This window comes from Parus major, chromosome 4 (assembly GCF_001522545.3).
Source record: "Parus major isolate Abel chromosome 4, Parus_major1.1, whole genome shotgun sequence".
Taxonomy (NCBI): Eukaryota; Metazoa; Chordata; class Aves; order Passeriformes; family Paridae; genus Parus; species Parus major.
The window spans coordinates 63,606,854-63,676,486 of NC_031771.1; the positions used below are offsets into that span (position 1 = coordinate 63,606,854).

Consider the following 69,633-nt stretch of genomic DNA (forward strand, 5'->3'; position numbering starts at 1 on the left):
TGCTAAAAAGAAGTCTCTGACAGTGGCAGGAGGAAACCTAAAAGGCTGCATTAGCTCATTCACTGTCCCCTTTGCAGTGTGCAGGGTGCCTATTTGCTGAAATCTCCTCTCAAGTGTCCCTTGAGCACTGCAGGGGCTGCTCCTCTGCAGGAGGGGCCACATTCCCTGGTTCCAGCTAAGGATATGCTTTCCCTGGAGAAAGCAGGGTTTGGTGCCTGTGGCTGAACAGGTGCACCAAACCTTGGGTGCTGGACAGGGGACAGTCAGACCTGCCAAAGCCTCTCTTGAACCCACCACCATCCCTCAGGACCAGGGCTGGAGCACTGTGCTGGGTGAGCCCTTATCTGATTGTGCTCTGGCAGGTTCTGGCTATGTCCCTGCCAACTGAAGTGGCACAAAGCTTGTTGAGCCATGGGATATTGCTGAGGACATACTGCCAGGTGCTAGCCACCCTCCAATACAAATTTGCCAGATTTGGGATCCTCAGGAGCAGAAGTTTATGGGTATTGTGCAGAAACATAGAGCTGATGGAAGTGGCAATGTGAATTTGCCATTGGTTCTGCATCCTCAAACATTTAGGGGTAATGCCTGCAGTAACACAGCTGATGGAAGAGGGTAAATTAAAAAAATCTGAGTGGAAGAACATGAGCTGGACACACATGAGTGTCCTGCACTGGCTCAACACTTGCTAAGGTCTGAGAGCAGGCTGGCAGAGGGGAGAAAGGATTGAAGTGGTCACTTAGATACACAAGTGGGCAGTTCCTGACTTACTCATCTTTCAGAGGTACTGGGAATCCCTCCACTGCTCTTAGCTCAAACTCAGCAGTCCAAACTCCAAATAAAGCTATTCCACACCTGGTGGGATTGAAGCAGGACAAGACTGACCACCTTGTCCTTTTCCTAGTGTTAGTCTGCCCTTTCCCTCCCATTATCGCTGCCACTGCATCACCTGAGATGGAATTAAAATCAGGAGGAATTACCCCTAAAGCCAGGAAGATGGTATCTGTGCTGGGAAGGGGCGAGGGGGAGGGGGGAGAGGCAGGACTTGCCACCCACCCACAGGTCCCAGCGATTGCACAAAGGGTGGTTGGCCAGTGCCGGGGCAAGTACTTGGTCCCGATCCCAAGCACATGGAAGTCATCTGATGTTTCGTCATGGCTTCATTATATTTTGGATCAGGCCAGCGGTTTGTCTTGCATCACTGCCCTGTATGTTCTGCAGGTAGCCAGTGCAGAGGCGCTGCCAACTATTTTGTTTTCTGAATACCCTGCAGGGACGGCCTTAAATCACGGCAGATGCCTGTATGTTAAACAGCTGCAATTTCATGCTTAACTTCGTTGTGCATGCTACATTCCTCATGAAGACACTTAACATTTATGCTCTAACTGCACACAGCCCCCAACACACAGCTCGTGGAAAGGGCAGGAATGAGGGGTTGATTGTTTAGCCTAATGGCTACTGGATGATGGATTCTCCTTTCCCAGCAGCAGGAAATCAGGAAGGATTCCCAGAGGCACTGCCTGGCCCTCTAGCTGACTGGTGCCACCTCTTCACTGGCCGACAGTGTGAGCAGGTGCAATCCCATTAGAGAAACCCATTTGCAAAAGGGACCGAGGCTCCTGCTAGCTGGCCCAGCGCTGGAACCAGTCCCGCCTCTCTTACTGTTGCAAGTTTGTATTTTTTTTACTAAACCGGGCTGAAAAAGGCCAGTTGTGATTCAGATCGTTGAGAAAAACAAACAAAAACGAAAGAGTGCCCACTCTGCACAGCGAGACTCCAAGAAACTGCAAACCAGCTCAGATGTGTCTCCTTCAGGAGCAAAGCAGGTTTCTCTCCACCCTACTGTGCAGATGAAATCGTTCATAAATTTTTACACCTTTTATCCCAAATGATGGGAAAGAAAAACCTCTCTCCTGCAGAGCTTTAAAATACTTCAAACATACTGATAAACAACCAGGCCAATATCTAACAATTGTTAATATTTTATTCCCAACAGTTGTTCAGCCTGAAAAGTTTCAGTAATACACTAAAAACGAAAACAAAACCAACAAAAAATTCAAAACAAGTAAAACAACAAAAAGGTGGGGAAAAAAGTAAAATAAACTTTAACAAAGTTTAAAACACATTATAAATAAGTACAGCTCCAGAGCATAATTTACAAATATAAAACCACATAGAAACGTATGTACAGAAGAGTTACATTACGTACAAATATGTATAAAAATACCCCAGTGTTTATTCTTGTGCTAAAGCTGCATGGCTAGAGTTATCTTTGGTACTAAGCTCAAGGAAAGAAGATTGTTTTACAAGACATGGCCCTGCTGTACAACATGCCAGACACAGGAAGACCCTCTGTGGGTTTGGGGAGGTTTTGGGGTGGGTGTTTACACAGGGTATCCCCCTGTGCACTGCATATTGCAGATCAGGGCACAAGCAAGGGCTTACAGAGGCAATTGCTGGCAGAAGAGTTTTTTTTAATACATTGTACAAGGCACTTCATAAGAAATCTCTTCATTTTTTTTTTTCCTGCTCTCTTCTAAGACTCACTGGATGTCTACGCTTGGCTCTTGCCAATACCACTTTATGGCTATGGTTTTTTAACTTCTTGCTCTACATTCAGGATTAGAAACCTCTGAAAACATTAATTCAGTTCACGCCTGCAGAATTTAGATGGCAAGCCACCTACATGACCTAATGTTTTCCTGGATGGGGAGAAAACTTTGCATCTGCCTTCTGCTGGTGCTTAAGGGGTGTTCTTATTTTGAAAGGTGAGAAGATGAGTCTTCCTGGAGGAACTCCTGGGAAGTGTCCACGTTGAAATGCTGTTTGCAAAAGCGCACGGTCCAACTCCCATTCCCTTTGCAGCGCTGGCTGGCCGGCTGCCCCAGCACCCTACACCTCTGTCCCATCCCGTGTGTAGATGAGGCTGTTGACTGTGAAGTTGTAGTAGTGGTTGTACTGGGCTCCCTGGCTGCCGCTGCTGGGGTGGAAGGAGCTGTAGTAGGCGGGGGAAGGTCCCGCGACCCGCTGCAGCTGGTCTGGGGAAGGCACCTCCTGAGAAGAGCTGCTGGAAGGGGTGAAAGTGCCACTGCTCAGCTGTCCAGCAGAGAAGTTCCTGTGGTGCAGGTCACTGCTGAGACCCCCTGTCAGCCGGCCGCCTCCGCCGCTCAGGGAGCTCATGCCGCTGAAGAAGGTGCTGAGACAGCTAGGGGTGGATGAAATGATACTGGAGGGAGAGGAGCTTTTGGGATGGTCCCTGGCAGAGGGTGAGGGGTCCAGCTCTGGGGGTGGGCTGTTTCCACATGGTTTGCCTGTGGCTGGGATGGGTCGCTCTTCCTCGGCCTTCAGGCCCCCCAGAGAGGAGGCCGCAGAGGCGGTCGCGGGGGCGTTGGGCTCGGAGCGCCGCTTGCGTTTGCGACGGAAGTTCCCATTGTCAAACATCTTCTCACAGTTGGGATCTAAGGTCCAGTAGTTCCCTTTCCCTGGTGGAAAACAGGAGACACAAGAGAGAACGTCAACTTCTGCGACAGCATCCATGTCTTGTCCACCTGGCACAGAACCCACTCCTGCACCTGTTCCTCCTCCCTCTGTTGTCCAATACACATGGGACCCAAAACCTGTCTCCAGGACATTCCCACCTCCATCCCTCCAATGCCCTTACGTGAACCTTAAGGCCACACAGCAGAGAACCTCCCCATCCCAAAACACAAATGGATCTGCACCCCTATCTCAGACCTGGCCAAAAAGAACGTGAAGAGGGGCTCCCCTTGCACTGGCTGCCTCACAGAAGCTGTGGCACTTGCAGCCATCTCAGCACTGGGTGACAAGGCAGAGTCTGGGCCATGGCTCATAGAAAAGCTGATGGAGAGGAGGGCAGGCACACTCGGGCACACCGAGGAGACGGCAGCAAGCAGCACCATGCTGACCTCGCACAAGCCTTGGTGGCATCAGCTGTCCCCACTCGCCTCCTGCCCACGGCCGGGACGGGTGCAGTGACCCCAGAACGTCCCAAGCGGCTCCAGCCCGGCACGTCCCGGTCCCGGCGGGCCGGACCAGCGCTGCCCGGGCGCGCCTCCGCCCACTCCCGGGCACCGGCTGTGCCCCGGGACCGGCCCGGACAGCGGCGGGCAGGGAGGGGAGCCGTGAATCACGGGCAGAAGGAGCCGGGCCTTGCACAACCGGCGCTCCCGGGCTGCTCAGAGAGGGGGCGAGGGCTGGGGCCGCCTACACCTCGGCGGGGCAGCGCCGGGTCTGGCTGGAGCGAAAGGGGACGGTCACATCACAGCGCCCGGGTCAGGGCACGGGGGAGCGCGGTCTCATCACAGCATCCGACTAGAAGGGATGGATAAACCCGGTCTCATCATAGCGCTGGCCCCGAGGGGACGGAGAGCGCGGTGTCAGGACAGCCCCCGACTTAGAAGGGGACAGGGGCTGCCGTCCCTCTCTCACGGCGGTGCCGGTGTCCTCACCCCACCCACCGGTCCCCGCTGCCCAGCCATCCCTCCCGCCCGGCGCGGCATCTCACCGGGGTCGTCCTCGTCGCGGGGCACCTTGCGGAAACAGTCGTTGAGGCTGAGGTTGTGGCGGATGCTGTTCTGCCACCCGGCTTTGCTGCGCTTGTAGAAGGGGAAGTTCTCGGCCACGTACTGGTAGATGTGGCTGAGGGTGAGCTTCCTCTCGGGCGCGCTCTGGATGGCCATGGCGATCAGCGCCGAGTACGAGTAGGGCGGCCGCACCAGCTTGAGCAGCTCCTCCTGGCTGGCCAGGCTCAGCCAGCTCAGCTCCGCTCCCCCCGCCGACGGCGAGCCGGGCGCCGGGGGCGAGCCCACGAGCTGTCCGCCCCGCGAGCAGCCGTACGAGGCGGGCGGCAGGAAGGGCGCGGCGGCGGCGGCGGCGGCGCCGGGCGGGCCCTGCAGGTAGGGCGCGGGGCTGTTCATGCCCCACAGGTAGCCGGCGTTGGCGGGCGCCCCGTAGTCCCCCAGCGCGTACCCGCCCGCCCGCTGCCCCGAGGAGGCGGCGGCGGCGGCAGCGGCGGCGGCGGCCGCGGCGGCGGCGGCGGCGGCGCCGGGCGGGTGAAGGCTGGGCTGGGGGTAGACGCTGAAGTTCTCGCTGCAGTACACGGCCATGTCGGGGGCTTCCTGGGCGCTGCGGGGCTGCGGGGGCGCGGGGGCGGCCGCCGGCGCCGAGGCTCTGGGCTGCGCCTGCTGCAACTCACCGGCGCTCATAATCCCTGGCCATGCAGGGCGGCCGGCGCTCCCCCCCGCTCCCGTCCTCTCCCGGCGACACCCCCCGCCCCGCGGCCCCGGTGGCCCTACACCAAAAACTCCCGGGGGGCTGCGGCGCGGCTCCCTTATAGGCGCTGCCGTGCACCCGGACTCCCCGCCCGCGGCCGGGGCCGGGGCTGGGCGGGCGGCGGCGGCGCGCAGGGAGCAGCCAGTAGCGCGGCTCGGCGGCGGCCGGGGAGGCGGAGGGGGGCAAGGCCGGGCCCCGAGAGCGGCGATGGGGGAGGGACCGGCGGGGGAGCTGCGGGAGGCGCCAGGGATTTGGCTCCCGGCAGCGCGGGGGCAGCATCCCCGAGCCGGACCCGCCCCCCGTGCTCTGCCCGTCCTCCCCTCCCCGACCCGGGGGTCTCTCCCGATGCTGTCCGGTCCCCCCGGCAGCGGCCGCCCCCTGCCCGGAGCTGTCCGCGCTGCCCCTGCCATCCTTCTTTCCCCACGGATGCCATCGTCCCCGATCCCTTCGGCCCCGACGCTGAGGTCGGAGCGGGATGAGCATCGCTGAGGTTCCCCCGACGGGAACGCCAAGGGAGGAATTCACTTAAACTCTGTTCTTGAAGTGTAGTTTTGCCTCCCGTCTCTCAACAGCCGGGGCTGAGATCGCAGTTCATTAGCTCTGGATAAGGAATTGCTTTGTGTAAGGAATTGCCCGAAATTAAACAAACAAACACCACCGGCATCTTCGCTCGTACCTCGGGCGGACCGGGCTGGAGAGCGCGGGGCGAGATTTAGCGAATACAAGTTACTTTCGCCTTAGTTCTTCTGGGCAGCCTGAAGGAAAGCGCATCCTTTTGCAGAGAAAAAGCTCTCGGTGTTCATACCGACCCCGACAGCCGGGATCCGGGGCCAGCTCCGGCAAATCTTTTGGTCCGGGGCAAAGCACACGTGTAACAACAAAAATATGGTCAGTGGTGCGGGAAGATTTAGAGACTTTGTCTAAATACCAAATACATGAGATGTTCATGTCATCCCCCGTTCTTAAACAGAGTTGTTATTCAGTTTTCTGTTGGTAAAAACGCCAAAAAATGCCCTTTCCTGGTGTATACACGAAGTGCTCTCTGCAAGCGCCGGGTGTCTTGGTCTGACAACAGGATTTGGGGCAGAGAGGAGCTTTGGGAAAAGTCTGCATTTTATGTCTTCCATAAAATAGTTATAAAAGCACATGTAAACCAGTGAAACTTTCCCGAGCTGACTCCAGTCCCAAATTTTCATCCCGTGTGATTTGAGCCAGGATATAATAGCCGAAGGATTTTCAACTTTGTATTTCGTTCTAAAACAAGTGAACAAACTTTTTCTGAGTAACTTTAAAGTGACTGGGTTAAAGATTTAGGATTTGGGGTTTTCTCCTTTAATCATAAAGAGAGGTGTTTGGGGGGTTTGTTAGGTTTTTTTTTGTTTTCTTGGGTTTTTGTGTGTGTGCGTGTGGTTTTTTTTCCTTTTTCTGTTGTTATTTTGTTGCCGTCACTGTTGCTGTTGCTGATTTTATTTTGCATCCCTTGGGGAAAGAGCTTTCCGTGTGTATTTGGATACCCAGAACAGCAGGAGAAAAGTTTACATTACGTTCCACAAGGTGTCTTTTCCCTTCTCAGCTTCCTTCTCTTTAAGATTTATAACAACTCCTCATCTTTTTTAGAGCAGGGTCATGCCGGAAAATGCCGGTTTGAAGTCTGACGGGACAACAGACACCCAAACCAAGCAGTTTACGGGGAAATCACAGCTAGAAAGGACATTTAAAAGACAAGAAACAGGTAGACTTTAAAAAGCAATTCCCCTCTGAGTCTGAAGAGTTAAGCCGAAAATATTATTCTCTAATATGACAAGAAATCTGTGTTTTCCGTTTGGCCGAAACCCGCGCGATCACTGCAGGAGGGAGAGGAGCAGTCAGTGGTATCGCTGTATCGCTCGAAATTGAGGGTTTTGCTCCAGGGATTTGATGTTTTTGGGCAAAGGCAGAGCCATCTAGAGGAACAGCCCGGCTATGGCGAGGCAGGGAAGGCAGTTTTCCTCACAGGCATGGGGTGCTGCCTTCGAGCTTCCCTTAGCTGATTTCTCTGCCTCCGACAAAGGAAGCGGGTTAGAAAATAATGCTGAATTAGCTCTAATAAAAATGCGTGTCCTCAGAAAACTCCAGCTTGCTTTACCAAATAATAAGGAATGTGAAACAAAAATAGCTTTAGAGAGGTTATTACATAGTTGGGATGGCATGGATATGCAAACCAACACTTAATTTAAAGAGTGGAGAGAATAAAGCTTTGATGGTATGATGGCTGTAAAAACATTTAATTTTCTTAATGCATTTATCCTGCAAGTAGCATGCAGGGTTGCCTCGAAACATCATCAGCTCTCAGTACAGACCTGTTGCTTCTCCCTTCTGCCAAGGCACGAGGAGAGCATGAAGAGATCCAGCACTCTGCCTCTGCTTTCTAAATGCTGCTTTTTTTCCAGAGACCTCTGGGAGATGTTTGCCTTGAAGAAATGCATTGGGGAGCTGGCAAGAGATGACGAAGCACAAAACTGAAATCAGTTTCAAGGTAAGAGTCTGAGGCTACTGTCCATCACTGGGAGCAGATTTAGCGCTGTGTTTCAGCAGCTTTGCTGGCTGTCTGAGTGGGCAGTGAGGTGTGCTGGGTAGAGGAGCCCGTGGCACCTCGAGTTGGGCTGAGCTGTAAGCCCAGTCAGCTGGGATTAAGTGCAAACCTCTCCAGCTAGCTGCCTTGGAGAGTGTTTCAGTGCTTCCCAAGTGCTGCAGGAGAGCAAGATCTTCCCCATCCTTGCCTGCTGCTGTCCCTGCTGTTGTCTTAGGTGCTGTGCCTGTCCTTGTCGTGCACACAGCAAGCACTTTTCCCCCTGCAGGAAGACACGGGCTGTGCCTGAGGCTCTGCTCCTCTGAACGTGTAGGTACAGGCTCCACTTTCCTGGTGTGGATCTCAGGTGTGTGTACAGCTGAACATGGAAACCCAAAAATGCTTCAGACCTGAGTACCCAGCCCAGCAGTGGGAACAGACACCTGCACCCACCTGGACCTCTCTCCTTTTCCTAAGGATGTTGAGCTCTAGGCACAGGGCATGTCTTGGGGAAACAGAACACAATAGCCCATATTGGCTTTACCAGGAGGATAGCAAAACCAGGATCCCTTCAATGGCTCCAGATTTCTGCAGGTTTGTTTTGTTTTGGCTGCATTTGCAATCCAAGTGTTGCTTTTTCCCCAGGGCTGGCAAGGAGCAAGGTGGTAACTCCATGGTCCACATTAAATCTGCTCAGTAAAAATTCTTTTATATCTTTCTCCAGAGTGATCAGTGAAATTGAGAATGAGTTCTTCATCCTCAGAGGCAAGATGGAAAAGTTATCTTTTCTCTTGAAGTACTCCAGTGGTTCCACACTCAAGAACAGTAAGGAATTTACTAAGAGCATCTCAAATTAAATTAAAGATCTAGTATCCCTCTCTTCCTCTCTTAGAGCCAATGATATTCCTCCCTATTAATATGGTATAAGAACATCTCTTTTTTTTTTTTCATTCAACCCCTGATTTGTCCTGCAAATGGCTAACAGAGAATATTTGATGGTGTGTGATAGATGTTTCACTGCTGTAAATTTGGGAAAGGTGTTCTGTGTACGTGTACACAGGTTAAAGTCATTTTTATCCCTTACCTAAGGAGAATAATATATATTCCTCCCTCTCTGTATCTAGTCATCTACTAGACTGAAGTTCTGGTGATCTAACTTTGCCACCTTATGATAAGATCAGAGGTTTTCAAACCTTCTCTTGATTTTTCAGACTCTATGATGTGTCCTGGGCAGCTGTCCTCATCCCACGATGTTCAGGCTACCAACAACAGGCTTGGTTTGGTTTTGAGTTCACGGTCTCTGTTAAACTCTGCAGGCTGCAAACTGAGGGTGAACATTTTGGATTATTTATATTAATATTTTCTCAGTGCAATTCCACACTGTTGAGTGTCATGGAGCCCTTGGACCTGGCCACAAAGCAAGGAAGAAATCATAGTTCATCACAAGTTGTAGCTGCTGCAGCACTTCAGGCTGCTGGGAGCAAACACCCTGGCTGAAAGGAGCAGTGTCTGCTCTGTGTCCCCTTCTCGCTGTTTCTTTACGGCTGCTGTGCTCACCCAACTTTCTGTGGCTGACTGGGGCACTAATCCGGTTTGAGAACACCCTCTTCCCAATCCTTTTTTTCCCCCTTTTTCCTTATCCCCTCAGGTTAGCTTTAGCTTTAGCCTAGCCCCTTCCTGAGTGAGAGCTTGTTAGCGACTGATTAGCCGAAGTTTTGATAAAAGCTTCATTGTTTGTAACCCCTGTAAACTACCCGGAGCTGTGCTCCTAATAAAAGTGGGATTAAATAGACACCTTGGGAGTGAGACAGTTGCAAGTGGGAATTCCAGAGTTTTGAAGGACTCAGGGATGTGGCCAGGCTTCAGTAACTCTGTGTATCTGAAGTGATTTTACCAAAACTGGGAAGGAAGCCTGACTTTAGTGGTTTGGGGTGAAAAGGAACCTGGTGGGAGACAGAAGGAAGTCACCTGTTTGTGGATGGATTAAGCACACGCTCCAGGGGTTTGGAAACACGTTTGCAGAAGTTCTCAGCACCCTGCATTCCTCCAGCCTCTCCTCAGGCTTAAGATTCATAAAAAGTATTTTAAAATCCTCACTCTGATCACACGAATTTAACCCTTCCTCATTTTATTTTTGCAATGGTAAAAAAAGTCCACTTGGCAGTGAGGTGTGCCTGACTTGGTTCTATTGGGTTGTGTCTTTTCTGGGAGGAATGTTGAGCAAGGGGATTCTTCCCTCCTGCCTAAAGCAAGAAATTGACCTGGGCTGAAATAAAGGATCTCTGTGCTTTTAAAATGTTTTTTTGTGTGTAATGGGATATTTAAAATAGAGCTTGGGCTGGTTATTCTATAGTGATGACTCCTATAGGGTAAGGTAAAGGCCAAAGTCTTTTGGTCCTAATTCATCTGAATAAGCCACCTCCACTCTGGATAGAGTAATAGAAACAGAAAAACATAAATTTATGGTCAGCTAAGGTAAAAATAATCAAAACTATTAGTAGATAAAGGCGGTGGCTGCCATCACCACCACCACAAGGAAACAGAGGAGTATTAAATTAGTAATTCTTTCTCATGTTTGTCTGGAGTAGAAAAAATCAGATAGTGTGTTAGTTTCAGGTGCTGGCAAAAGAGCATTTTGGGCTCTGTTGATAACTAGGGGTTATGTTAAATAGCAACCACAAAAATGAAATATTTTATGATCAGCCAGTCCTGGTAATTCACAGCCAAGGGTTTCAGAACACTCTGAACCAGGAACATATTGTGTGGGCCATTAATGCTGGCTTTTCATTTTGGGACACTGGGAGGATTTTAGAGCATTAAGAGAGCTGATATTGGCTCATTATTTAAAGGCTTTGGGCAAATGATTTAGTGATGTTCAGACTTTCAGCCCTTCACTGTTAAAGGAAAGAAATATATGGGTGCATCTCCTAATTAATGATTAATTTCCTTCTTGAAGGAAGGCAATGAAACTCATGCCAATGAGTGTGTGTAGACAGAAAATAGACCTTGTCAAATTAATTTGCTGTTCTCCAGCAAGAGGGAGCAACTCTTGATGTAACTGATTTCTAAAAGTGTTTGATTAGTTCAGTCTTGGAGGTGAATTTTACAAACTGGTATAAAATCACCATGGTGCAAATTAAGTGGTTGAACCATTATTATGGTTCATAATAACCATATATGAATTAAGTAATGTGAATTAAGTCATATATTAACCATATATGAATTAACCATTCATAAGAAACCATATTATTAAGTGGATCTTGGTTAAACCAAGATCTCAGAATTTCAATGTGAAAAATTAATCCTTGAGTATTTTCTCAGGGAAATTTGGTGGAAATTGGTTCATTATTCTGTTTCTGTCATCGTTTTAGGGGGAAAATAAAGGATCCTTGTCTTCCAAATGTGAAGGAGTCTAAAATTGAGGCTATGGAGTGTTAAATAAAGAAGAGAGCAATTCACTGACACAGAGCTATCTCTGCTTGGGAATGGGGGGCAAATGGGCAGTGTGTCTTTTAATATGGAAATGCAAAAGGACACATTTAGGAAAAAAAACTTCTATTGAAGAGATGATGGAGTCTGTATCAAAAATTAATAATTTTTTAAAAGGCTATTGTGGTTCTTGAGAACAATCAGCTGTTCCTTGTGCTTTTGTGGTGAATGAGGCACACAAATGAGAAATTATAACAACTCCATATTGATGCTATATTAAATTGTAATGGCACCTATAAAATCATGAGTAGCAGGGTAAAATAACAGGGATGAAGTTGTTTATTATTCAGTTAAATACAATATAAATACCCTATGGGATTTAAACTAAAACTGGGACCATGTTTGTGAGCAGATACCACCACTCTGTGCAGCTATGCCTTGAAGCTTCTCAAGGAACTCTCTTTAATTACTTACAGGAAGGGAATATTATGGGTGATTTGTTTGTAGTCTGTAAATATCTGTGCAAGAGCTGGAGCTTAAGGATAAAGGACAAAGAGCAGAAATCAGGGGCCAGAACTGAAGCAGGACAGACTAGTGGCTCAATTCAGCTGGTCACACAGAGAGAGCTGACAACAATGACACTATAAAGGCTACTGTAAAGAAACATTTTGAACTCTGTTCACTCTTCTTGGCTATCTGGTGTCTCCAGCTTGGTCTGTGTCTGATGAGGGGAAGTGGTCCAGCAAAAGGCTTGCTGCTAAATGGGAGCTTTGGCCAGCAGAAGCAGGAGTCTGAGACTGGTTTGGGTAAAGTCTCACTGCTAATGAGCCAGTTAAATATGTTCCAGCATAACCTTGTGTCAATCAGGTGGACAGGCAAGGGAGTGACACCGCATGGAAAATCCTTGTTTTAAGGCAGTGATGCAAAACACAAGAGAGGCATCAGCAGGAATCAAAAAACCAAACCTGGTAAACTCGAGATTTGTCACCTTAGAGAAATCAGCCCTTCTGTTCAGGGCTGTGGAGCAGGTTCCCTGAGGCTCACATCTCTATGGCTCCTGTGGCTGATGCAGAGGAAGAACTTCCTTGATTGAAGAATTTCAGGTAATTTTGCTACCAGTCAAGGCGTGCCTAAGCCTGAGCTTGGGAGTGAACCACTCATGTCAGTGACTGTCATTTGTGACTGACTGGCACGTGCAAAAACTGGCAAAGGCAATACTAACCGGGACAGATATGGCAAGGGCCTGCAGGCTCTCATGAGGCTCTAGAGACTCTCTGTAAGCAAAAAGAAGTGCAAGTGCAAAAACTAAACAGTCAACAGAGCTGAAAAGCTCTGATTGGCACATAGGAAGACAAAAATTAGCAAGGAGAGGAAGAGCAAGACCTGGGTTTTCCCTGAGGTCTTCTGCATTAATGTTGAAGAAATCTCCCTGAGTTCAGAGAAGGACAGGCTGAAGAGATGGGGAAAATATTACCAGAGTTTTTAAAGATGAGCCATCAAGATATTTAGAGATTCTCAGAGTTTGGGAGATTATAATTCTTCAGAAGGAGGCTGACAAAAAGATCTTGGTAGCAAAGGTGCAAAGAAGACTGAGAGAATTGGAATTGTTTGGCCTGGAGAAAAGAAGGATCTGAGGTGACCCTATTGCAGCCTTTCAGCACTCGAAGAGAGCCTACAAGAAAGCTGGAGAAGGACTTTTTACATGGGCATGTCACGACAGGACAAGGGGGAATGGCTTTAAACTGACAGAAGACAGGTTTGGATTGGATATTAGGAAGAAATCTTTTGTGAGGGTGGTGAGGCTCTGGCACAGGTTGGCTGGAGAACCTGCCTCATCCCTGGAAGTGTTCAAGTCCAGGTTGGACAGGACTGACAACAATCAGGTCTAGTAGAAAATGTCCTTGCCCATGCTAGGGGTGTTGAAACCAGATGATCTTTAAGGTTTCTTCCAAAACAAACCATTCTATAATTCTATTAAAGGTCAGGAGACTGAAGAATTCTGAGGGGCTGAGAATGGATTGATGTGGCTGTGGCATGGATTACTGGCCCAACCAGGCACCTGTATGTTATCAGGAAAGAAAAGATCCCTTAAACAAGGAAAAGGGTTCCTAGCATGTGAGTTCCTACAAGGGACCTTTGAAACATTGTGTTTCCTGATCCCCAAGCAGATCCTCACCGTGCTCTTTGCCAGAGGAGCCAGATGGTAGATTCATTTCCACAAAGCAAGAGGGACAGTACAGCAAAACCAGTGCAAGAGGCTGATCCCTGGCAAGTTCAGAGATATCAAGAAGCACTTCATCTCTTCAGTTGCACAATTTCAAAAAGTCATTTGACCTGGCATGTTGCAATAGGTGTGTGGAGTGTCCTAGGGCTATATGATATGTGTAAGAAGCTGCTGAAGAACATTATGAAGAGGTGAGGTCAGCTGTGCTGGTCAAGAACAAGCTGAACAACTGGTTCAACACAATGACTGGTAGCAGACAGGGTGACTTGATAATTCACAGTAACTTCTGGAGCTGCCTGTAGAAAGCAAAGGATGGAGTTACAGTCACCAAAGACTTTGGGCAAAGGCAGATGATCACAACCCCGAAGATGATCACATCTGCAGCCAGATTGTTGTGTCCTGTGATGCATGATGCAGATCAAACACTGGCATGAGCCAGGCAAAGAGGCAAAGACCAGGAGGAAAGGGAGAAAGGATGAGAACTGCACGGACAGGCAGCAGCCGGGTGGACAAGCTGGACAGCCCCGTTTGTCTGAGACATTTTACCACACAGAGACCTGAAGGAGGATGTAGCTGGCACATGTGGGCAAAGATCAACTGAAACAGCCACAAAAATGCACAGAAAAATTATGGAAGAAGAAAATCAGGCTACTCAGTCCTTGTCCTTGCTTTGTGTGCAAAGAAATGAATGGTCAGGAAGGCAAAATAAAAAAAGGCAGCTGCTGTTTGCAATGAAGTGTCACCGATTTTGGGGGTGTGCCAGGACTGGGACAGTCAGCAGGAGCATGTGCAAAAAGTCATCTCCATGAGGAAGAGCTGACTGCTGCATGGATGGATAATCTCTTTGAGCATAGCCTGTTCTTTTTTCTGGTAAAGGGAAGAGGATTAAGATTCAGATGTTAACAGAAATGAGTTTATTGCTTTTCATTTGGATTTTTTGTTGTTAGTTGACAATTTTCTCGACAGAGGTGTGGACCCTTATGCCCTGCATTTGCACTGCCTCTAATATTTCCCCAGAAACCCTTTGGGTCCACAGTCTGTGGATGGAAGGGGTGGAGGACATAAAAAAAGGGAATCTGTACTTGCTGAGCACAGAGGAGCACTTGAGAATGACTTTTAACTGCCCTTTATGGTCATTAGTCTGTGGGACATAAAATAGAGGGCAAACGTCTCTGAAAATGGAGATGGCAAAGACAAGGGAACTGTGAGGGAAAAGAGACAGCAGATTTTTGCAGGCAGCAGTTCCAGTTCATCCACAAGCAATGAAGCCACTTTGAGTTTCCAAAAGTGGGACCTGTGTCACCAGGTCACTCTAAAGTGCCAGGCAGACAGCAAGCAACTCCAAGCGTGTGGAAGAGACAAAATCAAATTTCCACAATCTCCTCTTGACAAGGAGAGTGTAACCTGGCTCTTTACAAGTCAGGAGATTCCTGCAGACTGCTGAATTCACATCGCATAGCCCCAAAGTTTTGGATAGGATCCCTTAGAAAAAACAAAAAAAAATTGTTCAGGATGGAGAGAACCAGATGATTTAATCTGGGTTGTAGCAAGGGTGAGTGAGATAGAGGTGATTGAGCAGCATCAAAGGGTGACAATCAATTTGAATTTCCCCAGAAGTGATGTTGATGCCTGTGTTGCTTCTCCCCGTGCTTTTTCTTTAATTAAATACCGAATGTTCCATTAGTAGTTGGAATAACATGCTGTTCTAGGGGAAAAGAAAACCCAAGTAATCCCTTTATCTGCTAAAATAGATGATTTCTAGTAGATTAAACAATGGCCTTTCAGCTACCAGAGCATAGTTCAGGCCATAATTGAAGTCCTCTCCTTGGCCTCTCCTCGGTCCCGCGCAGCCAGCAGCCCGTGGAGCCCCATCATCAGAGATAACCCCAGTGACTCTTGTCTGCAGTCAGTGTTTCTCCAGATGAGGAGATTAGTCAGAGATAAAGCATATTACCTGAAAATAATAAGTGATTACAGTCCTGGACTGTCTCTCCACATTCATTTCATGCTGGTTAACCCTTGCAAAACTGGCTGCTGGTTGGGTTTAGGTCTTTAAAGAGGGGGGAGGGTGAAGGGTGGTTTCCAGTGCCTATGTGGAAAAGGATAAATTTCACCCTTTGTTGTCTGTTTCATTGTCTGGGTGGGGATTTCTGGGAATGGCCTGGCTGCAGCCCACAGTCTGTGGAGGAGTTGGAGCTGTGCCTTGTGAGGTTTTTGTGTGATGCCATCACCCCCTCATCCCCATGCTGGTCAGCTGTGAGCTGAGAGGACTTAAAAACTCCCTTGCAAGTCATCTTCCATTTCCCTGAAAGCAGCACAGGAGAGCACTGGATGCCCAGAACAAACTCAGTGGCTGTATTTCCCCTGCTGCATTGAGCAGCACCATGCCATGGGCCAGGCAGTGACCTGCAGCAGTCTGTGCTGTCCAGTTATTAGCAGGGACCAGGCATGTTTTGGGATTTACAGCACTCTCCCATCCCCAGGCATTGCTCAGAGGCTATAAACTTCTCCAGTGGGCAGTTTCCATGGGACCAGTCTGTTACTGGGAGTGCTGGCTGGGCTTGTGTGGATGTGAGCTCAGAACACACAACAGTCTCTGGTATTTTTTCAAGCATGGATGTAGATGCTCTGACTTGACAACACAAAACCATTTATAGCTTCTCTATTCAACAGCAAGAGATCCAGAGAAACACAAAAACCTTGCAAGGCTTTTATAGCAAATTCTCAACATGTCTAGAAGGAAAAAAAATACAATATAGCGGTTTTCTAAAAATTCAGGTTGGTTGCCTAGGGAGGATGGATAAAAAAAAAAGTAAAAGAAAAAAGTTGAAAAAATGCCTTGATATCTGCTTATGGGGCACTTTGTTGTTACCAATGCTGGGGGTGAGCTCCTGTGCTACAGAAAGTGTCCTAGTGGGAAGATAATTTCCTTGGGCTCACTTCAAATATTACAGAAGTCCTGACCCTGTTCAAATCACTGGGAGGTTTTTTTTTTGCACCATGGCCATTTCATTCATAAAAGGCTCCTTCCCAGCTCCTGTGCCATTACAGCATCCCCTGTCTGTCATCAGGCTGGTCTCCCTGAGCAAGGGGAGAGCAGGTTCATCCTTCTTCCTCTAAATGCTTCATCAGCCGCTCCCTTGAAAACTGTAAATAAAGGCCGCTGGGGATAGCTTTTCTGCTTGACCCCTCACCTGAAATGAAAATAAAGGTGACTGAATTTCATCCTGACGTGGAGCTCCTTCCCAGGCTGGCTTTTCCCGTGGCTGTTGACAGTTACCTGCCAAGCCCCATGGTTACCTTTGATTTTGCCGTAATGACATCTCCGTGCTTAGGATGGCTCTGGGACTGTAATCCCCTCTGCAGCCTTAACCAATTTATGGGGTAACCTGAGACCAGGCTCTCTCTTGCCCATGATTTTTCCACTTGTTAACACTCACTGAAGGCATCAACAAACTAAATGCAGAGGGTTTATTTTGTTGCATGCCCAGGGTTGGCGAATATCTGCATTCACACCTGATATGAATCTTGGCCTTCAGAAAGATGCTGCATGTTCTTGCCACATGAAAATGGCACAGTGTTTTATCTCCCCAAAGTGTGCTGCTAAAACAAATGCTTTGTTAACAAAAGCCAGGCAGTGCTCCAAGGAGCTGTTAAGAGCAGAAGCGAGGATTCAGCAAAGTGGGATTTATCCACAGTTTTGCCACAGATTTTCTGTGTGATCTGGAGCTTGCTTTGTCTCAAAGTGCTTAGTCCTTAAAATCCTTCCATTCAAAGTCCTGATTTGTCTCATGTGTTTAGACTGTAAGCTTTTTCAGGGACAGGGATTTTTTCTTTGCATAGCAGCTTTTATAAGAAGTCCCTGATCTTTAGGGAACCTACCTGTGCATGTGCAATAGTTTTAAAAGAGAAATCTCAACTTCATCACAGTGAATGATCCTGGCATTAGGGGAGGACACAAGTCCTGCTCCCTGCTCCCTGCCCTGTATTATTTGGTTTTTCTAAAGGAAATCTTAGGGCAGATGATTTACACGGCGACGGAAGTAGAAGGAGGATCCCTGGGGAAAGCAAACACTTGAGACTTCAAGGTGGGATGCCTTCGGTGGCACATTTCTCCACTGGCCATCTGATCCAGGAGGTGCCCGCTTCCTAAGCACAGATCAAAGACAAAAGGTGACTTCTGAAATGACATGCAGCCACCTCTTGCATTGCTTAAATTCTCTCCTCCTGCTTCTGTTTGATCTCACTTTACTTTTCCTGTCACTGGAAGCAGGTGTTTTCTTTATTCTCCCCGACAAGTTTAGATCAGCTGAACAGTTCTAATGGCTGCAGTGAGAGAATCCTCCAGTGGCACAGCCAGCCTAAACCTTGGAGCAGTCAATGGAAAAGCTCCTCTTCACTGCAGTCAGGTGTGGATGGGGTCTGGATGAGCAGATTTGGAGTGGTCATTGTCCTGCCAGACTTGCCTTTAAGAAGCAGATGTAGTTGTAATGCAAGGTGACACTCAAAGTAAGCCCAGGAGCTCCTCCAGGCCTGTGGCCCTGCAGCTGGAGGGCTTTCATGATGTGCTAAAGATGCACATTTCCTCGTTTTGTCTTATTAGCAAGGGCTCCTGCTTGTTACTCTGGGCTTTTAGCTCCATAAGGTGGCTCTGCTGACTGTGGTGAAAATGTCCAGCACAGACCATGAGATCTGATGAATGTGAGCACAAGTGACAGGCGTAAGTCAGACCAATGTCATATTGTAACCAGAGTTATATTAGATCAAGAGACTCCCCAGACTTGGGTCACTTGTATGTGCTGCTCTGAATTTTGTCTGTTTTTCCTGTATCTCCGTAAGGCTGCTCTGCTTTACTCATGTGAGCCCGTCTCTAATTTTAACCTGCTTCTTCCAAAGAGAAAGAGAAGCAGAATTTACCTAACAGGCAAGCTCTTAACAAAGCCTTGGATACCTGATACACATAATGGTCCCAGAGGCATGTTTACTTTGGACTGAGTGAGTGAGTGAAAACCATTTTGGAAGGACTTTTTCACCTCCAGCAACTTAACCTAACGAGGAGAAAAGTGATGTGGTTAAAGGGCTGTTTAAACAACGGCATTAGGGAGCAGATTTAGGCTCTCTGACAATACCTATATGTATTTGCCTTACACAGGTGCATAAATATGCCATGATTTATATCACAGGACACATTGCATAGGCAGTGATGAGATCTCAGCCATCCCTCTGCAGATGGATGATTTTTGGGGGATTATCAGGGACAAACAATTGATTGTTTTAGCAGGTTACAGCAGAATTGCCCAAAGATTTGGAACACCACGACTGAGTTCACCAGCTGCCTCTGTCTTCTGCACAGAGGAGTGTCTGTGCAACAAGGAGCTTGGCTTTGAGGGCTCAGTCCTGTAAATGTTTTAGGTGGCTGGAAGAGCAACAGGGGCCTCAGATTTTGGCTGAAGGATGCTGCTTATTTCTGCTCACAAGAAGTCATAAATGCACCAGCAATTTATGAGGAAAGCAGGAAAGAAGGATGAAATAAATAGCTCCATGGGAAATGTGCCCATGTTGGACTGCTGCACTGCCAGGAAAGTTCATGTTTTTACACCCAAATGGGTGGCTGACCTCCTGCTGACAGAATGGGCTGTCAACACTTGTCCCTTGAAGAAGAGCCCTCTCTTTGCACTTTGTCTCCTGGTGGTGATAACCTGAATGGAGATTCCCAGATTACACCCTGCCTCTTCCACGAGCTGGGGGTCCTGCTTACCCATCACTTCCCTCTTTCAACATCCTCATGGGGGCAATGAATCTTATTCCTGGCCCAAGGAGCACTTGTCAGGGGCTAGGCTGACAGGGAGGTATGTCCTCCTTGGCCATGTTTTTGTTCATGGAATTCTTAATAGCTGAGATGCTTCCCCAAAATCCTGCCAGTGCCCAGAGCGGTGCCTTGCACAAGGGCAGTACAGACCTGGAGTGAATTCTTGTGTTTCACAGGTGGAAAAAGACAGCAAAAATGGTAAATTAGGGCCAAACTGAGGTGAAATCTATCTCTGCATCATGTCCTATATGCAACTGCAGTCTTACTGAGACTATGAGATTGACTTTCCAGAGGCATGGAGGTACCTCTGACCTCAGGGGGAATGACCAGCAGGATGCCAGGAAGGATCTGCACAGGTCAGGTAACAAATCTCATTGTTTTACATCATAGGTGAGGTCCTAGACTCTAACTTAAAGTCTTCCTATTTGATTTTAATGGATCTGAGCTCAGCTATCACACATTTGGGCCTACTGGCAAATTCTCCCAAGTTGCTGCACAAACACATAAATATCTGCCTTTGAGTTTCTGGTCCTGGCTGATGTGTACTTTGCTTCTGTGCATGCATGTAGCACAATGTGGAGAGGCCAAAAGCACCAGCACCCTCTGAATACCTTCATGGATGTCTGGAGTTGTCATTGCCTTGAGAAACAGGGGCACTGGTGAATGGTTTGAGCTCCTGACTCTGGGAATCTGAGCCATCATCTCCCTTGAGTATTGTGAAAATAAACCAATTACTAATAGTAATTTCCTCCTGCAGCTGTTTGTTTGGTCTTCAGCACTATCTTCTCTCTCAGGGATGTACAGACAGCTACACAGAGAGCAGCCATGCAGGGCACAGCTTTCTCCATATCTGCATTAGCAAAGAGGAGGCAAGTTCTCTTGGAGGCAGAGGAAAGTGAGAGCTGTGAGTTTGGTTCTTATCCACTTCTAATTGGGATGATGCTGGCAACTATCAGCCCCATCTTTTGATATTTGGGAGGAAGAAATGAGAAACTGAACAGCAGTAGTGGGCTGCTCCTGCATAAACTATTCTGGCAAAATGCCTTTTAATTTCATGTGAGCTGTGCCTGCGAGAAGACGGAAGGATCAAGCTATCATCAAGAAAGAGTAGGATTTGGAGCCAGGTTTTGGAAATTTTCTCCTATCTCAGTAATGAATCAGACACCTTAGGTTAAATTCAGATCCTACTGAATAAGCATTTTCTTTTTTTGTGTTTACCAGGGCCAGAATTTCACCCCTAACTTCAAATATTCCCAAACACTGCTGTGCCTGCAGCTTGGAGCTGATTACCAATGTTACATCCTAAAACTGTATCTCATTTATATTATCCTTGTAGGACCTGATTTTGCTCCCCATTATGGGGGTTCCAATGCTGAGTTCCAAGATGATGGGAGTTTCTTGTTTTTACTCTGCTGTGTTATAGAATAGTGGTATTTTAAAAGTCATTCTTCTTAATTTTTATTATTCCTGGTAATTCTAGATTGCAGGCTTGGTTTCATTTACACCAGAAATAGGATCCATTTTCTCTGCTCTGGAAGGAAGACACTCTCAAGGGCTTACCGATATTTGTGTGTTTGACTTTAAGGCAGAAGTTTGTTCCTAATTAATTGAATAAGTGCTTTAATCCCTGGCCTGAGGGCTTCCCATAGAGCATTAGCTGTATTAAGAAGGAAATGGAGTGTAATCCCTTTAATATAAGCACAGGAGAACATGAGAGTTTCACATTTCTGGAAATAGTTTCCTTCCTTGTTGCGTTATTTATTCTAATATTAATTTGCATAAAATGCAGTGATGACAAAGGGCTTCTCCTCTTTTCTGACACCAGTGCAGAGCTGTCAGCAGCACACAGCCCGTGCAAGAGCATCCCTGGGCTGCAGTTGCACACTGGTAACAGTGTGCAGAGAGAAATAACTCATGGAATTCAGCTCGTTCCGACGGTGCCTGTGAACACAGGTCCGTGAGTGGCTCTCCTCCTGGAGCTGAGATCTCATCTTCCTGGCTCATCACCAGCACTCACTACTATTTGCATCGCTGTAGTGGCAGAAAATCTCATTTCTGAACCAATGGCTGCACTAGGCTCATGTGCAGCTACAGAAATTGGACCCTTGAATGAGATTCAGCTCACAAAACCTGGGTCTCTGGATTTATTTCAGCCCCAACTGTGTACCTGCATTGGTCACATGAATTGTCCTAAATGAGCCAGGAAGTCAGGAAGGATCAGCTCAGAGGGAGGTGTCCTCCCTCTGCACACCCAAAATTAGGCAACATTAGTCTTTTGGTGAAAAGCATTCAAACCCAGTCAAGGCTTGGTGTTTTTTAAAGACTAAATACTGCTCTGTGTATCCGGTGTGGTGTTCCTCTCTTACTCATGGGACAGAGGACTCCATTTGAGCATTCCCTAGTGCCTCATCAGAGGAAGGGAATGGCAGCATCTGAAGGGGACAGTTCAGGTGTCCTCAGCCACCCTCTAAGTGGAGATCCCTGCCTGCCCTAATTCTGCAGAGCTCCTCATCCTTCCATGCAGGGAGGGAAGGATGCTGTTTCCTTCTGCTCAGCACACTCACAGAGTATGTCCTTTTCTCCTCAGCTTCCCCACCTTTTGCTCACCTCTTTAGCAGGATTTATGGGAGGATGGGCTTCAAGTGCTCACAAAGGGCAGGCTTTGTCCCTCTCCTGGCCATGTGTCCCCAGCATGGCTGGCTGCAGCTGAAAAAGTGGGTAACAGCTCCCCAGCATGATTGTTGGGGTGCTTTTGCCTCCAAGGAACAACACCAACCCCCTCAGGCTCCCCTTCCTCCACCAAGGCCTCCAGGGTTCTGTGGTTCAGTGGTGTCACAATGGAGTTTTCCCTTGACCCTGGAAACAAAATGACCACACAGGCATTGTTGGATGCCATCACTGATGCTCCCTATTCCAGCAGGGAGTCACACCTGTTCACCCTCTGGGTGACTCTGGGGTTGCTGGTGCTGGGATGCCTCCATCTCATCCCTTCTGGGTTCCAACAGACTGCATCCCCTGAGGTGTCCATCTGTGTACATCCTGGTTGGGTATATTTTACTTTGTTGAAGTTGGCTGAAATCAGTCATAGTCTGCCAATTTGAGTATTTCAGCCCCATCGGAATCCCCTTCCTCCTGCCAGTAGCCAGCTTCAGGTCTCCAGTTCTCCTATCCCCTGAGGTGGGATGGAGGAGGAGAAGATCTGGTCTGCTGGTTTTTAACTGAGTGATTTTTCTCATCCAGGTTCTTGAGTCACCATGGATATAATGAGGGATGCAAAGCCTTGGAAGGTGAAGTACACACAGGACTCTCTTCCTCACTGGTGTTTCAGTAATGGGATTGGCTGGGTCTGCTGGTCTGGGAAGATAATAGGAACTGGTGAAAATGGAATTCTGCATCCTGGTCAAAGGCAAACACTGGTCTGGGAAGCCCAGAGGGGGAAAAGAATGAAATGTTAGAAAAAAAGGACTGAGAATATAAAAGATCTCCTTGCCCAAAGTGGGTGACTGTTGGCAAGGCACACAAAGCCCTCCCTCAGGTGCTGTGTGCTGCTGCAGTGTCCCTAATCATAGGGACATGGCAGTGCCTGGGCTGGCCAAGCCACCCCTGTGTGGTGGATGTGTTTGTGTAACAGTGGAGATCACAGTAACACCCAAAATCAGAGCTCACCTCCCCCAGGCCTTGCCATGCATTGATGAGTTATCACTTTCAATGTTTCAGCACAGAAACAGCTCTGGAGGCAGCCTGAAGGCTCATCCCACCAGCCTTCCTGGCTCCAGTGGTGCCCATGGTACCTGCTGAGGGACAAAACACACGGAGAGTGCTCTCTCCCTAAAATCCTCCCGATCTCCAGAAATTTGCACTGCAAGGATTTCTGATGTTGGAGCAGGTGTCTCTGGCTTTATACCCCCTGGCAGAGTTCTCCTCCGTAGTTTCTCCAATGGCTTTGCAGAATGAGTATTGACATTAGCCAGCTCTTTAAATATGTGATAAGCACATAGCAAATGCTACTGAAACACAAGATGGAAGCATGTGCTGATTTAACCTGAGTGACACTGGACCTCAGCAGATGATCAAAGTATTTCGGCAGCTCTGTATTAGTGCTCTGCCTGGGGCCATTTGGGCACTCAGAGGAGGTTTGAGGAAGGCAGGAGGAAGGTGTTTTTTGCAAAGGGAAATCCTGGGACAAGAAGAGCCCCAGAAACCATTGCCGAAAGATGTAGTGTAGGACCTTCCCAGCCACCCTGCTTGGGGCTTAACTGAGCAAGGAATTGCCCTGTTGGAGTGGCCCCAGGTGGCCCAGAAGAGCAGCTCATCCTCTCCCGAGCTATGAGAGAGCGTTTTGGGTTTGTATCACCACGTTAAAGGGCTTCCCCCGAGGCTTAGTGGCTTCCTTGTGTTTGCCTTCTGTCCCTTCCAGCTGCCCCCCGCGCTGGACAAGTACAAGAGCACGTATCGGAAGGACTTCGGCTGGCACGGCGATTATCACTCACCCACCCAGGCACACGTACCGGTACCGTGCTCTTTTCCTACCTTGGATGCCCAGCCCAAGGCGCCAGCCCCGCTCTGGGCCCGGCTGGGTTCGGGGATGGTGCCGCAGGGCTGAGGGAGCGGGCGCGGCCTGCGCTGCCCTGAGCCCCCGGCTGCTCCCACCAGGCCCAAATACCCTCGGCCTGTTCCCCGTCCCTCCTGCGGGAAAACCCCCCTTGCACCCTGCTAAAGCTGCTGTTGGGGAGCGATGCTAATTACGCTCATTAAGTCAGGGCACTACCGAGTGCTTGCTGAGACGGTGCCTGAGCCTCGGGCTCCGCTCGTTCCCCGTGCGGCTGGGATTAGACCCATCCCGGGACAGCCTTGCTTTTGGGATGGAGATGGCTCCTTGCCCTGACACGGGCTTGAGAAGACTTCTGTGGAGAAGCTGGGGTTGTTTTTTTTCTAATCTCCTTGCGGTGCAAGCGACCCCCTGAGCTATTTAATCTGATTTGCCTCGCTCCGCCTGCCCTGGTTTAATTGCTTGTGGCAGCGCGGTGGGGACAGCTGCGGTTTGCACTGGGCCACTGCGGAGAGGTGGTGGGGGGCATGTTCGGCTGCCGGAGTGCTTTGGGCTCGTACGCTCACGAGAGAGGGAAAAAAAGTTGAGGATGGGGAGGAAAAGGGGGAGGCAACAACAGAGAAATCATTGTGTGAGGGTGCCCGGCGGGGCAGAGGGGCTGTCGGCGGACACCGCTGCCATCCCCGCCCGGGCAGCAGCCTGGGGAGCCCTCTCCTCTCCCTCTTCCTCTCTTCTCACTCTTCCTCTTCCTCTCCTCTCCCGCTGCCAGCAGCCTTCATTAGCGCTGCTGCTCGGGGCTCCCGCTGTTCTCCGGGCTGGCCAGGGCTTCCCGGGCAGCCCCAGCCTGAGGTGGCTGCTCTGCTTCCAGGAGCCCGGCTGCCAGAGCAGGGTTTAACCCCTGCCTGCTGGAGCGCAGTTTTCAAGCCGTGCAGCTCAGTTTCTTTTTCTTTTCTCCTTTTCCTTTGTTTATTTCACTTAAATGTTATTTTTGAAAGGCTGCACGCTTTCTGTGGAGGTGCTTGTGTAGTTTGGGAGATGGGAAGGGAGGAAGCTGTGTCTGATTCTCTTGGGTTGCAGCTCCCTTTGGCTCCTTATTAATTCCCAAAGGCCTGCCAAAGAAAGCTGTCCCACTGGGGAGTGTGATGATGAGATACTCAGGAGGCTCAGGTTTCCCTCTTGGCCCTGATAGGATTTGTTCTTGTGTAAGTGGGTAAACCAACTGTGATATTTTTATCTGTGAAATTTTGGGCACTAACCTACTCCCAAGGGGAAGGGGAACTCCTTGGGTTAAGGAAGAAAGCACTGGCTGGTGCAGGGTCTCCTGGAGGCTCTTGTCCCTCTGGAGATACCTCAGGAGAAGCTCTGGCCATCCTCAGTGGGGAATCCCCCAGGCACAGGTAATTCCTGTAGGTCTGCAGCCTCTACCTTCCCTACTGTCAGCCTGGAAAAGGAAAAACATTAGGGGATTGCCCTGGGAACCCTGGAGTTTGAGGGACAAACAGAAACCCTCAGAGTTCCAAAACAACAACAGACAAACACTGTGAGGATGGTCCTTGCTGGCTTAGCAGCCTGGAAGAGCTCACAGCAAGAAAATCCCTTTCTGAGCCCCTTAAAAGCATCTGGAGCTGTGGTGTGCAGCTGTAGAGGCTGGAGGCAGCAGCCACACCAGAATCCCCTTTAGCTTTTCCCTGACATGAACCCTGGAGTTTTTCCCTCTCCCACTGCTTTTGCCAGGGCTCCCTCCCTCCCTGCCACTGCCCACCCAGGGCCCAGCACAGTCCCAAGCTGTTAAATGGGCAGACAGAGGAAGCTGTGCCAGTTCCTGTATGTCAGTGAGAGTCACAGAGCTGCTCTGTGGCCACTGTATCCCCAGGGACTCTGGGCTTTCTGTGGGCAAATTGACGATGCTTTAGCAGCTGCCCTCCCTAGCTGCTGCCTCTCCATTCACACGGGGCTTTTTTCTGCAGAAACCTTCATTCCCTCCTGTTCCAGAAGTATCCAAGTGCTACCTGCCAGAGTGCTACTCCTCTGACCTGACACCAGGACGGGTGGGGAAACTGGAGATTCTCGCTGAGCCTATGCACGACCTGTCTTGTTGCCCGTCCATTCCTCCTCTGTCAACTAGAACTGAAGGTAAGCCCTGATGGTGGCACTGCTGGTGAGCAGCCTGAGGGACTGTCTGCCTGGGCCTTTGCCAGCCCCCCAGCCCCTGGTCCCTGCTGGCTGGACACACATGGATGGCAGCATCCTGATGATGTCTTGGTGCTAGGCTGAGCCTGGCGAGGATTCACACATGGGCACAGCACCCTGTCACCACGAATATGCAGCTCCCAGGCCAGCTCAAAGCATGGGCAGAGGCAGCTGGGGTTTTAGAAACGTCTTGGTGTGTGAAGAGCCACTTCTAGCGAGGGTCTTTAAGGGTTTTATCTTCACAGCTCTGTTGGGATAGAGGGAGATGCAGTCAACCCCATGTTGTAGAATTACAGGGAGGGAAAAGGACTCTGGTTGGGTGTGAGGGGTTTGAGTGGTTCAAATGCCTTCTGCTAAGGGTGCCTGTCTGACAGCAAATTCAGCAAAGGTGCTGCTAGCCAGCCCGCAGCCACACCATCTAATAGCTTGGATTAAAATTCTCATGGAAGTCAGGAAAACAAAAGGATTGGTCACCAAATATCACTCAGCCACCCACAACCATCCTAAAACAGTGGGGGTTTTTCTCTGAGCTCCTACTTGAGCTCCTGCTTGAGAGTGAAGAGGGTGTAATTGCTGAGTAGTACCCTAGAACAAACAAGAGACATGGCCAGGGATGTTCTCCCTGTTCCCTGAGCTGATTTCTCCCAGTGTGGGATGCTTTCCCAGTCTGGATCCTTTCATTATCGGAGGGGAACAAAGACACTGCCATCTCCTGTAGCTTAATGCCACCCTGACAGAGAGGTGAAGTAAACTCTGGCAGGGTTTCTGCCTTCACTCAATAGGAGAGTCTGGACAAGCATCTCAGACAGATGTGTCTCCATATGGACACCACTTACACCTGAGGCCTTCAAAGATCTCCTTACCAAACCCATCTGAAGCTGTCATATGCTAATGACAAAAATCCTGTGGGCTTTTCTGTAGCAATGTATCAGAACAGCTTGGGCCGTGATGTGCTCCAGCCAAACTATATTTAGAGTTTATTATCAGACCCTCTGGAATTTCTCAAGGTTGCTGAGACATAAGCTATTCTAAAAATAAGAAAAAGAGGCTGAAAAACAAGAAAACAGGACCACAAGAGCCAGATAACAGAGGGCAGTGGAACACCTGGACTGTAACCAATCCTGTGCCCTGAGGGGTGTGTGCAGAGCGCGTGGACAGGATAGGGGCACCAATGAAAAGATGTGTGATCACGTGAACAGCAGTTTTAGAATGTATAAATAAGTGTATAATGTAAACAATAAAGGGTGTCTGCAAAATCATATTGGTTTGTTGGTCAGAGGTCCTGAGCTCCCACGCTTTTCCCTTCCTGCTCTGCTCCTGTCTGTCCCAGCAGTGCAGTTTTATCCCTCTCACACACAGACCTGCTGCAGAGGGTCTCCTTATGGCACTCCAGGGCAATGTGGAGACAGTGGGCTCCTTCCTCTTGCTTTGCACCAACACAAATCCTTCCCCAGCTTGTTCTCATGAGCTCCCAAAATTGATGCACCTCAGCAAAGCTCTGCTAAAGTTGACTGGGTCTCCCCTAATTTTTGCCAGATGGGACTTCAATTTACCCTATCCAAAGGGTAGGATTTGGGTGAGTAATTGATGGTGATTCCTGACTAATTCACTTCTCCTCCCATGTCTCAGAGGCGTTGGTATCGAAGGAACTGCCATCCACGGGCTTGGTCACCTACCAGCAATTCGCCCAGGATTTGTACCTGGAAGGGCTGCACAATGCTGATAAATACAAAACCAAGAACCGGAGCTCATCTGTTTTAATGAGAGGTCAGTGGAAGGAGGCTGTGGCAGCTGCTCCATGAGAATGACTGGTGGTCTTCAGCCTGTCTTTATGCTTTTTAATGTGATTCCAGAAGAGACTGAGGAGGGTAAAGTGAAAGTGAGTGACACAGAAAGGGTTCATAGATCCCCTGTAACCATCTGTCCATTGGTGGGGAGAAGCAGGGCAGAGAAAAACAGTTATCTTCTAGAAGAGGTTGGAGTGTTGTAAATGGTGTTTCTTTCACCCCACCTTCCAGACATCCCATCCCATGGACCACAGCCCTGCTCAATGTGGTCTCCCTGGAAATAATGTCATAAGGCAGGAATGCTGGGTTGCATTAACAGCCTGACATGGCCATGCACGTGTGAGACACCTGTAACCTCAGCCTCAGTGAAAACAACAGAAATACCAATGACTCATTGTAGGAATGTGTAATTTTTAAAATACCCAGAAAATCTGTCTACAGTGGGTGGCTCTTCTTAGTGTGTCTTCCCTGCATGTTTATCCCCAGTTAGATCTGATCAGAAGGACACACAGCAAGCTGTACACACACAGATAAGACATCTCTGGAGAGTCAGATGGGAGATGGTACCTCTTCAAACCAGCTCCCAGAGGGATTTTTGGGGAAGGTATCACAGCAGTTGTGATGATCCTCAATTAGGGGTTAAGTGAGCCATGAATCTCTTCCTTGGTTTAGTCCCTGGTGAATGGCAGGATGGAAAAGAAAACAGACAGTATGGGAAGATTTATACCAGGTGACAAGTCAGTATCCAGACAGGAAGATAACAAGATACCATTTCCACGTCTGCTTTGTGTGGCTTCCCTCACACAGGCTATAGAAAATAAGGGCTGAATAATCTCATCTAAATGACCTTATCTACACCAGGGAAGCAGTTCCTGCATTTTCCCTTGGTTAATCCTTTCATCATGGTAACTCCAACAGGAGTGCTGGAAGCACAAAGAGCCGATGGAGCTCAGGGGTAGGGGGAACACTCAGACTGTGCAATATAGGAGACAGAGATGCAAAAAAAAAAAAAAAAAAATTAAATTATTTGGACTCTCTTTCACTAGACTACTCTGACCTCGATTGGAAAAGTACCTACAAGCAAGATTTTGAGCACTGGAAAGGAGTCCGTGGTGCGCTTTACACAGAGGAGATAAGGCCTTCTCCCGTTTTCCCTGAAGATAACCGCTTCAATGAGTAAGGGGGAAATGGGGTGGGGAGCAAAGGGTGGCTGCTGGGAGTGGGGGACAGGGTAGGAGTAGGTCAGGGAGATTTTAGAGCTGCTTGGGAGTTGGAAGGCGTTTCCCAAGTGTATTTCTCCTTGTCCACGTTATGCAATGGGCCCAAAGAAATTCCCTTGGGGACAAATCCACTTCCAAAACCTGATCAGCCTTTTCTTGAAAAGTTTTGCAGCAGGTTTGAGAGGAGTGGGGAGACAACTTCTGGGACAGCCTCATCACAGTGGAAAGAAGATCTCCATGGGGCTGGGGCAGGAGGAATGTCTCATCATTTCCATGCCCAGGCTTCCCCTGGGAAAGGGCTCTCTCAAATCAAACAGGGCAGGAGCTGTTTGCAACGTGACTCATCTGCACACTGTGAACCAAACAGGCATAAACTGCTCCTGAGCTCTCATTTCTCACTGGAAAGGCAATTCTTCCCTGCTGCCTCATGCCCCCCACCTTCCTCTAACACAGATTTATTTCAGCTCTGCATTGCAGATTTTAATCTGTGATCCTGGAGTTATATTTGGGGTGGAGACTGTGCCTGTCTAACGGTTGGTCCAGGCGGGAGATTGATCCCGATGGCAGCTGTGTGTGTTGCAGCATCTGCCCTGTTCCTGATGGAGACAGGCTGTTCCCCCTCTCCCCCATCCCACCTGAATGTGCTTTTGTTTGCTCTACACACATTCCTGGCTGGGTGGTCAAGTGCAGAAGGGGAGGCAGGTCCCTTGTCCTGGTGCATGAAGCACAGGGTGGAAGTCCCCTCCTTATCCCCTTCTCCGTGTTCTCTGCAGGAGCCGCTGGGTTTCTGAGTATGCAGACAGCTACAGCATCTTCCTGAAGAGGCTGGACTGGTCATCTCCCATCTCTGCACAATGGCTGCCCTTTGGGAAGGATGCACGATGGACACCGCGATGGAGAGAGTCCACTCACTGAGTGGTGCTAGGGTGGCTGTGGTAATCACTGGGATCATCCATTTTGGCCCTGAGAGCTGGGGCAGTGGGAAAAATGTATAAACAGTTGTGGGACCTGGTCCAAACTACTGTGAGACCTGAGAGTTTGGCTGCTGGAGTGTTCTGAGTAGCAGCATTTGTCCCAGCTTTGTGTAGGAGGGTTAGGCAAGACCTTCAAAGGTCCCTTCCAACCAAAACCATTCTATGGTTCTGTGATTTTCTGGGCTCCTAGAAAGTGATTTTCCAGCCAGATCTAATTGGGAGAATATTTTTTACGGTAATGGTGGTCGGACACTGTTTGGAGACTGGCAAGGTGGGGCAGATGCATGGATGCTCATTGAGTGACAATGCTGGGTCTGAGGAGCCTCACCTAGGCTGGCCCTGTTGGACCAGGGCACCTACATTGTTCCACATTTTTTTGATTCCTTTTAGGATGTGTTACTTGTGTTGTTCTGTGATTACAGCTCTTTGGCCCTCCAAGCTGTGTGATGTTGTTCATCAGAGACCCTGAAAGCCTTGGAAACCTCATCTCTACCAAACCTACCACCATGTCTATCAGATGTGAAAAGTTTGCCAAAGACCTCCTTAAGTACAAATTATGATTAAAATCTCCCAAGAACCTCAGCTTTTATCATTGTCAGAAAAAGGTTTTTTTGCAGGGGGACAATGAAGGCTACAGAGCTAAAACCAGTCAGGCAGTTTCCATTTATGTACTTTAAAGAAAACTTGGTGATAAAACTTTGCCTCTCAGTGAGAAGTAGTGTGTGTTAAACAGCATTGTTAGTGTTAATTTACTCTATAAAACCTTGTGTACTTACAGGGAGGGAAATACCCATGTTATCCAGGGCAGCTGAGTGTCAGTCTTGCAGAGCTCCTTCCCCTCTACATTTAACAACTTATTCCAGGTTTTGACCATTAATTTCAGCTAATGCTGGCTAAACGGGAATTGAGTTTGCCGTGTCCGTTTGGGATTTGTAGGTTTCTGGAAGGATCAAGGCTGCTCCCAGCCTGAAGATGGCAATGGAGAGCCGCCGATCCCAGACCTGGAAAGGGCTGACAGCCCTTCTGATGTGGCTTTAGTGATGCGACTGGGTCTTCTAAATTGATGCCAAAATTATCCCAGAGTAGGTGGTGTAGAGAAACCTCTCCCCGACTCCTAAAAGGTATTCCTTTTAAAGGACATCCTTGCAGTATTGAGGGATAAGCAAGACCTTTTTAACAAATACAGCTAAAATGTCAAAAATAATGAGAAAAGGAACTTATTTTACAGTAATATCAACTATCCCCAGACCTGCTGGTGGCAGGACCTATGTAGACACAGCAGCACCTGCCCCAAGGAGTTCATCATCTAAATTCTGTGGGATTTAGCAAAATGATGTCTGGCAGGGCCAAGCTCCAAGCAGATGAACGGGGAAGTAGAATGGGCCATAATTTCTGCAAATCTGCTCTGATGTGGGGCATTGCTGACCACAGCTCATGCAGCATTTGGGATTTCCACTGTAGCTAAGTGTAGCTGACTTGTGGCAATTTTAGAGGACAGAAATATTTAAGTTAAAAAATAGAGAAAAATACTTGCTTATCTCAGAGAGGAGACAGAGTTTGACTTTTTTGAGGAAAACAAGACCATGAGAATGGAGATGTTCTCAAGGAGAATGTGTGTTTTTACACCACTTAAAAATTAACCTTGTGGCCTTACTGATAATTTTCTCTTACGAAAAAAGCATCATTTTCCTGTCTTCCCATTCCTGAGTTGGGCTCTTCAAACTGATTTCCACACTGCTCTGCTGTGTTTTGCTGCACTGGTGGGGGCTGTGTCTAGATGAGTTCTCAGAGCACATATACAAGGTAACATCACTAGGAAAAAGCATATTGCTAAATTCTAATCACAACCACGGTGAAAAAAAAAAGCCTGGATAAGAATCTTTGGTTTGTGCTACACCCTGTCAGGAGCACTAATGAGGATATTCAATCAGTCAGATGGGTGCTGGGTTTGCTAAAGGGGTCCTCAAGTTTGTGCCAGGGAGAAGGAAGGAAGCTGCTGATGTTAGAGATAAATGTCCCTCCTGTTTTTTCTGGCAGCATCCTTGCTCAGGTACTTCCCAGATTTGGAGACCAGGCTTAGAGATGCAGCTTTTGAAAAATCTGCTCACAGTTCAGCCCCCATCCAGGATCCAGCCTGTTGCATCCCCATCTCCTGCCATTTCTCTTCCCAAAATTTTCTTTCAAACCTTTGTTTCTCCAGCCCTCATTGCCCATTCCAAACAGGGGTCTGTGTGTCATGGCAGTGATTGCCCCATCCCAACTCCCTGAGAATGGAAACTGGTGGTCCCAAGGCAGTTCAAACACACCAAAAGGCTCTCACAGCTCCCCAGGAGTCGCTGCTGCATGCAGGGGACATTCAGGCTGCATGCCTGAATATATCCATATAATATATCCATATAATATATCCATATAATATATCCATATAATAAAATATATCCAGATGGCAGAAGGGAGCAGACACAGGAACAGGCTTACAATTTTCCTGGTGCCTCCAACAATGCTCTGGCTTTTCAGTGGATGGATCCTGTTCATGTGAGTGAAGAGCACTGGGGTCAAGCAGAGGTGAGAAGCTCTAGATAATACTGGCTTTACCTCAACACCATCCATTTTCAGTCCTTTTTCTGCAGCACCAAGATGACACCAGCCATGAGCTCAACAGGGTTCAAAATGGGATGCAACCAGGTTTTACAGTAGTAACAAAGTGCAAGAGAAAACCCCTGAAACACAGAGAAACAAGGTGGGCATGAGTCAGGAAGTAGTTGGTAGAGATCAGGAGATGTTTTCCAGGACCCTGCCTTGTTACTGCTATGGTTGAGCTGTAGGCACATTTCTTCAGAGTATTTGGTGCTTCCCAGTGTCCAAAACAGAGGAACATCCCTGGATGGAGGCTGCTCTGATCTGGTGAGAACTCACTGGAGCCATGAGAAGGACAATCAGAAACATGTTCCCTCTCAGGACCCTCAATTGGTCCCATCACAAGAAGCACAACCCAGTGAATGTAAAATTTGCAGCTTCCCCCCCTCAATGTACAGCTTCAGAAAAACAGGTTTTCAGCAAGGCTGAAGTGATGCTTTTTGCCTGAATGCCTTAGTGCCATCTCCTGGGTAGAAGGGGAAATTCTCATTTTGGAAGTGGAATCCTTGGTCTGAACTTCCTTGGCTGTTCAGTCATTAGAATCCCAGTTGGCATCAGGATCCCACTCTCTGCCTGGTCCTGCTGAGCTGCTCAAGAATTGTCTTCCTTGGGATTCATAATGGAGATTTCTGCTCAGGGAAAAGGATGCTTTGGGTTCATCCCTCTCATCTTCATCAAAAATTTTGAAGTAGCATTTTCCATCTTTAATTTTGTATTTTCTATTTCCCAGCATAGAAGCACTGACTGAACTCTAAACTTACTTCTTGTGTCCTTTATGGTAAAATTAATTCAAAATTATCATGTGTTAATCCATCAATAACTTTCTCCACTTTGAGTCTTTCTAGAAGTCTCCACAAATTATCTCATTGTACATCAGAGGTGCAAAACATCCTTACTGAGTGGCTAAATGAACTTCACAGTGCTGAAAAACAGGCTAAAATATGTCTGTGGTCATTCTGGCCACCACTACAGAGCATCTACTTCACCAAGGAATGACTAAACCCTCAAAAGTGTTTGATGCTGCCTGCACCTTGCATGGGAACAGGCAGAAAATCCCACAACAGCTTCCTTGGAAGAGCATTCTTGGGAAGAACTGGTGATTTGTGTCGTAACAGGCACAGATTTTCAGAGGTGTTTTTACAAGTGTAATTAGAGGATTAATTTAGCCCAGCAGAACAAAACATTGGTGGTTGGGGTTTCAGTGGTATGAAGTGACATTTATAAAAGAGAAGCACCTGCAGTAAATGCTTGGACACCTTCACTGCTCTGCAAACAGCATTGCCCACAAATGCCACCATATCTTTGAAGGCTGACAGGACATTCAAGGGCTGATCCTCAGCCCCATCACTGACCAATCAACTTTTCCTCCTGTTTTGGATAAAACTCTTCCCATGGCCACCACCCAACTCACAATTGTGCAATAAATCAGTCAGCATATGCTTAATGTTAACAGAGCAAGAGTGAATGATGCAAATCCACCATCTGCTGCAGCCAGGCCAGCCCTGCCCTTGGCTCAGCCACCAACCTGAGCAGAACTTATAAGAACTTGCCAGTTAACACGTTTTGCCAAAGTGTTTTTTGTCAAGGGATGGTGGTCAAACAAATCTTTTTGAGTGGTATAGTTTTAATGGCACTTTCTTGGGCAAATGATGGCATTCAAAAGAGATGGAGAGAAGCAGAGAGAAGTGTGAAAGGTTTATTGTGATGGCTTGGCAGTGCAGAACAAAAGCAACTGCCAGCCACTCCTTCCAGTTTCCCTAAAATCAGGTCTTTTGCTTTCCAACCAGACTCAGCTGGCCTCATTCCTGTCTCCATGCTGCTTTTCTGTGGCAGCTCAGGTGCTGTTAGTGTTTGGGAACAGTCTGCTGGGCTTGCTAGTGGGACACAACCTTCACAAAACTTCATAAACACTAAAAAGTTCTGCACTGCCTTTATTTGAGCTTGCTTAGGTGAAGAGGGTTTCTTTGGTTTGGTTAAAAGCTATGTGAATCATCCAATAGAAAATGAAAGAATAGAAAATAAAGACATCATTTCCTCTTCCTTGCAGGTCATTCTTGGTGCAGTGGACACATCTCAGGTGTTCTGGCATCATGTGGCCTTTGTAGACCTGAGCACTGCTGTTTTCCCTGTGAACAGTGGTGATATCCAACCAGGCCTATCCCCCTAGGGAGGAGCTACTTTTACATCCAACTCAATGTATATAAAATATTTCTCTTTTTTTAAAAAAAACAATTGTTAAATGGAAACATGCTGTAATATTTGCAAATTCAGTTCTCATCCTTCTGTGGCCAGCTGGAAGCCTCCAGTTGTGTGTGTTTCAGCAGGAAAATGATATGCCTGAGAAATATGAAAAATAAGTAGATTTTTATTTCTCTATGGGATGCATATCAAGTGAAAATATTCTCATGGGTGATGTTTGATGGCTCCTGGGTGAGTTGCTGATAATGAGTCAATTAATTAAGCAGGTCAGTGAGGAAAACTGTCCCATCAGGAGCTCCTGGTCTGATCAACACATGAGGGTCTTCCAGCCTAGGAGCTGCTCCTTCCTCTGCCAGCTGCTCCTGCTTTCCATCAGGGTTCACACTGTGAGATTTCACTGCATTTATCCAAGGAATGTGCGTAGGAAAGACAGAAATAATAACAAAAAGTGAAAACAAGCGCTTCAGTGTTTTATTTTGATCAAACTGCCTCAAAAGCAGATACAGGCCGTGACTGATGCACCACATTTACAATCACCTACATCTTCTTCAATTCAGCTGTGACAAAAAACTACCTTACCTGGAGAGCCAGATCAGCTGTATTGCACTGCAGGTGACAGAGGAGCTCCCAAAACCCCATTGCATTTCTCACTGTGGTGGTGGGTTCACACACCCTGAAAACTGCATCCAAAGGCTATTGGGCTCCCTGGAAAATTTTCTACTTATTTCAAGAGGCTCAACCTTTGTAAAAAATAAATAAGAAAAAGAAATTAGAAGTAAATTTAATAAAAGTCAGACACAGGAGACTCCTGATGTGACTCTTTGCTGTCCCACAGCTGAAAGTGCTCACTTTCCCCATTGCCTCCCCTGCACTCTTTCCAGCAGTGGTCACAGGTTCCTGCAATAAAATCAATGAACCAAATCTTGCTGCAGGTTTTAACCTGCCTGCAGGTTTTAACTCTGCCTTACCCTGGCATTGCAAGGTGCTGAGTTAGGCTTGTTCACATGATGCTGCTGCCCTGACTGGTGCTGAGTGCCAGGTGTGACAGGGCAGTAATAGCACAATAGCAGAACCCTCAAAAATTGGGGCACTGGCTCAAAACAGAGCCACAAACCTTTACACACCCCACTGAGGCTTTTGGAGATCCTTGAGAGGTGGGAAAAAATGTTTCAAGACTAGGAAAGAAATTGAGAAGTGGTGCAAAGCAGAAGGAGAAGAGTTGAGCAGCAGCTGATGTGCTTGGGAATTAGGTGCCCTCTGAGCCTGTGCCTGTCCACTGCTGCCTTGAACCCAGCCATGCACATACAAGAAGTGGTAGGTCCCCAGTGTTGCTTTGTAGCAGTTTCTTGTTTGCCTAATACAAAATAAATGGGCTTTTTTAATTCCAAATGGAGCTGTGCAAGCCAGATGGAGCAATGCCAGCTCTGATGCTTTGGTTTTTCATACAATTCTTTCTGATCCCAATATCGTGCTTGCAGGAAAAACATCCAAGCAACATTTCTGCAGTCCTTGGTTTCTATCTAACTCCAGTCCTCCCTGGAGGTCACCCTGGTGAGACAAGAAGGCCATTGGTGCTGTGGCTCTGTGGGATGGAGGACAACTTGGAGGTGCCCAGGCAGAGGGGAAGGACTGCAGGGTGTGGGAACCAGCCCATCCTGGCTGGCAGTGGGGTGTGGGGTGAGTGCAAGGTTGGGGTGTTTTGTGGTTTCAGGAGCAAGTTGCTCTAGGTTACAAGAAGTGTGGGAATCGTCTTTGAACTGGAGTCAGGCCTTTTCCTTTCACTGGCACATTTTTAGCTTTTTGAAGACTGAAAAACAGAGGAACTGGAGAAAAGACAATACTTGGGCTTTTAGAAAATTGTAACCATCTTCTTTCATTCAATTTTGATCTTATTTGATTATCCATATTTTCAGGGCAGAGTCAACTTTATTCAACACAATCCTAACCATGGGGAAGTTTGGTGAAACCCACTTGAATTTTCAAATAGTTTTGTGGCCAAAACAGTTTTTCATCCTGAATGAAAACTGCATTGAAGGGGACCCTCTCTTCCCCCAAAATTTCACCTCTGGGAAGGAAGGGGAAAGTTCCTGAGTGTGACCCCCAAACTCCCAGGCTTACAGCTGGTAGGGAAAGACAGACTGGATGGATTTGGGATGCTCCTGGGGATGGGACTTGCACGACAGGACAGAAATCTGTGAGGCTGGAGATGAAACTCTCCTCTGAGTCACATCAGCTCTGCAATGCAGGTGCTTTCCTGTCACTCTCTTCCTCACTGTTTTGACTGCTCTTCTGGGCATGACCAATGTCTGAGTCACCTCTCATAAAGCTGCTCCTGGATTCACATTTTCCACGGTTACTGCACAACCTGTAATAGATGTTTTCCTATTCAAACACTGTTTGTTGGGGTGTTTTCCCCTCAGAGAAAGCAGCCTTCATCCCTTGTTCACTCAAAACTTTGACCAATATGAATAATAAATAGGTTTTTTTGGGGGGTAGCACTGAAAGCTGCTTTTGGGGAGGTTGTTTCGTTCTGTGTTGGTTTTTTGGGGGTTTTTAAAAATTATTATATTTTATTATCTTTATTTATTGTATTGTTTCCACATTTAACCAGACCATAGAGAATGGGTTTGAAAGGAATCCTGAGGGCACTTCTATGATGCTAAATCAGAGGGCCAGGGAAATCAGCTGAAGCACTGGAACAGACTGGTCCATGTAAGTGAATTCATGCTCAGCCCATGGCTCACCAGCACAACGCTGCTGCAGAGGATTAGTGACAATTCGTGTGGATGAAAGCCAGATCTGGCTGCCCAGCCTTGTGGCCAGGGCTAGGGTTTGAGCAGTTTTTTATTTAGCACTGTGTGGATGTAGCTCTGTGTGTGTGTGCACATGTGTGTGTCTCAGCTGATTACAGGCACAACTCTGTGTTTGCAGGAAAAACTGCTCGTGCACCCCACGTGCCAGAAATCCAGCATCCCAAGTGACAGCTCCTCCTAATCAATCCCTTGTGCATCACACCAGACCTGCACCCTGTCACCATCAGCCATATCAGATTCTTCTATCACAAATCATTCATTAATTCAAGTTTTTTACCTCCTTGCTTGACACTCAAGCAAGTTCCTGGAAGTGCTCTGCTGTGGGAGTTCAGGTTTTAATAGCTGGAACCTTCTGGCTGCACACCTTACTCTGTACAGTACCTCTTACTATGAGGCAGCCTCTGCTCATGTTATGATACTCTCTAGATATTTATTCAGGGATGTTTAACAATAATAAACATCCATCTCTTCCAGCCTGCATCAGGCGCCGTCATCGTGGAGTTCTTGTGGCAGCAGAGACTGCAGAGAGCTGAGAAAGGATGATCACACGTGTGACACAGCATGGGATGGAGCACATTTAGCTGCTGGATTCCCAAATGGGGAGTGTGAGATCCACTAATGCCCGAAGCATCCCAGCAGTGCCTGCATGCCCTTCACCTCCAGGTCAGCAGTAATTGCTTTGCTGGGCTTGGCTGCACAGCACAGCACGCTGTGACAGTGAGCAGCACTTTTCTGGTGAGGAAAGCTCACACATTTAACCAGCTGAGCACAAATCTCCACTGGCAACTCGTGAAATTTGCATTTTCCCTCCCATTCCGTGTCCAGGGATACGGCACCTGGATGCTGCAGAAGCCTCTTGTGGGTCACTGGGCACTCTGCAGTTATAAAGCACTTTCTTCAGTCAGTCCATTTATTGTGCCATCTTCATCTTGATGAAGCTTCTGCTTTCCATAGTGAGCATAAAATATTAAACTCAACAGGTTTTGGGTTGTTTTGTGAGGCTGCCATATGTCAGTGGTTTCAGTCTAATGCTGAGCTGGGAATTCAGTGCAGCTCAGACAACTTTATTCTCAGGCTTTTTCTGGCCTTCAGGCCAAATTTTTACTGCAGAAGCACTTGCTCCCAGGTGTGGACCACTGGTGGCCACCAACACAGGTGTGTTTCATGCTGGGAGGGTTTTGCCTTCTCAGGATTGTGTTGTACAATTGGTAGAATTTGGCAGAGCAGCAGCAGGTCACCAGCTGGAGTCTCACAGGGCACAGGTAAGGACCAGTAGCTTCAGGGATCTCACTGGGGACTTTGGCTCCTGTCAGGAGTTTCAAGAACACCTTGAGGACAGGTGAGAGCAGTGCAGAAAGGTTTAAATGCTTGATGCATCCCTACTCAGACTCATGGCTTGCTTCCTCTGGGTATTTCTAGGATGTTGTGGATGCTTCAGCCATTGCCTCTATGGCTGGGAAAAAACAAAAAAACCCAACCAAACAAAAAAACTCAAAACAAACAAACAAAACAGACATACACACACATATATAATATATCTATATTAAATACATATATCTATAAGGCTGTGCCAGTTACACAGGCAGACCCTAAATGCCACAGAGGAGTGGGGTCAGAGAGTTGTAGGTCAGTCTTGCTGTCTAGTTTCCTGTTGATTTTTATGAAAAGCTCTCTGAGTGCCTACAGGAGCCCTGCAGGCTCCAGCAGTTTTCTCCCCTGTGTTTGCTCATCCCTGGCTGGCCACACTTGGCAGGCAATGTCAGATGCATTTGCTAAAGGATTCCTGCAGGCAAAAAAACCCAAACAAACAAACAACCCAAAAGTTTCTACCTTTTTTTTGTTATCATTGAAGATGTGTTTTTTGAATGTGGGTCTCTTTCCAAAGTGTCTCTGTGACTTACAGGACCCTGGCTATGCTATAAAGGAATTTAAGTACACAAGTCCAAATTATGACCTGGAAATCCATGTGTTCCCTCTGGTTTTGCTAGGAAGAGTTTTTAGGGAGCTGATCATCTGACAAAGAAAGAGGATTCTGATTGTTTTTCAGGGATGACCTAATTCCATCTATAATTCACATTTGGGACTGATGGCCTTCCAAACAGGACCTTGACCAGAGACTGGGAACCAGGCTTGGGTAGGGGATTCTCTCCAAACCCTTCTGCTCCTCTTCACGCTGAGTTCCCACCACAGCCCAGGGCTGGCAGGGATGGTGGGGCCAGGAGCTTGCAAGGCACTGGAAAATTGCTGAGTGTGGCAGCAAGGTGCTGTTTGGGCAAGATGGCCAGAAATGCTCTGAACATCCATTTCCAACATTGTTATTGCCTTTTAGGCACTCAACTGCACGGATTTGGTGCCTTCCACCCCACCATAAGGCAAAGGGAGACTTCGGAATGTTGGAAATGTGGTCCAGACACAGTGGGAAGAGGAGACAGCTGAACATCTCCATGGGGTGATGCTGAGCTCAGCTCCTCCCTGGGAAGTCAGGCAGCTCCCCCCATTTTCACAGGCATGAGGAAATTTCTTGTTCTGTTCATGAACCTTTTCCATGCATCTCAGCCAGGCTGACTCCTGATGCTGAGATCTGGTGGTGAGGGCCATGTCTGGGAGGAGATGACACTTGGATAGTTGTGGAAGGGCATCTGAAGTTAACTCTGTTCATTTTTTCACCAAAACCAAGTCTCTAGCTGCAATCAGATAAAAAAATAAAAATTAAAACATTTGCTTCTCAATTTAGAAATTAATTTTTTTTTTGGTTTTCTATTTCCCAATGTTCTTGCCAACTTGAAAAAGGTACCAATGGGCCCCCATTTAAAGGGACAAAGGATGATGAACAACAGGAAGCCAAATATTTAAAAAGCAAACAGGCTTTTTTTGCCTAAACATAGAGCTGTAAGGGTAAATTTTAAACCCAAGCATTGAGTTGAAACAGGCTGTTTCACGTGTCAAAGCATGAAATGAAAAATATAGATTGCCTCTCGCCACAGTTCTTTTATTCCCCGTTTATCCCTGACAGGGATGAGGGTGAACCACGGGAGGGGAATCTGCTTGAGGGGGAACAGCCAAGGCTGACACTGCCACTGGTAACCTACAAATTATATATGCAGAATTGCTGACTGTTTAATCCTAGGCTCAAAGCCAATCGATACATTTTCTGTCTTGGTGGAAGTCTACAGGCTCTCCTGGGCCCCTGGGGTTTTGTTTTGGGTGGGAATAGGCTCTGCTGTTCATCCCCCACCTCTGGGGACACATTTCTGCCTCTGCAGTAATATTGTCATTATTTTATGTTACACCATGGGCCAGTGAAGAGGTGCTGCCAGGTGCCTCCATCTGAGGAGTCTAGAAAATGTCCAAATACAGACATTTTTCTCCTTTGAGGAGATATGTGCCCTGAATTTTCTCTTTATTTTTGTTCTTATAGTTCTGGCCTTACAGAAAAGTAATTTCACCTGAGATTCATCTGAGATTAATGTATCTTTATAAAATATTCCTGTCTTTACTTTGGAGATAGTTGTTTTTCACTGTACACAATTTGTTTTCCAAGCAAACTAAAAGTACTTTTGTGTTATGGTGGCATTTTTCATTTTATATCAGCAGCCTACATGAAATCAAATTTATGAAGACTGCAAGTAAGTTTTCCTATCTCTGATAACAAGCATGGAAAACTGGATTTCAGACTCATCCCACTAATGGCAATATTTTCTGTATCCTGCTGTCCCAGTGGTATGGGATTTTGTGTCTTTTGGGTAAGCACAAAACAACAAGAAGACTGAAGATTCATTTTTTTTGAAACCAACATCATCAGTCACCTCTTGTAGACACCCCACGCCTAAATCCCCTCCCAAGACATTGCACAGAGGAAGCTCTGTAACAGTTTATTTTATCACATCTTTCTCCACACTTTTTTTTTTTTCCTGGCTCACTGCAGTTTTTTTATTCCAGTTTGTTTAAAACATGGATTTATCATTCAAGTGGTGGTGGGTGCTGGCACAGATCAATTACTGCAGCAGCTCCTACATTAAGAGAATTGCAGATATTGGCCTTGCAATCCACAGAAGCACGATGCCCGCTGATGAAACGCTGCTTATTTTTAAAATTACAGCATTTCAGTCACAGGAAGCTGGGGAATATGATCAATACATAAATGAGCACATTGGGAAAAGGTAAATGGAGTTGCAAGGTTCTTCTCCGTGAGCTTCAGTTCTGTGAGTCAGGCAATTCACAAGCAAAGGTTGAAAATGTAATTTGGCTTCAACTTGTAATGCAGGGGCTGCCAAACTCTACTGATTGCTGTGTCTCTTAAAAAAAATAAAATAAAATAAAAGGAGAAATTTAATATGCAAGATTCTCCTTCTAATGCATTTTAATTAAAAACTTAATTGGTTTGAGCGAAGTATTTCTGAACTCTGGTAAAGTAAATGAATATTTAAAGCTCCCTTGAGGCCATCATGACAAGCACAAGCCAGAAAAACAGGATTTCCTTTTACCAAAAAATAAAGGTTTTTAATGGAACAGCACCAACAGGCAAAAGTCTGAACTGGGCAGTGGTGAGGAATCTGATCTTCCATGGGGGTCTTTTCTCTTGCCAGAAACTTTCCTGTTCCCCAACAACTGCTTTTATATTTTGTTTGGGGTTATTTTGGGGTGGGTGGGGTTCTATGTGATATTTTTTGTTCTATTTAATGGAGTAGCATTTCCCAAGCAGTGATCTCACTGGAAAGCACTAAAATTGCTCTAGTTAGAGCAGCCTTTCTGCACACCCTGAGTGTTGATTAAAAAAGAGACAGGATACAGTGCTCTCCATCAATTCTTTGTGCAACATGAGCTGTATATTAAAAAAAAACCAAAAAACCAAACCAGTAAAACCTCAAATTATCAGGAAAAAACCCCCATATTCATGTGCATCTTAATCTTCTGCAATAATCTACATAAAAGATGATGAATTTTTTCAGAGTTTGGTTGCCCCAACCCTGGAAGTGTCCAAGGCTGGGTTGGATGTGGCTTGGAGCAATCTGGGATGGTGGGAGGTGTCCCTGCCTTCACCCATCACCCATCACCCAATCACCTTGTCTGCCTCTGCAGACTCACCCCCAAGCTGCAGGAAGGTGCTTATCCCTCAGTTAATGTAGCAGAGAAAGGAAAATGCTTTAAATTCAGTCTCACACAGGCCGTGCTCAGATCCTCAGATGCAGGACGTGCCCATGGCTCAGAGCATCAGACCTGAAACTGGAAACACCCCGGTTATGCTGCTTGGGAAGTCTCTGCTGCCCATGGTGATGGCTTCAGATCAGGTTGTTTTCCTCATTTTATTCCAGGAATAATGTGGGATTCAGCCTTCAGAGACAAAGGACTCTGTTTCAGACACAGTTTTAATAGATAAGCACTAGTTTTTGACTATGAATTTCTGTAAAATGCAGCCACTTCCAGCTCATTGCCCAGAGACTCCTGGGGATCCTCTGCCAGCAGTGTTTTCTTTGGGCTGCCTCTTCGGAGTTTGGAAGGGGAGAGTTGCACAGCCTGAGTGATCAAGAGCAAAGAGAGCAAAGCTTTGCTCCAGGTACTGCTCACATGGCAGTGCCCCCCAGGTGAGCCTGAAGGTCACTCCCACCTTCACCTGCTTTTGTGCATGTCCTTGATCTGGGAAATGCCATTTTTGTGGCTATGGGTGGTGTCAGATCTAAAGGGGGTGAGTGGCAACTTCACCATAAAGGTCAGAAAAATATTGTTTTGCAAAGAGAAGAAAATACATGAAAGCAATTTATAACCTGTGTTATTGTTATACCTGGTTCCTTTTCTATATTCAGATTTTACTTCTTTACTTTGATTAAAGCTGACTCAGTCAAGCTGCTAACATAAATAGCCTGGATACCAATTCTTTGAATCCAACCTATATTTATCTGGCATAGGTCATATTTATCTAGCACAAGTCAGCGTCAAATAAACAAACATAGCCTGGCTTGTACGAAGCCAGACATGAAAAACAGAACAATCAAAAATGAGTTTTGGTATTACAGAGGAGGCAGTGGAAAGCAGACAGATTATTATTGGGAGAGGAGGGTTTTTGTGGTGCTTAGGAATCAGTCTGACGCAGTTGTCAACAGAAATACATTTTTGGATTTTGTTCCTAAGCTGTTGGCTGGGGACAGCACCTGGTGCACCATTCTATGTGAATTCCTGGGAAAGAATTACTGAGATGGGAGAACAGGGGGAAAGGGGCAAAAAAGCAAATATGAGAGAGCAGTGAGATGATATATATTTATATTATATATAGATATCATATAGAGATGCTGGGGGGCATGGTTGTCTGGCAGGGCACTGTGCACACACTCTCACCCCCCCACCCCAATTTCTGTTGTCCCCATCAACAATGAGGATTTTCATTCCCTTCCCCACTGTCTTTATATCTGTTCCTGGAAAAGATGAGGTTTTGATGAGATGGATGTTTGTCCTGCCCTTGAAGAGCTGTGTAATCCAGCTCAAAGGAGTTCATCATCTTAGCAGACAAGATGTGTTTTCCTCTCTTCAGCCTCTTCTCTATCATAACCCACCAAATGAGTTTCCCTCTCTCCTCCTCCTTCTGATACCCAGCAGGAGCAGTTGTGGGGTGGCAGAGGGCACAGCTGGGCACAGGTGGGCATCCCCAGCAGAGGTGCCAGCATGAACACATGCCCTTAGCAACCTGTCAATATGTGCAGTGATTCTTGCTGCCCCCCAAACCATTCCACTTTTTCATCTGCCTTCCCTGGCCTTGCTTTTATATTCTATCCCTTCCCTCACCAACCAGATTTAATGACAAAGTAATATTCACACACCATGCCAAAAGAAAAATCCTTGGAGAATAAGAGCTAATTTCCAACACATGCTTCTTTAATCTCCCTGGGCTTACTTATCTTGGGAGCAAAGCACCATTTCCAGAGAGTGATTTCCCATCACAGAGGAGCAGCATGCTCCTCCTCCTCCTCCTGCTGGCTCAAACACATCCTGGTTTCTGCAAACCCTTCCATAGACATTCAGATCAGGTGTGTACTCTCAGCACAACCGTGGGCAATTATCCCACCGTTCCCTCTGGAACAGCAAGACTTTGGCTGCTCTGATCAACTTTCCACCTGTGGAGCTGTGTGGTGTTCTGCAGCTTTAGTTAAGCTTAAAAAGACAAGCAATGAGATGGTTTTTACATGCAAATGCACCTTGCTTAACTTAGTAAAAATAAGGCAAGGGATTTTTTTATACAGCTCTAAAGTGTTTTGTAATTATGATTTTGTATGCAAAATTTTTGATAGATAATAGGGGGTATGGGGGAAGGGAAGTCATGTTCTGAAAAGAAATACCAAAACATCTTCCACTAGACCAGGCTGCACAAAGCCCCATCCAACCTGGCCTTGAGCACTGCCAGGGATAGGACAGCCACAATTTACTGAAAAAAAAAAAAAAAGTGTTTCGTTCAAGCTTTAAGTCTTGTAAATAATTTTTAGATCCTCAAGTGAAAATCCATAATAACATGTGAAATATTAACCTTGCCAGACAACATTTTATTCTTCAACTAGTGAATCACACCAGTAAACAAATTCTCTCCTGGATTCAAGAGGAAATGCCTGGGAAAAAGAAAAGATTATTAATGTGCTGTTGCTGTGCTCTGCAGCATAAGGATAATAAGATAAGCATAATACTCTACATTGTGTCTGTGTTTATGCCACTCCACTTGCTCTGGGTGGGCAGTGGTAAGATTTGAAAGAATTCCTAATTAAAGCTAAAAATATACCACAGATATACTTGTCAAATGAAAAAAGAACAATACAGCTTTTTGTAGAGAAGAGAACAATTTCCCAATGCAACATAGGATGGTCTCACATTTAAACAGTCAGAGCATAGTTCTTTTCCTGTCCACAATCTCCTTGTCCATATGAGTAATTCTTCCTGATTTGTCATTTTTTACTGTGAAACTTCTCAAGAAATCAGGCATCACTGCCCTGATGTCACCCAGCGAGATAAAATCAGTGCTCCAGGCACATTGAAGGAGCCAGGACTGCACATAATTCATTCCACATATTTCACACATTTTGAACATTTCACAGCTCAGGAGCTGTCCCTGGCCCAGCCACCAGGAAATGCTGTGCATGTGAATGGGACTGAGAGCTGTGCTTCAGGGATTCGGCAGCGAGGGGATGCATTTTCAAACGGGACTGTAAAATTGAAATGAGACTGGCTCTTGTTGTGATAGGTCCTGGCATCAGTGCCATGGAAGCTGAGGAAGAACGTTTAAGAAACCCTCTGTGTTTCAGAAATTCACTGCCCTTCTCTCTGTGAAAGGATGAGTTTCTTCAGAGTTCTCCAGGGATTCAGAAGTAGATTTGTTTTTTTTAAAAAAGTTGTCTACTTATTAAAGCCTATCTATAGCAGATCCATCATGTCTGATGTTCTGAGACTGAGACTTTTATAATCTCATCTTCTGCTCAGCCCAGGGTTCTCCTCTGTGTCTCTGCCCTGCCCTGACATGCATAGAATCACAGAACCATGGAATGGTTTGGGTTGCAAGGGACCTTAAAGATCAGCCAGTTTCAGCACCCTTGCCATGGGCAGGGACACCTTCCACTGAGCCAGGTTGCTCAGAGCATCATCCAACCCAGTCTTGAACTCTCCCAGGGTTGGGACAGGCACAATATCTCCAGGAAACCTATGCCAGGGCCTCACCACCCTCACAGTAAAGAATTTCTTCCTAATATCCAATCTACCCCTGGCCTCTCCCGGTTTGAAGCCATTTCCCCTTGTTCTGTCACTCCATGTCCAGTCAAAACTCTCCCTCCAGCTCTTTTGTAGTCCTTTATGCACTGCAAGAGGTTCTAAGGTCTTCCCAGAGCCTTCTTTTCTCCAGGTGAGCACCCCCAGCTCTCCCAGGCTGACTCCAGAGCATCTCTGTGGTCTCCTCTGGACTGGCTCCAGCAGCTCCGTGTCCTGCTGGAGGTCCCAGAGCTGGACACGGCGCTGCAGGAGGGGCCTCAAGACCTGGTGCAGCCCCAGGGCAGAGAGGAAGAGGTGCTGTAGAACCAGGAGGATCCCGTGGGGTTTGTAAGGAAGTGAAATGCATTTACTGTGCACCCTGGTGAGGGTGTCCAAGGCCTCACTGGGGTGTAGCAGAAACCCTCCTCCCACCCCCTGGTCCAGGACAGAGCTTTCAGGGACCAGCCTTGCTCCTGCACAGGAGGTGGCCATGAAGATGTATTCCAGAGAGAGATCCCCTTTTTTCCTTTAAAACAGGAGGCCCAAGTGATAAATGAATAAAGGGTTTCACAGCCCTTTATTTAAAATAAAGACTCTGTTTTTTTATCTCTTCTGAGACTTACAAATGGTTTCAGCCTGCAGCAGGGATTGCCATCGAAGGCACTGGATTGTCTTTTAGTGGTTTGTCTCCTGCCATGCTTCCAGCACACAATAATCCCAGGTGTCCAGTGAAATCTTCCTTCCATCTTCTCCCAATTACTCAGCTTAATCTGTGCCAGCCTGTAATGGAGCCAGGCAGCCTTGTGAGACATTAATGTGTTCTGTGATTGTAGCTTGCTTGCCAGCATTTATGACATTTGCAAAGACAGTGGTGAGTCATGCGAGACAAATGGCTAGTGCTCTCTATTTTTTATGTATGTATATAATTAGATTTTGCAGCACAAGAGAAAAGAGCCCCTGTCCAGCTTGTCAGTAGAACAATAAAAAGGAAAAAGAAAATTTTCTTTGGCAACTTTTTTCAGCGTGACAAGTGGTTTTGATGATAAGTTTCTCTTTTTTTTTCCCTAAGAGTTATACAATAATTTCAGCTCTGTTGTTAGAAATACACGACAGAGCCAAGAAACAGGATTGTTGGAAGCAATTAAAATATGGCAGCTATTCAAATAGATTCTGTGTCCTGATACAGCATGTAGGATATCCTGAGTTCTTTCCTCCAGTGGTTTTGTCTGTGGGTGTTTAGTGCACTCCTCTCTCTCAGGACACTGTTTTGTGTATCAATGGTGTCTTTTCTTCCAAGATCAACAAAAGCCTTTTCAAATCCCCTTGGTGGTCTCTGCAACAGAGCTCTGGTGTTTTCTCAGTGGGACTTCTGACTAGATTTATAATTTTCTCCATCCCTCATATCCGACACGGTCTAATAGATAACACACAGAACCAGAGGTTTTGCTTCAGACCATAACGTTGAGTCACTGTGCAGCTTTTGGCAGGCAGTGAAGGCTTAAAAAATGTCCACTCATTTCTGATGACTCAGTTTGAGCATTTTCATACCTCTTGGGCTTGAATTTTCTGATGGTTTTTGGGAACTCAAAGCACACACCAAGCTCAGTTGTACAACCCTGCTGCAAGCCCAGCCCAACCTGGATGGCTAGGAATGGAGGAGCCCATAATGAGAGAGCACTGTGGGGAATGTTACTCACTGGGTTTCAGTTTAAGGGTAAAAACACCAAGGTTCCTTCTGGACAAAGGGTTTTGTTTGCACAACATGACAATCCTCAGTGAAAGTGCCATGGTGTAAGCACGGCAAGGAGCGTGACCATGGTGAAACCCTGACCATCTGACATCTGGGACATGCCCTGTGCAGGGAAAGACATTTTCCATAAAAGTGCCATCAAATTTCTGGGGAGATCTCCCACACAAATAAAAGTCATCTGCCCCACAGCTCCAGGGAGATAAACAAGCCACTTCAGAGATGTGAGCTATGAGAATTCATAGCAGGTGTGTGCACACTGCAGTGCAAGCTATCCACAGCTCCCAGGGAGTCTCCTGACGTCTAACAGCTGGTCCTACTGTAAAAATCATTATTGCCTTCAAGTAAACTCAGGGACAGTTCCCTGCCAGCCCTGGACACCTCTAATTGAATTACAGGATACCTCTTGGATTATCAGCCAGAGGATGGTGATCTGGCAGTATCAGATCTATTATCCCTCCATGGAATGAAATGCCCAAGGTCTCCCCAAGCAGTGATGGAGGTTCAGCTGGAATTGTTCACTCCTGTGTGGAGGGACACCAGGGTGTGGCTGAATTGAAGCGGCAAAGAACAATTGGAACATTCAAGAATACTCAGGAGCTGTCACTGTTGCAAGTCACAAGGCAGAGCTGGGCCATTTCTCTGTCTGAATGTGCTTTTAGAGCTTATGAGCCTCAAACTCTCCTGGGAAAGGGAAAATCTGTGACAGAGCAGAACTTGGACACAAAGCTTCACATTCAAATTAACTCAGTTCAGTACCTACAGCCCTGCAGTTACGAGGTTGTCAGCAGAGTTCAGGGAACAGTGACCAGAGGTCCCTCTGGCAAACACACATGGCTGGTTTGTACCAATGGGAAACTCATGGAGAACAACAGAATAAAGATTTTGGAACTAGTTTTCATCATCAAGCAGCTTCAAAGGAGTCACAGGCTGTTCCTCAGCAGTGCCCTGCAGACCAGCCCTCTGCATTGCCCTGATGCTGCTCTGTGCCAGAGGCCACATCTGCATCCTGAGCACCAGGAGAGGCTGGGCTGGATCCACACTTGGCTGGAACACGCCCTCAGCATTTTAGAGTTTGGGTTTTGAATATTGAAAGTGTGATTGCTCTTCTTCCTCTCCAAATGGGATTGATCCAATGATCCAAACTTGTCCTTAAGACCAGAACCATTGAGCATATCCATAAAAAAATTCCCAATATATACAAACACCAGCTCTCATGAGCCAGTTTAAATTTTGAGGATTTTCTTTTATTCTTTCTATAATTCTATGACTGTATATCCATCTTACTGCCTTGAATTAATTGGTGCAATGATAATAAATGTCTAATAAACTGTCTCAGGCTCCAGTAATTTCCATGGATTTCACCAAGAATGGTTTGTGTCTCTCTAGTTCCCTTGATAATGGGGAGGATCCTGATTTTCCAGCAGTGTGACACAGTTCAGCTGAAGCACACCCAGAAACATGGAGGTATTTGCAGGGTTTAAAGTTTATCAGCATAAACATTGCTGGAAGGTAGTGGGAATACCTGTGCTATTTATTTCCAGAATATAAATTGCATACTGTTAAGACAGAAAAAGTTAGGAGTGAATACCCTCTACAGAGAAGAGAGACCACTTTTGGGGTCTGAGGGGAAAGGGGAAGCAGCACAGAACAGCTGAGCCTGCCACAGGCAACAGGAGCAATTCCTCATTTTAGCAGTGATTATGTCAAAGCAGAAAGATTATAAACCCCACCTGAAAAAGAGAATAATAATATATGGGACGAAGGAAGATGGAAACAGAAATCGTCAGGTAGAGTTCATCAAGCAGAAGAAATGCTGCAGCACATAAGATATTGAAAAAGCACAGTCAGGGAGCACAGCAGGGATTGTGTGTCCATCAGTGCCTGGGCTGATGACTAAAGCTCTTCCACAGGGATGGAGTGCAGCGTGCCAGAGCAGCCTGGCACAGAGAACATCTCGCTGGCAGCTGCCTCTGGGCCCTGGGGCTGACACAAAGTGGTTAGCAAGCACCTCCAGAGGCTTCTGCTCAGAAACCCTGTCAGTCAGCAGGGTTAGGAAAGAGTTGTTTAACAGTCCAGACAATTGTTTGTATACTTTCACACCTGGATAAATCAAGACAGACAGGAAGAAAATGCTCCTTTCATCCTTCTTCTCATGCTGCTGCCGTAAGAAGGGGATCAGCGCTATCAGGACAGGCTCCCCCTCGAGAGGCAAAGGAAAACACAAAAACTGCCACTCCTTTGGGCATATTTGCCCAATGCCATGTGATTTACTGGCTTTTCTTACCCATTATTCTCTGTGCAGTTTCTAAATCTCTGTGCTTGGTGGGGCTATCACCTGCCACAGCAGCATCTCCACTGCTGAGCCATGAGGTCTAAAACCCATCAAGTTTCCTTGTATCCTCCTATTTGGCAACACAACACATTGGTCAGAGCTCCTTCCCTCCTTCCCAAGGGATTTACCAATGCTTTCCTAGTGGCTACCACGTGTAAAGGAAACCTCAGACCATTCCTGGGTATTCCAGCCCCTTCCACCTTATTTACCTGTTTAAGGAGCTGTACCTTGGTGTGTGCACAAACAGCTCTACTGCTTCTCAAATTTTTTAAGATCAAGACTACTTCTCAAATTTTTTAAGATCAAGTTGCTTTTGGCATGCTAAAGGCTTGAAATGTACATTTCCTCTTACCCTCCTTGTTGTGGAGGTCAGAAAGCTGAATAAACTCCATCTTCCCTCATTCCTCCCTTTCCAGGTAGCATTGAAAATATAATGCAACCCAAAGGACAACATCCCAGGAATCCCTGCTTGACAATATCCTTGGAATTCCAGTAGATGTTAAATTTTGTCTTTTTTTTTTTTTTTTGATGGTTTGTGACATGCTGACAAGTGGATTGCTCACAGATGACATTAATATGAGTGGCTGACACAGCATTTGCAGGACTCTGTCCAGACCACTTCTTCTTGCTGTTATCTCTGTCCTTTGTCATTTCTTTTGAGATTGGTGCTTTGGAAGAGCTGCAGGCCTTTGCTATTATTCTCTACTCCATAAAAACTCAATTACTGGAGTCTGACAGCCTGCCTGGAATCCAGGGGGACAAAGAAGGGCCCAGCAAAAGTAAAACCAGAACCCAGCTGTGCAACCCTCTGTACCACAGACAGCACCACAGCCCCTCCCACGACCCAGGAACGGGCAATTAACACTAATTAGGGAAAGAGGCAGCTTCCTTTGGGGTTTTTGGGCTCTTGTTGTGCTATGAATTCAAGGGAAATGGAGGAGAAGGGGGTTTTGGCAGGGCTGGGTGCTGGTGCTGAACCTGGGTGGATGCAATCCATTCTCAATCCAGGCTGGGGGATGAACAGAGCGAGAGCAGCCCTGGCAAAAGGGTCTGGGGGTCCTGGTCCACAGCAGGGGGGTTGGAACTGCATGACCTTGAAAGGTCCATCCTGTGATTCTATGAGTCTATGGAAAAGTATATTTTGAAAAGGTTCTGTCAAAAAAAAAAAAAAAAGGGAACCATCAGAAGCTAGCCATTATTTAAAATTACAAGTTTTTTTTTCTTTTTTTCTGCAATTTAATATATTTATTATGCTTTTAATATATTCATATTAATACAAAATATAATTGATATAAAATATGTATATAATAAATATAATTTAATTCTATTTGTTGATATTTGTTTGTCAGCAAATGGAGAAATAAAAGAGCTTGGTACATGCTTTAAATAAAACTTCTACCCCCTTGCTTCTTATCCCTGACCAGATGCTGCTCTTTGGCCCAGTGGCATTAATGGAGTAAGGAAGGCAATCAGAAAGTGGCTTCAAGAGCTCAGCTTGCAAAAAGGCTGGAGAACCTTTTCCTCAGGTTTGAAAATTGTTCTTTTGATCAGAGATAAAATATTTTGCTCAAATTTCAAGTTTTATTAAAACTTTTTAAAATTAAATGTAAATTAGAAGACAACTTTAAACATAATAATTTAAAATATTTACATTGAAGTTGTCAAAGATGATTTTTTCAGAAGCACGTGGAAGTCTATGTTGACTAAAGTGATGGAATCAATCTAAATTCACTGAAAACTCTGGTCCACACATTACTTATTCCTCCTGCTTTATAGAAAATACTTTGTTCTTATAAAGGAGAGTATAGGGATGAAGTTGTGTTTGGCTGTGACATAATTCTTCCTCCCCTTTCCTTTCCTGAAAATCCATAATTTAAAGTAGATTTTATTATGTTTGAGGGGCAATCTGCTATTTCTGAAGCAATAAATATGACACAAAAAGACCCAAAGGTGCTCTTCCATCACAGTTTTGATGTTAATGTCAAAGACAAGCCTGAAACCTGAGAGGCCAATTGCCAGCCAGGTGCTGAGTTATTCCAGGGAGAGGACAGTAAATCTGAATTTCTTTACTTTCCACCAACCCAGATCAAGAGATTTCCTCTCCACACCCATTGAAAAAATCCTCCAGTGTAATTTTTGGTGGTGGGTGAATCCAGAGTTCAAAACCTTTGTAACAATCTTTGGAAAACAAACGGAGCAGGAGATGGATGTACTGATGGCAGCGATTCAGTGCGGAGTTGATGCCTTTGAGCGTGATTTGGGGTTGTTTCAGGGCAGGAGCCATGGCCAGGGTTACAAACGCCAAACTTTGTGCTTGACATTTACCCCAGCGCCCAAAGAAGCAGATTTTTACCCCTTTTCTTGCCGAGTTTGCTGTCTGCCGGCTGAGCGGCTCCCCGAGGAGCCCGAGAGGTGCCAGTCCCTCCCTGAGCCCGGAGCTGCAGCTGGGAAGAGGAAGAGGAGGATGAGGAGGACTGGTCCTTTCCAGACAGCCAATTCAGCCAGGCTCTGCCACGGATGTTCCTCAAGAGCCCGCTGCCCAATTCCCAAAATCCAGCACCCCATCCCTCCCAGCACACCCAGCCTCGGGGACAAGGGCAGGTGACATCTCGCCAACCTCGTGCCACAGGTTCCTCTTCCAGCCCGGGATTCTTCCGAATTTTCGCTTTAGTTTATGAACAAAACACGCTGTTTGCCAACAGGGGAGCCAAGCCCGCGGAACGCCTCTTATTTGTTATTGCTGTTTTCATGCACCAGGTCGCCGTGTCCCTGTAGCTGCCGAGGGGAGTGGGAAGGGCTGGTTTGAAAGCAGGAAAAAAGAGAGCATCGTTTCCTCGGGGAGCCCTGTTTCCCGGGGGGAAGGAAGGTTTCCCGGCTGGAGCGGGGAGATACGGGCGCTGCGGGACGGAGGAGAGAGGGGGCGGCTCCTCCGCCTGCCTCGGTAAGTGCTGCCGGCGGAATCCCCATCCTCATCCTCATCCCCATCCTCGGGCAGATCCTGACCCCCCCTTCCCCCGGCCCGGCTCCCCCCGGGCCCGGCTGCCGCTCCCCTCTATTGCAGTCCTGAAGCCTCTGCCCTTTCAAACGCTGTCTCCCACTCGGGAAGGGTTCCCTCCTCTTCCTCCCCTCCTCCAGGACAGATCCCCCCCGCGGCAGGACCCGCAGCCTCTCCGGGCTGATCCCCGCAGTCCCGGGCTGATGCGGATGTGCTCCTCAGCATCCTCGGCCGCCTGGGGCTGGGGGTTTTGCTGTCCTGGGGCTCGGCGCTTTTGCCCCCAGAGCTTTGGCGGGTCTGACCCCAGCAAGGCTGGATTCGGCACCCCGGGGCTGTGGGTTTGCACCCCGGGGTTAATGTCTTTGTACTCAAGGGCTTGGAGGTTTGCAACCCAGGGCTTGGGGGGTTTTGCACCTCAGGGCTTGGGGGGTTTTGCACCTCAGGGCTTGGGGGTTTTGCTGCTCAGAAGGTGAGGGTTTTGCCTCCCAGGGTTTGGTGCTTTTTGCTCCTCAGGAGTTGGGCTTTTTGCACTCCAGCTCTTGGGGGTTTTACTGCCCAGAGGGTGAGGGTTTTCACCCCAGGGTTTGGGGTTTTTGCACTACAGGGGTTGGGGGTTTTGCTGCCCAGAGGGTGAGGGTTTTGCCTGCCGGGGGTTCGGGTTTGGCACCCCGGTTCGGTTCCTAAGGCAGTGAGCAGCCCGGCGTTTGCGGGTTGAAGTTGCCCGTGAGTTTCGGGGCTGCGATGTGGCTCCGCTCTCTCCTCTCTCCCCGGAGCAGGCAGCGCCTGCCCCGCACTCTGTGGCTCCCAAACCCCTGTGCCGGCTGTGGGTGAGGATTCCGAGCCCTGCTTCGGGACAGAGATCATCAGCTGGAGGCTGGGAGCAGCTCCGAGGGGAGGGATCCGGGATCCCGGCGAGCCCGGCCCCGGGTGCCCGGCAGCGGGGAGAGCCCCACTGAGCTCCGGGACAGCGCCGAGCTGCTTCAGCCGTGTGCCCAAGGTAAGGATCTCGTGTTTTGCTGTGTTCCCAGCCCCAGGGCTCTCAGAGAGGCTGTTGGAGCCGTTCTATGCAGGTTTGGGGGTGGAAAGAGAAATGCTGTCCTTCCAAGGGGAAAGTTGGGTAGCAGGAAAGTCAGCGCAAGGCTGGCCGGCCTCCTCGGGTCCGTGTTGTACTGCTGGAAGCATCCCCAGGCATTCTCCCCCTCCTTTATCGCCACCCACAGCCTTGCACAGTTCAACAAATGGCTTTCGGTGCTCAGCAATCACCGAGCTGCTGCAGTTTTCCCGTGGGGAGGAGGAGGGAAAGGTGTGCGAGGTCCTGGGGCTGTTCCCTGCTGCCAGGTGCTGGTTTGTACCTGATTCGGCAGAGCCTGGCAGCAGATGTATTCCCACTAATATATTTCCAGTTTTCATCATTCCTCGAAGATTTTAAAGTGCAGTCAGCCTTGAGATTGCAGGGCTTTCTTTCCCCCCTCCCTTGTCATCAAAATATGCCTTTTACTGATGAAATTAACCTTTGGCTTGAGATTTGTCTGCTGAATAAATCAGGTCAAACTTTCTGGATATTTAAAGGGAAGCAGAAATGGTGGAGTTGCTTTGCTCAGGCAGCCTCAGAGCAGAATCCAACCCATCACTTTTTTGCAGGGAAGCAAAACTATAATGCCCAAATAAGAACAATGCAAACCCTAAGGCATCCGAGGTCCCCAGGAAACCTGGGAAGATCCCACCTTATGGTACAACTGGGCATTTATCCCTTTGATTTTACAGGAAAGACTGGGAGAGTGATGATGTAGAAAGACTCTGGGCTATCTCAGCAGTGTAACCACAGGGCTGTTCATCTCTTAGGAATATTTAAAAGCTCCAATATTTTAAGCTGAGGAAGTGCATCCCAGGGAAAGATGGCATATCCTGCTTTGTCCCAGTAATTTCCACAGGGAAGTTAAGATGGTATCATCCCCTGCTTTCCTGTACAGTTCTCCCAAGTGGTTGGAGAGCAGCACTTAGTTAAATTACTGAATTTAGCACATTTTGGATATGGGTTGGCTTCTCAGTCAGAGGCAAAAGGATACAGACATCCAGCCTGGGCTGTGACAGGGACTGTGGATGAGCTTCCAGGGAATCTGCCTGGGACTTCCAGGGACTCTCCCTTCTTAAAAGGGATCAGGAGCAGCAGGATGCAGTTGTCTGCACCCTGAATTAGGGTTCAACCTGAAGTTTCAAGAATCCATCATTCCTTATTTTTATTGTTGGAGTAATGGATGTCAAATAAAGACAGCCTTATTTCCAGGCCCTCAGCCTTTTTGTTGATAAAAAGAAAAAAACATGACAAAAGAGTGTTTCTCTAGTATTTTGTGAGTGTGGGCACATCTGCTGTTTTTGTGTGCTGTCATACTCCTGGATTTATCCTGCATTAAGGAGCCTGCTGTGAGTTTTTCACTTGAGAAGACCTTTTAACCCAGGCTGGTGGCTGAGATGGTACTTGAGGAGCACAGAAATCTTGCAAAGAGGAATTCTAATAACCATGTCCTAATTCTCCTCAAAGTTTGAGAGTGGTGTGTGTTCTCAGAGCAGTGTGAGTAATGATCTGTTTTAATTAGAGTCTTTCTAACGCTGATACAAACTTAATGACTGTGTGGGAACAGTCATTCTTTGCAGGCAGGTGCGACTTCAAAATCTTCTTGTCTCAGTGTCATGTCTAAAAAAACCCAAATAATTAATCCAGGATTCTTCTCTATCATTCTCATCTACCCATGAACAACAATTTGGCAATGATTTTTTAAAACCTGAAGACCAGATGATTTAGACTTTAAAATTTTACATAGATTTTTTTTAGGAAAAAATCCAGATTTTTTCATCAAACCTGATTTTTTTGCTGTTCACGCCTTAGAAGCCTATCCTAATGCAGTGTGGTCTCCTGGGAGAACCCAAGTGTTCAAACTGGTCCATGTGGTTTTCCCAGCTGGCTGTCCCTGAGCTGTCTGTGTGGAACACAGAGCGAGGAGAACGGCCTGAACGATTCTTCCTGCCAGGAAACGTGGCTGCACTGAAATCCAACTGTTCCACAGGAGCTCATCCAGTCTGATGACACCCTCAGTGGAGCTGTTAGAAAGAATGGCACAGATTATCCTCTTTCCTGTCAATTATGGGAGAGCTGGAGACTGGATTTTTTATTTTATTGTTATGGGGTGTTTGTTACTCTGATGTGGAATGTTGTCCAAGGAACATTTTCATTAGGCCTGAGGTACTTAAAACACCCTGCAGACTTTTAGCAGTGCTGACCCAGGGGGCTGCCTGAGATGATGTCCAAAAAACCTGCTTATTTTCAGTGCTGGAGGAGCAGGAGAGCTTCAGGTTTCAGCCAGTGATTCCCAGCTCCAGTGAGGAAGAGCTTTCCTTCTTTATTTATTTTTTCTAAACAGTTTGAGCCTTTTAATTTTGTTTTTTATTTTTTATTTTTAACTTGAAAGTAAGGAAACCACTAAATCCAGCAAATAAATGGAAGTCAGGGGACGGAGCTGAGGATTTTGGAGGATGAGTAAGTGCATGAACACATGATTACATCCAAGGACACAGTCACTATTGCTTTCAGGAATGCAGCCCAGCTTCACAGTTGTATAGGAATGCTTGGAAGAAATCAGCAGGTGGAAAAGAGACACCTGGGTGGCTTGGAATTCTGAGAGGTTTTCAATATAGACCCTCATGGTGGGGGCTTTTAAGGAAATTTAATAATCCTGAGTTAAGAAGGAAGTTCCCTGTGTGAAAAAATACTTGTCTGGAAGGTGACATGCAGGAGGGGTAAGTGCAGGGTGAGTTACAGAGAGGTCAGTGATGCTCTGTCTTTACAGGGGTAGGGGTTGGGGAATGTGGGGCTCTAGAAATCTTCAGCTGGGAAAATTGTGACTCATGAAGTGGTGATATTTACAGGCAAAAGAAAACTTAACCAGGGCATGAAGGATAATGTCTGACTTATTGAAGTGAAAAAAAGTTTTTATGAGACTCACTGAGCATTACAGTGGAAGAAGGAATTCATCTGTGAGGTGATGGAGTTTCAAAAAGATGGAGAAAACTTAATTTCCTAGTTTAATGCTATTTTCCCATCTAAAGCACTGGACTCTGAGCTCTTGTTGCTGCACAGGAACAAGACCTTTGGATGGCCACAGCCCAGTGGAAAGGTCAGCTCAGTGCCACTCAAATCAGCAAATCTTGTCAGGGATGGTGGTGAAAGGGGAGCAGGACAAAGCAGAGATCATGCCCTTAGGTAAATCCACAGAGCATTTATCTCTTGGAAACTGTTTGGGGTTTTGGTCCTTCTCAGAGGCTCAGAAGAGCAGGAGGGATGGGCAGGAATCCTCTGTTGCTTCCCTAGGAGGAATGAGCAAGTTGTCAGATGAGGAGGGAGCTGTGGCTGTGGCAGAGGCTGCAGAGCCCAGCAGTGCCAGAGGGGCTGGATGGGGCTGGGTTGTGTGGTGCCTCTTCCTGTGCAAGGACCAGAGGCACCGAATGAAGCTGGCTGCTGACAGGCTCACAACAAGCTGAGAACAAGCTTGTTGTTCTTCAGAACAAGCAAAAAGAGGTGTTTCTTTGCAGGGTACAGAGCTGAGCCGTGAAAGTTGTCGCTATAGGAGGTCATGGATGCTAAAAGTTTGCTGGGCCAGAGGGGAAGCAGGACAATTTCATGATTCAGAAACCATTGAAACCATCTTAAGAGGGAATTCTGGATCATAGGCTGCAGGAAGGACAAGGAGATGTCAAGAACTTTTTTCTGCCTTGTTCTTGCACTCCTCCTAAGGCAAAGTTTGGCCCCTGTGAGATGAGGCAAGTTGGGCCACAGGGATGTTATCCAGGTCCACCTCACACTGCACTCAGTAGGATCCCTGGAGGTGTGGGATTGACCTGAGGGTACTGTGGAAGCAGATCCCAGTCACAGAAGAAGTGATGATATTTAAATACAACCATTTGTCACTGGGAAATATTTCTACAATTCTCTTTTCCCCACAAGTTTTTTCTTTGTGTTCTCTCAGCTATGCCAGTGAGCTTTGAACTGCTGGAGTTTTTGCAGGGCATCATTCCCACCTTCCCACCTGCCTGTGACACCTCTTGGTCAAAGTCTGGGAACTGAGCTGTGGACACAAACATGTGGATTTCCTCAATGAAAAAATCCTCAGTTAGGGGGTTAACATCACCTCCCATCTGGGCACAGAGGGAACATGAATCTGTTCAGGCTGCACCTGATACACCTCAGTTTGATGATTTTCCAATCCAAATCATTCTGTGATCCCATAATTCTGCTCCCTGGGTAGCTGCTGGCAGCCCTGCTTGGCCATTCAGACTGGAGGTGGAGCTGCCCACTGTGGTGGTAAAAACCCTCTAAACTTCAGAGCCTGAAAATGCACCAGGACAGCCCAGGGTATAGCACAGACTGTACATGGGGCTATGAAACAAGCCCCAGCTGGTCTGGGGGTGGCCAAGATGATAATGAGACTATAGAACCACAGAATGGTTTAGGTTGGAAGGGACCTTAAAGATCATCTAGCTCCAGCCCCCATATTACATGGACTTGGCATGCTGTCCAGTGGGATTTAGCCCAGCTGCTTTAGGTTTTTATTTCAGTTGTTTTCTTTTCCTCTCTCTGCTCTCAGTACATTTCTATTTATTTTTTTTCTGATCTCATGCTTCATCTGATGATGCATTTTCATTCACAGGAGGGCTTTTAGTTGTCGTGAGGGACCTCAGCCAATGCTGTACATTTATCCTCACCCTCAGGATTTCAGACACTTCTAATGGGCTGCTAACCACGGGACAGTGATGGCACAGGCACAGCAGGGTGTGTGGATTTTTCCTGGAGCAAATGAAGCATAAATATTATTTCCTTCCTCCCTTTCACACACATACCAATCATCATTAAAGTCATTCTGGTTCTCCCCTTTTGTCTCCTGCAGATTTTAACAGTGGAAAGATGCTGATGGACAGGAATGAAACCTGGCTCTCTAATTTCTCCTCTGCTGCCTCCTCCTTTGCAAGGGGAGGGGTTGGGCTCCAGGAGGTGCTCACTGGGCTGGTCCTCACCCTCATTGATGTGGTGACACTCCTGGGAAACACCGTGGTGTTCCTCTGCCCGGTGGTGGAGAAGCGGCTGCGCACAGTCACCTACATGTTCATCATGTCCTTGGCCATGGCAGACTTCCTTGTGGCCTGTCTGGTGATGCCTTTCAGGTGAGGAGCATCCCTAGGGGGGAGCAGAGGAGGACAAATGTCCTTTCTCCATCCTCTCTGGGAGCAGGGCTGGGATTCACCTGCTGGGCTCAGGGCTGGGCTCTGCGAAGGGCTGAGCTGTGGCGTGGTGGCTGAACGTGCTTCCCTGCCTCTGCTCTGTGTTATGGATCCCCTTGTGATGCCTGGAGACAAATTCCCAAGGGTATTTTTGCTGTTGGCCACACAGGGACCCTGGCTACTGATCTAAACTCAATTTCCAGCTTTGCATGTGGAGCTCCAGTTGTTGAGCCCCCTCTCCCAGGAGTAGCTCAGCATATGGAATGTAAGGAATTTCTTCAGTATAAGCAGAGGAATTCAGGCTTCCCCTGTACCTCATGGAGGAAGAGCCACTTGAGAGGTGTCCCTGCATGAGGTTTATATTTATGGGAGCTTCACTCCTGGCTAAAACAGTGAAACAAAAGCAGAAAGCAGCTGAGTTGTCATCCTGGCTGCCTTGTCCTGCAAAGCAGCCCTGAGTTTGTGAAAATCAGGGAACTGCTCCCTGTTTAGAGTTCATGGGGCAGTATGAGGAAGCTGAACTCTTTTCATGTTCTATGCTTCAGTTCTCATGGGGCTGCCTATTCCTTTGAATTTGGCACTGAAAAATATTGTCCCGACAAGCAATTACAAACTGAGTTAGAAGTTCATGGTATCAAATGAAAAAAAAAAAAAGCAGTTAATGCTTAAAAAATATTTTAAAAAAATATTACTGCTAACTTAAATTCCATGCTCAATGAATTTTAAGTTCAGGTTCTGAAATTATCATAGAACCATAGCTTAGGTTGGCAGGGACCTTTAGGGATCATCAGGTGCAACCCCTGTCCTGAGCAGGGACATGGGCAGCTGGCCCAGGCTGTTCAGAGCTCCATCCAACCTGGCTCTGAACACTTCCAGGGATGGGACAGCCACAGCATCTCTGGGCATTCTCACTATAAAAAAAAAAAATTCTTCCTCCTATCTATTTTCAATCTACTTTTAGTGGTGTTTTACTTAAACAACAAAAATTGCAAAGGGGAGCAAAGCTCAGGGCATGGTTGGTGCTTCGTGTCCCTCCTGAATGTCCTGGTGCTGCCTGGTGGGAAGACCTGCCAGCTCCTGGTGGCCACATGGTGAGGAATGGACCCTGCTGGCTCCAGCAGCGTTCTCCAGCCCTGCCAACACCGTGGCTGCTGTTTCACACTTTCCCACTGTTTTGGCTTCACATCTGTGCTGCCCTTTTGGGTTTCAGTTTGCTCCTCAGTCGGCAGGTTATTACGTGCCAAAGGGAAGGAAAAGAAATTATCTTAGGAGGCAGTTTGGCTCAGGAAAATGTGACAGAAGGGAAAAACAAATTTGTCACTTTGTGTCTTAATTTCATAAAAGTAAGACTTTTGTTCTGCTCCTGGCTTGGCTGGTTTGCAGCAGTGGTTTTTTGTTTGAGTACTGCAGCCAGCCTGTCATTTCCAGGCTGAATATTTCCAGCCATTCTTTACCTCTGCAAGCAAAAGAGCAAGGCAGGGGTGACTTCACTCTGTGGTTTTTTTGGCTTTTACTGCTCCTTGCTATCCAACATAATTTCCAAGCTGCAGAGACTTTTTACCTCAGAGAAGAGGGGTCAGGTGTCCATTACTCCACGCTGTGAGAACATCTGCAGGTCAGGTGCATCCCACCAGATGTGTGCAGGTGAGAACTGGGCACCTGCTCACCTGGGATCTGTGTGCCCACAGCAGCACATCTCCTTCTGGGAGCCCAGGGCACACCACAGCCTCTGCAGCATCTCTGGGGATAAGGAGGGCTCTGAGGAATGGCAGAATGGCACCCAAGTCCAGAACTGAACCTGTGCTCCAACTCAGATGCCCCTCTGTAAAGGATCCATGAAACCTTTCCATGTGTGTGCTGTGGGGTCCTGCATGCTGCCCACGGTGTGAGGACAGGCTCTGCTGTAGTTTGCTTGGATTTTTGCATGGAGTCCCACAGAACAAAGAGCTGCTGAGGGCTGGGACCTTTCATCATGCTGATGAGATGTAGATCAGGCATTGTTTCTGACATCAGGCTGAATCTTTCTCCCTTGCTGGACACCTGAGCCCTGCAGCTCAGCAGCCCTGATCTCACTGTATTTAACCAGCAAGCTGGGAAGTTACAGCAAAATTAAAGCCTTGCAGGACTAGGGAGTCACTCATCAAATTCACTCACAGTGGTGATTTCAGCATCTCAGGAGTTGCAAAAAGCCGGAGAAAGGAAGGAGAAGCAAATGGTATTTCACTGAATGCTATAGAAACATGCATCAGCCTTCCTACAGCTGCCATATGCTCCTTCCTTCGCTGCTCACTTCTCACAGGCCCTTCTTGACTTTGTTAGAAATATTTCTGGTACCATGTCTGCTTTTTGCTGGCGTGTTTACCTTGCTGAGGCATTTATGAGCCACATACTGTACAAGCTGCATGGGCTTCCTCCTAGCATGTTTTGTATTTTTTTTAACCAAGAGTGGAAATCCTTTCTGGTTTTGAAGCATTTCATCAGATGTGAAGGGAGTTTCTTGGAGGTGTCCCATGCCCTAGGAATTGAGGAGAAATATTAAAAGACTGTGCTGTGTCAGGCACTGGGAAAATGCTGTGATAAACAAAGCTGGGCAGATGTAAATTTGGGGAGCTTTGTGGGGCAAACCAGCCTCTTTCAAGGCACTTAGGCTGCAAGAAGCACAGGTTTGCTCTTGTTCAGTCATGCTCCAGCTGTGGGGTGCTCCTTTCTTGGGTTGTGCTTTGAGGATGAATCCCTGCTGTCTGAGCTGTGTGCCCATCTTTAGGACCTGTGTGATAAAATACAGCATTACCTCAGCACAGTCATAAAGAAATAGTCCCAGAATGGTTTGGGTTGGAAGGAACCCTAAAGATTCTCTTGTTCCAGCCCTGGGCAGGAACACCTTCCACTAGACCAGGTTGCTCAAAGCCTCAGCCAGCCTGGCCTTACACACCTCCAGGGGGGGCACAAACAGCCCTCCCAGCTCTGATTTCCAGCTGTTTTCTCTCACAGCATCATTTATGAGGTAACGGGGATGTGGCTGTTTGGGAAGCTGTTCTGCAAGGTCTGGATCTCCTTCGATGTCATGTTCTGCACAGCATCCATCGTCACTCTGTGCTTCATCAGCCTGGACAGGTACTGCTCCGTGGTCACCCCCTACCACTACTCCAGAAGGATGTCCCGTGGCAGGTGAGTGCATTTGCTCCTCACTTTGGGTCCCTCCAGGTGAGCTGTTAACAGGTAGCAGAAGCAGAGTGATGTGGCAAAAGGAGCTTTCACCATTTACAACTGCAGAAAATGCTTAATGAGGTGCAGGAGAGGACAAGGATGTGGCTGAGGGGATTTTATGGTGCTCCTGGGACAGTATTTTTTGAGCTAAGGAAGGTTTGCAAAATGGGGTAGAAACCAGTGATGGTTTGAGTTGAACCTACATGTTTTCCCTGTCCAGTCATTTCATAGAATCACAGAAAGGCTTGGGTTGGAAGAGACCTTAAAGATTATCTTGTTCCATCCTCCTGCTGTGAGCAGGGACACCTTCCACTAGACCAGACTGCTCAAGCCTTGGCCTTAAAACATTTTTAGAGATGGGGAGGAACTTTGAAGAACTTCTAAAGACTAGGTGAAAGGAGACCCAGAAGGATGCATGTAGCAGTAGTCTTCCCTCTCTAAAACTCACCATCTTTTCTGAAGTGATATTCAGGGAAAACAGGGAAAGCTTCTGAGCTCCCATGAGGGTTTCATGTGAAAGGCTGAAATGAGGACTGCAGGGTGGGGAAAGTCATCTGATGGTGGGCAGAAAGGACACTGCAGCAGTGGGGTGCTTTACAGGGTGGGTTTAGGCTCTTCTAGGTATGTTTTTCCTGCCGTCACTCTTGCTGTATGTTATTTGTGTATCACAGGCAAAGAGAGGAGGGGGCTGTGTGGCCTCCCTTGCAGATTCTGTCATCTGGTGTCCATCAGCTCCATCCCCATCAGGCCCCAGAGGGTGAGATAATGGCCAGATACTAAAGCTGAAAGCAAAAAAATTTACAAGCTATTGTTTCAAATGCTAACAAACATCTGTAAAACCTTTCCTCATCTTTTCTCAGCCAGCTCAGAGCACTCAAGCTGACCCCAAATCTGTCAATTACAGACCAATTACCCAATTGTTAGAGATACATACATCTGGACTTGGTATACTCCAGCTTTTTCCCTTCTCCACGCCCTGCTGGACTGCTCAGCAGTGATATCCCTCACAGGTTACCATGGGGATTGAATTGTACTGGATGTTCTCAACTCAAAATTACTCAGACCCTCTCTCCCCTCTGCATCTCTTTCCTTTTGCAGATGCATCGTGATGACCTGCATGGTCTGGGTATATTCATCCCTCATTTCCTTCCTTCCCGTCATGCAAGGCTGGAATGAGATCCCTGGCGTGGACTTTGATGCGGGCAGAGAATGCATCTTTGTCACCAACTGGGTTTTTGCCATCGTGGCTTCTGCCCTGGCGTTTTTCCTTCCCTTCGTGGTCATGTGCAGCATGTATTTTTTCATCTACCGAGCCTCCCGCCTCAAGGCCACCCGCATCATGTCCCAGACGCTGGAGATCCACTACCACCCCAACAGCAAGCGGCAGAACCACCTGCAGCTGGAGAACAAGGCCACGAGGACCATCAGCATCATCATCTCCGTGTTTGTGCTGTGCTGGCTGCCCTACTTCGTGCTGAACGTTTGGCTGGCGGCCAGAGGCACCGACTCCACCAGCACGGTGCTGCTCGGCACCTTCAAGATCATCACGTGGCTGGGGTACTGCAACTCCACCATCAACCCCCTGCTCTACGCCTTCCTCAACAGGGACTTCCAGCACGCCCTCAAGAAGCTGCTGATTTGCAGGCGCAGGTCTCAGGTGGATGTCGGGGAAGACATGGTTTCCATAGCCACGTTTGCCAGGACTGCTCCAGACCTGGAACACAGCGTGACGGTGCCCAACGGTGCCCCAAAGGGCAAACCCAAGTCCTAGGGATTCAGGACCGGTCGCTGGAGGTGGTGATACAGAAAGTGCTGGAGCACATCCCAATGGAAAAACAAAGGCTAGGAAAACAGGGGAAGGAGGGGCTGGAATATTACAGCTGGGGACAATACAACAAAGATGCATTTCTTCACCTTCCACAATTTCAATAATGAGGAACTCAGATATTTTAGAGGCAATTTGTTGTATTAATGGAACTAATTTATTCCTGGATAATTATTTTTCCAATGAATATTTCCTAAGACAAATTCAACCTTCATGTTGGGTAAAAAAAAACCAACCCAAACCAGTATGGTGTAACGTGACCTTACATTTGTGCACATCCTGGTGTTCTGTGTCAGGTAGGACAATGTTTCTTATCAAGCCACCGTAGCTCTTCATCAGTTTCTTTACAGATTTGACCAGTTTTAATAACTCCACGTGTGCCAGTCAGTGTATGGGAATTAGAGGAGGGATGTGGCCAAAAAGCAGAGCTCATTTCCTAAAGAGGCAGCACTCTGCAGCCTGGGCTGTTGCTTAGGGTCCAGCTCACTGCTTCTGCAGCATCTGGATGTTCAGAGCTTTCCGTGGCTTTCTGTGAATTATCTGTGAGTTTCCTTGTTTATTCTGGAAGGGGACATTTCATGTGGCAGACCTCAGGAGATGACAAAGACTTGCTGTAAAACCAGGGGCACCACGGTTTCAAAGCTACAGGTGGCTGACACCATCCAAAGATGGGATGTGAACAGGAATTATTACTTTTGTCTACACTGTGGTATCAACCACAGAGACAGAAAAAAACCATGATAAATGGGAATGATTGTTTTTACTACTCCCAAGTGCTTGTCTGGATTTCCACCAGCACTGGCTCCCTGCAGGAAAGCAACAAGTGCCTCACTGAAGGATTACTCTGGAAAGGTAGCAGGGGACTGTCCTCAGAGGCAGCAAAATGCAGTATGACCTGCCTGGAGCAGCTGAGCTACTGAAGATGCCAGCAGAAGGGTCAGGAGTTCTTTCTCTCTCAAGAGCCTGGTAGAAAAAAGCAACCCTGCCCTCAACAGTGGTTCTCCTGTGAAATGACTCTCCATGGAGAGGGTGAGGCTTGCCAGACCCTATGGCTCCAGCAACAACATGGAAGTGGTAAGTAACTACACCTTACTCTGGGGGAAGCATCCCATGGGCACAAAGGTGGACAGGGCAGGAATCCTGCTGCTGCCACCCAGGTCATTTTGATAAAACAGGACAAGGAATGGGGGGGCTTCATTCCCAAGAGCTATGGGGAGGAAGGGAGCTGAGGGATAGGCAACATCCTGTGAAAGAATGGGACGGACCCCGATGCTGCACAGCACAGCAGAGCCCCAGGCCAGAGCCCCTCTTGCAGGGCTGTGAGCTCACAGCTATTGCAGTTTGGGTGTTTTCCCACAAAACAGCTGGCAGGAAAGTACCCATCATTCACAGGAAAAGCTCTCAGATTAGAGAACAGCCTTTCTCTGTCAAACCCCAGAGCAGGAAGGGACAAAGGCAGGGACACACTCACACACTCCAGTGCTTAGAGAAGCCAAGACTGCTCAGGAAGTTCAGAGCTGAGCATGGCCAGATGCTTTTATGGCTGGGCAGGAACCTCACAGGGGAGGACTTGTCCATGCCCTTGAGGGCAAGTGTAACATCCCAGAATATGCAGACACACCTGGTGTGAACACACAGGCCAGTCCTGGTACTGAAATGCTGCAGGGCCCTTGGAATAGGCGGCTACCCACATCCAGGTATACAGCAAGTTAAAAATACCTTATTCCTCATTTCCTGTGCCCCACCTGTAATCCCTGAGCTGGCAGGGAAGGCAGAGAGGCTCCACATGTGGCCATTTCACTGTGCAGCTGTAGATGATGCCAACAGGGACATCCAAGGGAAGAGGACACACTTAACTCTCCTGCTTTAACCCAGCTAAACACAAATTCTGTTCCTGATCATATTCACAGCAGCATTCTGGTTTCACCTGGATAAGCCAGTATTTAGGAGAGTTATCCAAGAGGACATGGGAGACAATCTTTGTAATCTACTTCTGCCTTATCACAAAGCTGCAGGGTGTCAGCTGGTTTAACTGCTGGTCACAGTGTCCCACCACAGTACAGTAATCCCCAGAAGGATTTGAATCCAGTATCTCTTTAGGAAACTGATCTCAGAGACTTTAACAAATTTAAAGCTGTAAAACAGAAAAATACAATTGTACAAGAACAGTTCTAATAGCGTAAGAATTATCCTTTCTCCCCTCTCTGGTGAGCCTCCATAATCCACCCAGTTTAGAGCTCAATTCCCTTCTTTCTCCAGATCCTATCTTGCTCCCAAGCAGCACATTCAGTTTTGTGTCATTACACATGCTGTGGCCAGTGAAGCAAAGGAAGTTCAGGAATGCAGAGCCCATCCTATTCCCACTGCACAGAGCTGCCATCTGCAGCACACACGGATGCAGGCTTCCAAAAGAAGCAACTACTATTTTGTCTTATAAATAAAAAAGTTTATTAAATCATTTAGACTTGAAAGAAGTCACAATAATCAATGCACTCAACAATTACAGCAAGTGCATCCTGTACACCACCAACCCAAATGGATTGATTCTGTATTGTATAAATAAAAATTAACATATTTACAGTGAGAAATAAAAGCATGGCATTAGGCAGTTAAATTAGCAGATTACACAAATGCCTACCAGTTGATTTTTTTTAAAAAGTACAAATCTACAAGATTACATACGACACGTATGACTTCATTAGGTTTAAATTTTCAGAATCACAACATTTTTGTACATAATTTTGACTATGGCTCTTCCAACCACTGCCTATAGAACCCCCCATTTAATGGCAAAAAGCTCCTTTTCCTTCTCTACAGTTTCATCCGTATAAGATGCATTCCCTAAGATCTACTGTAGTGCAGAAGTATGAAATGATTTCCTCTAATGACAGGCTATGGACAGTGACAATATGTACAATTGTGGTACTTTTTTGCTTTAAAAATAGTGCAGATTCCCAGTTTACCCACCAGGGACAAAAATGGAGTCAAAGTTAATTTCAAAATCATCTTCATTTCACCAAAGAGCAAGTGATCCAGATAGACACTCACTAGGTTTAGAGACTGTAATTTGCTCTATAAAAATACAGTATTTTAATTCTATTTACATGTTACAGATCTCTCACTCACCCAGCAAGCTGACATTTACAAAGCTTCAAAAAAAACCCAAGAAACCCCGCAAAAAAGGATAATGGAGCACAACATTGGCAAGCACAGCAGCTGGACCCGTCCGCTTCGGAGAGCAAAGGTAAGGAAAATGGAATGAGAAAGGTTTGGTTACTGGGCTTCGTGGGCTGTCAAAGTAAACAAAAATATGTCCAACACGTCTTACACATTAAACATGGCAAAAAAAGCTGAAGTAAACTATTCCCAAGATAAACATTCTGCATCATAGGATCCTTCTGCTGAACAATCCCTGTGAAACCTGCCGAGTGGAAGAAGTGATCCTGAGGATAGTTATTTGCTTGGTTGTCTGGAATGTTTATTTCCTGATAGACTCATTGTCCGTGACCTCTGCCTGAGCACGGGTTTGGGTGGGAGCTCCAAGTCCTCAAAGACAGGATTTTCTATGATTGCTGCAGCCTCTGGTCGTTCAGTGGGACTTGGGGAGAGCATGTCCTTCACCATGGTGTACTGAAAGAAAACACAACACATACTACATGAACCAATCCACAAACTCTTCCTCATTTCATGTCCTGGCTTAAGCTGTGGCTGTGTGAGCAAGTGGAAAATCAGCTGCTTTCTGAGTTATTTGGGTGTTAGTTCTTTGGCTCAGAAGTTAGAAGTGCACTAAATATTTTAAAATATATCACTCTGCATCTCTTAAAAGTGTCTTTACTGTCAAAGACTGAAAACTGTTTGGCAAACCAGATCAAGGTTTAACAGAGTTATAAAAAACTTCACATTATTTGCAATCAAAATAAAATATATTATACATAATTTATATGTAATTTTAGATTCATGTTTAAGCCATCACCTATTGAGCTACACTGACTTTTTCTCGTGGGAAATTAGATTTTTTCCTTTAAATATACAAGTAGTTTGAATATTTGTTTCAAATTTAATCAGAATTAGTGTCCTGCTCCAGCTGAGCACAGCACAACCCCTTCTCCCAGGCAGCCTTCTGCTGTAAAGCATCAAAGGCTGGTCTCATTTGGCCACTCAAGCTACCCTGAACACCTGAGAGAACCTCAGCTTTGTACTGGGGAGGTTTTGTGCATCACCTCCTCTTTATCTGCAACCACATCACTTTACAGACCTGACTAATGAGAACACAGCACAATTTGCTCATGTGATTTCCCTCTTGGGAGGTCCAGTTTGGAGGGGATCCCATGCAGACATGGGAGCCTCTCCTTTACCTGTCTGAAACTCTGCACTTTTGGAATATGGATTTGCTGCAGGAATTCATGACAAAATGTATGTAAAATGAATGAGTGTGAGTGACAAAGGAAAGCCAGGTAAAAATGAATTCCTGGAGGAAAACTGTGACAAAAGTGTCATCGTGCCCATTAATGTAATTATCGCTTTGAAATGTAGAGAAGTACTGAGATAGAGAAATACATCTTAATAACATGAAAGCAACCTGGTTTCTCCATTTTTACCTGCAAAGCAATTGGAAATTGAAAGAAAAAAAAGCTACAATTGTTAATGAAAAGGCTACAATTAACAGCATCAGATGTACCTACCTCTTGTGCGTATTTCTGAGTGAACAGTGGTGGAAACTTCAAATTCCTAACATCACTTAAGGTCTGCAAAAATATGAAGAATGACATGTAACTCTTCCAAAATCCTTTAATATTACCCTGTCCTTCAAAAATATGCAAATTATGCAAAGAAATCAACCTGCTGGAAAGAAAATCCTTTGTTTTAAAGTGTTGCTT

The 69,633-nt window shown here is 47.0% G+C and overlaps 4 protein-coding genes across 6 annotated transcripts in view; 2 read left to right on the top strand and 2 right to left on the bottom strand.

Annotated features, from left to right (window-relative positions):
* Positions 1-2,089: 2,089 nt before the first annotated feature.
* FOXI3 (forkhead box I3) lies at positions 2,090-5,225 on the bottom strand. The gene is made up of 2 exons (XM_015623753.2): positions 4,526-5,225; positions 2,090-3,482 (listed from the first exon to the last, which is right to left on the bottom strand). Exons 1-2 carry the CDS (start codon positions 5,223-5,225, stop codon positions 2,893-2,895), a joined length of 1,290 nt encoding a protein of 429 aa, XP_015479239.1. The 3' UTR covers positions 2,090-2,892.
* A 1,980-nt stretch (positions 5,226-7,205) lies between these two features.
* Positions 7,206-30,604, top strand: LOC107202639. Of its 3 annotated transcripts, XM_033513869.1 has the most exons (9): positions 7,206-7,807; positions 8,565-8,665; positions 22,543-22,589; positions 23,720-23,812; positions 25,819-25,984; positions 27,671-27,808; positions 28,875-29,004; positions 29,822-29,983; positions 30,445-30,604. In XM_033513869.1, the coding sequence occupies exons 3-8, from the start codon at positions 22,557-22,559 to the stop codon at positions 29,961-29,963; spliced, it is 702 nt and encodes a 233-aa protein (XP_033369760.1). In that variant the 5' UTR covers positions 7,206-7,807; positions 8,565-8,665; positions 22,543-22,556; the 3' UTR covers positions 29,964-29,983; positions 30,445-30,604. The 3 variants fall into 3 exon arrangements, with proteins under 3 accessions (XP_033369760.1, XP_015479043.1, XP_015479042.1); XM_015623557.3 differs by having other exon boundaries at positions 29,822-30,604; XM_015623556.3 differs by lacking the exons at positions 7,206-7,807; positions 8,565-8,665 and adding an exon at positions 21,421-22,322 and having other exon boundaries at positions 29,822-30,604.
* A 12,722-nt stretch (positions 30,605-43,326) lies between these two features.
* LOC107202754 (histamine H2 receptor-like) lies at positions 43,327-65,824 on the top strand. The gene is made up of 5 exons (XM_015623677.1): positions 43,327-43,351; positions 54,290-54,454; positions 59,394-59,667; positions 62,716-62,892; positions 64,030-65,824. Exons 1-5 carry the CDS (start codon positions 43,327-43,329, stop codon positions 64,700-64,702), a joined length of 1,314 nt encoding a protein of 437 aa, XP_015479163.1. The 3' UTR covers positions 64,703-65,824.
* Positions 65,825-67,180: 1,356 nt separating this feature from the next.
* Positions 67,181-69,633, bottom strand: part of EIF2AK3 (eukaryotic translation initiation factor 2 alpha kinase 3) — a 42,069-nt gene continuing 39,616 nt past the window's right edge. The window contains exons 16-17 of the mRNA XM_015625415.3: positions 69,439-69,501; positions 67,181-68,386 (exon numbers count right to left, since the gene is read on the bottom strand). Coding sequence (XP_015480901.1) covers positions 68,210-68,386; positions 69,439-69,501 — 240 coding nt within the window. The 3' untranslated portion in view covers positions 67,181-68,209. The remainder of the gene's footprint in view (positions 68,387-69,438; positions 69,502-69,633) is intronic.

Excerpts from the sequence above, each read along its gene's own strand:
- FOXI3 (XM_015623753.2), bottom strand. The coding sequence starts at position 5,225 with ATGAGCGCCGGTGAGTTGCAGCAGGCGCAGCCCAGAGCCTCGGCGCCG. Across the intron at positions 3,483-4,525 it reads CCGCGACGAGGACGACCCCG|GGAAAGGGAACTACTGGACC; the intron begins GTGAGATGCCGC and ends GTTTTCCACCAG.
- LOC107202639 (XM_015623557.3), top strand. The coding sequence starts at position 22,557 with ATGGATATAATGAGGGATGCAAAGCCTTGGAAG. Across the intron at positions 22,590-23,719 it reads GGGATGCAAAGCCTTGGAAG|CTGCCCCCCGCGCTGGACAA; the intron begins GTGAAGTACACA and ends TGTCCCTTCCAG. Across the intron at positions 23,813-25,818 it reads CCACCCAGGCACACGTACCG|AAACCTTCATTCCCTCCTGT; the intron begins GTACCGTGCTCT and ends TTTTTTCTGCAG.
- LOC107202754 (XM_015623677.1), top strand. The coding sequence starts at position 43,327 with ATGGGTGGTGTCAGATCTAAAGGGG. Across the intron at positions 43,352-54,289 it reads TGGTGTCAGATCTAAAGGGG|GATTCCGAGCCCTGCTTCGG; the intron begins GTGAGTGGCAAC and ends GCTGTGGGTGAG. Across the intron at positions 62,893-64,029 it reads AGAAGGATGTCCCGTGGCAG|ATGCATCGTGATGACCTGCA; the intron begins GTGAGTGCATTT and ends TTCCTTTTGCAG.